This window comes from Grampus griseus (assembly GCF_964374135.1).
Source record: "Grampus griseus genome assembly, chromosome: 5".
NCBI lineage: Eukaryota > Metazoa > Chordata > Mammalia > Artiodactyla > Delphinidae > Grampus > Grampus griseus.
Genome location: NC_138998.1, coordinates 129,823,506 through 129,895,594, shown reverse-complemented (window position 1 = coordinate 129,895,594; position 72,089 = coordinate 129,823,506). Strand labels below are relative to the sequence as shown.

At 37.8% G+C, this 72,089-nt stretch overlaps 2 protein-coding genes across 2 annotated transcripts; both read left to right on the top strand.

Annotated features, from left to right (window-relative positions):
- Window positions 1-28,767: 28,767 nt before the first annotated feature.
- KRTAP7-1 (keratin associated protein 7-1) lies at window positions 28,768-29,031 on the top strand (the record flags this gene model as incomplete). The annotated part of the gene is given in 3 exon segments (XM_082655667.1): window positions 28,768-28,815; window positions 28,819-28,902; window positions 28,906-29,031. Coding segments are annotated over 3 exon segments (258 nt in total).
- Window positions 29,032-43,985: 14,954 nt separating this feature from the next.
- KRTAP8-1 (keratin associated protein 8-1) lies at window positions 43,986-44,249 on the top strand (the record flags this gene model as incomplete). The annotated part of the gene is made up of 1 exon (XM_082655352.1): window positions 43,986-44,249. The coding sequence occupies one exon, from the start codon at window positions 43,986-43,988 to the stop codon at window positions 44,247-44,249; it is 264 nt and encodes an 87-aa protein (XP_082511478.1).
- Between the last annotated feature and the right edge of the window lie 27,840 nt (window positions 44,250-72,089).

The window sequence follows — 72,089 nt, the reverse complement described above, 5'->3', positions numbered from 1 at the left end:
ATATATTCTTGAATGATGGAGTCCTCCATTCTGACTGCTATTTTCATTGTGTAACAATATCTTTTTTTTTTTTTTTCGGTATGCGGGCCTCTCACTGTTGTGGCCTCTCCCGTTGCGGAGCACAGGCTCCGGACGCGCAGGCTCAGCGGCCATGGCTCACGGGCCCAGCCGCTCCGCGGCATGTGGGATCTTCCCGGACCGGGGCACGAACCCGTGTCCCCTGCATCGGCAGGCGGACCCTCAACCACTGCACCACCAGGGAAGCCTGTAACAATATCTTTGTAAGATATTAGCTCTGGAAGAGACTTTAGAGGTCAATTTATATGACTCCCTCATTTGACAGATAAGGAAATAGGACAGGAGTGACTTGTTTGTCCAATAAACATAGTCAGTGATGGAACCACTAAATGATGTTTAATTGAGTGTTTTTTTTTTTTTATAGAGATATTCAGGTCGCACAATTCAGATACTGCAGCTCCTTATTCACTCTCATTTCTTGACGAGTTGCTCTGCATGTAGTCTGTCCAGGAGTATCACATGCTATGTCATCACTGTCAGATTCCATATTCTTTACAAGGGCCCCATAAGCCTTTTTCATTCAGCAAAAAATGATTGGTAGTTTATTTGAAATTGAAATGTAACTGGTAGTCCTTTATTTTTATTTGTTAAATCTGGCAACCTTACACAGGATACACTTAGGGAACTACTCTTTTCTCTAGAGGACTTAGCTGGCTCTCTAACAACAGAGGCCTGACCACCCCTCCTGATGTCCATCCTGTCCTGTTAGACACGCCCCCCCCCCCACCCCGCCAGCGGTCCTCAGGACACATAATGGGGCAGTGAGGCTAAGCTGGCATACAACACACCACCTGCAAAGTGGTAGGTTGTTCTAGTTGAAGATTCTACCGAGCTCTATCTCTCACAACCAATCTCTTGTTCTCTTTGTCGACTCAAGACATCTTCCCTACCCTCATCCTCTACTGTGTCTAATTCCCACTACTAGTAGTCTTAGTCTCTGAAGTCTTTGTTTAAACTTATAGGTATGTCCCAGTTGAGACAAGTATTTGTTGACAAAAATTTGTTGTTTATTTGAAATTCAAATGTATCTGGGATTCTGTATTTCATCTGTAAAATTCTGCAGAAGTCTTGTTCGATGTTATACTAATTTTGGAATGGAAAGAAGGAGTTCCATAGGGTAAATGTTTGAAAAGTTCAGGTCCAATTCATTTTACATGATTTGCTTTCTCACTCCTCTCAGATTCTTAATATTGCTACTATGTACTGTGAATCTCTGCTGCAGAGACATAGTATTCAAATGTTCATCCATCTATCATCTATCTATCTGTCTATCTATCTACCTTCTTTTACTGTTTTAACCATGAAACCCCTTCATCTTGGAGCATATAGTGGGACTATCGTTCTGTGAAATGTATTTTGTAGAACACTAATGAAGAGCAGTGTTAGTTGACTCAGAGAAAGCAGCCTGCAAGATGTATTCCACTCTTTCTCTACTATAAGAGAAGGATGAGAGATATGGGACCATATGTATATGTATAACTGATTCACGTTGTTATACAGCAGAAACTAACACACCATTGTAAAGCAATGATACTCCAATAACGATGTTAAAAAAAAAAAAGAGAAGGATGAGAAGACCAAGAAGGTTACATGAATTTTAAGAAGAAAAATAGAAATATCCATAAGACTTGCAGAAGAGTCTGTACAGCGTAATTTTGATGGATCATTCAATTGTTTCCTCTTCTGCATTTTGTAATATGAAAGGTCAGACAGGCTGGCTGATCCAATTCTTCTCCGATTTAAAGTTAAGTCCGCCAACTTCCAGTGTTCCCTAGGTACTGTTAAATTAACACGTCTAGGCCGTGTCTTACACGAGTGGCTCTCAACAAAATTATTTGAGGTTGCTCATACCTCTGGTGCAATGAAAAGGCAAACTACATTTATGAGTGAATAGTGCTGACTGAGCTGTGTAATCTTTTGGTGGGTAGTTTGGGTCTTTCAAAGTGAGACGTGACATTTGAATGCCAAATAAAGCCATTGCAAAACAACCAAAAACCTTTAGCATTTTAGAGTAGTTTTTTGATTCTCTTTATTTTTCCCCAGAGAACTTATTTCTGTGCAGAACCTATCAAATGAGTGATTTTTCAAAGCTTCTGACTAGTCTCTTCAAGATCATAGGAAAGACTGATGTTTTAGAATTTTGATTAGATTCTCCTCCTATCCCTTCCTTCTTTATTTCTTATTTGATGGCTTTATTTTCTCATTTTATCCCCTAACTTTGCATATCCCCCTGAGAGGAGATGCATAAGATGGCCTCAGGAGACATCGTATTGAAAAGGGAGTTTCTGGGAACTCTTGAGGTTTCATTTACACATTTCAAACTGGGGACACTGGAATGACCTTATAGTGTAAACTGTTCAGTTAATCATTCATTTACCCAGCTAATATTTATTGAACATATGTTGGTAATTGGATAGTCTCTCTTTCTTATGAAGATTCTAATATAGCAGGGAAGCAGATATATAAACACCCAACTAACGTCAAATAAGTGCCTTAGTAGGGAAACATAGGTAAAGTGCTGTGGATCTAGAGGATTAGTAGGACCAATTTTGCTGTGGGTGGAGACATATGGGAGGGTTTTCAGAGGAAAATAATTTGAATTGGGTCTTAAAGAATAGATGAATTCACAAGGCCCAGTTAGTTAAGGGAGTAGGGGTGTTGGGTGGGTTTAGAGTGAAGGGAGAAAAAGGAGGGTAGCTTCCCATAGATTAAACAGTAAGGCCCAAGTTGTGGAGGCATGAAAGCTTATAATGAGTTCAGAAAACAGTGAGTTCCAATGTGACTCCAAAAATTATTATAAATGAATATTAGGCACGAAAGACAAAGCATGAATCAAGAATCCCTTTCTTGGGCTTCCCTGGTGGCGCAGTGGTTGAGAGTCCGCCTGCCGATGCAGGGGACACGGGTTCGTAACCCGGTCCGAAAAGATCCCACATGCCGCGGAACAACTGGGCCCGTGAGCCATGGCTGCTGAGCCTGCGCATCCGGAGCCTGTGCTCCGCAACGGGAGAAGCCACGACAGTGAGAGGCACGCGTAACGCAAAAACAAACAAACAAACAAACAAAAAAGAATCCCTTTCTTGGGTATCTCAAATGTCATGTGACGCATTTAACCTTTTAGCTTAAGTAAGAAGGAGCCATGCAAGGGTTGTAAGAGTTCTCTTTATCTGATAACCACAGAGACCTGTGATGATAGATGCTTGAGGTGAGCTCTAAAATACTGGTGCTCAAAGATGACTTTGAAGTTTCTATTCTGGAAGATTGGTGGTCTGTGATGTCTTAGCTATGAGAGGGCATATAACAGAAGGATAAGTGAGGCGGACTATAGATAATAATTTTTATTTAGAGACGACTGCATTTGAGACATCTGTAGAACATCAGGTGGGTATGAGCACGTGGCAATTGGATCTTCAGGCGTAAGCTGTGCTATTTCAGTATGGCTTTTTCTGTAGGCAGAGGGAGAGGCTTAATTACACTCATTGACATTTATGTGGTGACTCTTTCATGTCCAAGTTCTGTGTATTTCTACTGATCATTTGCTATATCTAGAAAGAAATTGTTAGAAATGATTTTTCTAACAAATCATTGGTAGGTTTTGGATACTGTGGATAATATAAAGTATTAGGTTGACAATGGCTTGGCAATGATACACACCCAAGAAACAAACTAATAAAGTCATATCAACAAAGAGTGGTCCCTTGATAAATGTCAAAGGTGCATGAATTTAATAGCTTACTGCTACTCAGTGACTTTGAAAATATATGTTTTATATGACTTGGTTAAAGTGGTTTAATTTCTCTCCAAGTTAAGGTACATTTCTTAATGAGCCAGGAAATATTAAGATTAAGAAGAAAGGATTTTTCAAACAATTAGTATGCATGTGGAGAGGGAAGGTTCTGGGAGTGAAGCCACACTTTTTAATGAGGGAAAGGATATAGATGTCCTTAAGCAGAAGGGGACATCAAACTCCAGGAATTTATTTTTCCCTTCATATCTTATCTTTCTCTCCTGACACAGAGAGCCACAGTTCTTTCTCTGGGATTTTGCTCTTGGTGTCCTTAGGGACCCATGAGTCATAAGGAGTGGGCCTTAGAGGTGTACTGCAAAAGAAAATGTGGGCACAGTGTCTTCCATTGGTTTTGAGTTCGAAAGCTCAAATTCCGAGGTCCATGGTTCTGGTTCTGGAGGTTAGGGGTCAGAGACCATGGCTGCCATTGTGTCTACTGGCCATGGCACTTCTGAATTCAATGGCTGTTGAAGAGTTTGCAAGTAGATCCTGAATCTTCACACTCTTCTTTGCCTATACCTTGGAATTCAGATTTCTGCAATATTGTCGTTTATCTTTGTACTTCAGTGAGAAGAATCCAGATGATATTCACCCAGAGTGTAGTTTGTGTAATATTAAAGATAAAATTATTTCCCCAAATATTTTTTTAAAAATCAGCATTTTTCTCTTTTATCTTTTCTGCTTTCTTAGTTTCTGTGCATATTTTTGTGTTTCTTGTTAAAAGAAATGACTCCAGTTCACTTGACATGGTTGGCACATCTTGTCATTTATTTGGATTATTTCATTTAATTCACGTGATGACTGCCTCTTGCACAAAGAAAAAACGTTTTGTTTTTCCTTGAAGCAAGCTCAAAATAGTTATTCTGCTGAGGGCATGTTGACTTAACATGTTAGAACAGAATTATACAGAGCTCTAGTTCCATGAATTATCAAAAATAAATAACTCTTCTCCCTCAAAAAAATCCATAAATTTGAAAAATACTGGATGAATGAAAGTAAAGCTGGTTTCTTTCCTGTAGATTTTATCTGAGCTTTTAATATTCTAATATACATCACGACTCTTTTAAGAATGGAATGTAACTTGGAATGCATCCCAAACACTTTTCCCCCTAGGATATCTTGAAGGACCAGAGTCCCATTAAACACACTCTCTAAAGCAACAGTCTCCAACCTCTTTGGCGCCAGGGACCGCTTTCCTGGAAGACAATTTTCCCATGGAGCGGGGGGTGGGGGTGGGGGGGGGTGGGGGTGGGTATGGTCCAGGCCGTAATGTGAGCGATGGGGAGATGTGGGAGCTGCAGATGAAGCTTCGCTCACTTGCCCTCCTGCTGTGCAGCCCGGTTGCTAACAGGACCGGCACTGCTCTGTGGCCTGGGGGTTAGGGACACCTGCTCTAAAGCCATGCATTAAGGTATAGAGACCCAATTGAACATGGATAATTTTTATTAAATTGTGGTTTTCTATATTAGCTATCTAATTTTTGGAAGTTTCGAGATGTATTCATTTTCAGTATTTTAAATAGTTATTGCATAAGAAAGAAAGCTTTTCAGATTTCAAGTTTCAGTCTTAGCCAACCCTCTTTCTCACTCGCCAGAGTGATAACAGTTTCTTATAGCCTCTTTCAATGTATGTGGTACGTGTCATCAAGGTATTTTATCTGAGCTCATACAAGTACGATAGGTTTAGGTAACTGACACAAATTCATGGTTGCATGTGTGTGTGTGTGTGTGTGTGTATCTAATCAATTTGAATTCTAGAATCTTTTAATTAGATTTCATATAGGCTAAATCCTACCCGATGCAAAGATGAGGTTAGGAGTTGCTAGTCCTTTGGGGGAAAAAAAGGTATACCAAATTGCCTAGAAAATTATGCTAAATGGATAAGCAGGAAGAAGCATAATATATTTCAGTAGACTTGAATGCAATTAATGTTTATATAAATCCCAAATGGGAAAGGATTTAAGACAATATGACAAAATTTGGGCAGTCATGATATACGCTGTGTGAACTATGTAGGCTCTATCTCACTATTTCCCTTATGTACCCTTGTGTATCTGAATCGACACCGTCTTTGAGGCAGGAGATAGATGGGCTCCAGGCTAGGCATTTACAACTGATCTCCTGTTTACACCTCCTGGGGTGAGAAGAAGATGAGCTCCAGGCCAGACATTCATTACCAGCTCACTATTTACATTTCCTGAGGTGAGAGACAAACGGGCTCCAGGACTACATATTTATGACTGCACTCCTGTCTATATTTTGAGATCTGCACCTTGATATAAGAAGCAGTAACAGGAATAATGTAGATAACTGGACATTGGGCACTATTATGGCAGGGACAGAGAGGGGCTAAACCTGTTAAAGAGGTCATACATTTCCCATCCTTGGAGCAAGTGAGACACTGTGCATGCACAAAAGCCTTCATGGGGTCGAAAAGGCAGGGGATGCCAGACCATAGTCAGTCCTGCTATCTTCCTCCCAGAGGCCTTTACGATGAAATCCATCTTGACTGAGGGACGCGTGTGCACCCAGGGGAGGGTCCAGAGGTAAATTAGCCATGGGGGTCAAAACAATACTATTGGCCAAGAAGACAGACATCCAGAAAACTGCCCCCTTAAAAAGAATTTAATCTTCCCAAAGGTGCGATTCTCGTGATTCTCTCACTGAGTTCGCCAGTGCGTCTTTCTTCATGTACTCTGCTTTTCTAATAAACACTTTCTTCTATACCTTCCGTTACCTTGTCAGATTCTTCCTTTCAAAGTAGACAAAGGACTGGGGAGTTGGACTCCAGCTGCTGGCCCCGTGGTCTAGTGGGTAAGATCCTGGTTTCCATCCAGGCAACCTGGGTTTGATTCCTAGTCAGGCAGCTGAGATCTTGCTTCCAGCTACTGCTCACTGCTGCTTGCTGCAAGCTGCTGCCTACTGCTGCCTGCATCCGAAATCATCTTGACCTTGGCCCTTATTATCTTATGTCTGACTGTTATAATAGCTGGCTAATGGGTTTTGCTAACTATAACCTCTTATCCAAATTAGTATTCTGACTGCACTATTGTGATCTCATAATCAAACTTCATTAGTTCCTAATCATTTATTAAAATCATCAAGGTGTAATGGGTAGGGCATTGGATTTGGAGTGAACAAAGTCATGTTTTTGAGAACCACTCATGATCTCTGCAACCTTGAGCAGGTCATTTAATATCTAGAGGTGAAACTCTTTCCACCTATAAAATTCATATAATAATGGCCTTGCTGCCTGATTCATAAATTTGCTGTGGGTTTTAAAAAATATGTAAAGGGTCTTTGTAAACTTTGAAACAAAACATACATGGAAAGTACTACTTTCGCTCCGCCAAGTCTATATTTCTTAGGCTGGCAATCAATGACTTACTAGGCCAGAAATACCTTCCAGTGTATTGACCACTTGCTTGTATGAATAAGATACTTCATTTAAAATAGAAAGTTATCTATGAAGGCCTTGGGCTTTTATACCTAAACATCTTTTTTAAGTTCCTTTTCCTGCTGAAATTGTGTTGTCCTTCAAAGAGGCATTGAGCTATTATTTCTTCATGAGGTCTTCTGTATTAGTTTCTTAGGGCTGCTGTAACAAATGACTCTACACTGGGTGGCTTACAGCAACAGGAATTTGTCTCACAGCTGTGGGGTCAGAAGTCTGAAATCAAGGTGCTGGCAGCAGTGTTCCCACTCCCTGCTCTAGGGAAGAATCTTTCCTTGTCTCTTTCAGGTGACCCCTGGTGTTCCTCAGCTTGTGGCAGCATCTCTCTGGTCTCTACCTCCGTCTTCACATGGCTTTCTCCTGTGTTTCTGTGTCTTCTTTTTGGTTTCTGATAAGGATATTTGTCACTGGATTTAGGGCCCACCCTAAATCCAGGAGGATCTCATCTCAACATCCTTAATTACTTTTGCAAAAACCACAGTTATTTGTCCTGGGCGTCAGGACTTGGACATACATTTGGGGGCTACTATTCAACCCACTGCACCTTCCTAGGCCATTCCAATCTAATTTGTTTGGCTAATATTACATCTAAGGTTATACCTCATATGCAATCTTAGAAGAGCTGAGAACACTGGCAATGGTAAAAAGTACATTTTACTTAGAAAAGCACATTAAAATGTATAAGAGGAAGTTTTTAATAAAGGCAATTGTGGAACCTGTTTGTACAGAGAGTAGAAAAAACTGAAGATGAAAACAGTATCTCTAGTCTTCCACAACAGTTGCCATTGTGGGTGATGTGCAAGTTCTCCTTCATGTTTCTGGGGGCTGGCTGTTTTCACCAAGGGGACTATCACACTGGCCAAAACTCTGTTGTCAGCTTTTTCTGGTCAATTTCCTTTTCCTGCAGGTGTGTGATATTGTGTGTTCTGCAAGAAAAAGAGAAAAAAAGAAATCTCTTTGCCTCATATGTGATGAATTTAATTTTATAAAAGAAAATTAACCTTTTTATTTCTTTTGAAATCCAAGTTACCAGGCACAGTTAGTTTTTGATTGTAGTGATTGCTACTTAGGAAAGGGAAGGCATGCCCCTTTCTAGATTTTTAATTTGACTACAGAGTCATAATTTGATATGGTTTATGGTATAAAGTGTGGTTTTAAAAAAATATTGTTTTAATTGAAGTATAGTTGATTTACAATATCGTGTAAGTTTCAGGTGTACAACGCAGTGTGTGTATATATATACATATATATATATATATATATATATATATATATATTTCTTTTTCAGGTTTTTTTCCCTTATAGGTTATAACATAATATTGAGTATAGTTCCCTATACTATACAGTAAGTCCTTGTTGGTTATCTATTTTATACATGGTAGTGTGTACATATTAATCCCAGACTCCTCCATTTATCCCTCCCCCCACTCCCCTTTCCCCTTTGGTAACCATAAGTTTGTTTTCTGTGTCTGTGAGTCTTTCTGTTTTGCAAATAAGTTCATTTCTGTCTTTTTTTTTCTTTTAAATTCCACATGTAAGTGATTTCTGATAAAGCATTTTTTTTCCCCTTGAATGTTAAACAGTTATCTCAGCACGGCTATTTGACTAATATTCTCCTTTACTAACTGATTCATGATTTCATATTTGTAATATATTAAATTCTTAAATACATGAGAATATATTTGTGTTTTGAGGCTCATAATCTTCAATTATATAATAAGTAATCTTTTCTATGTCTTCCCTTGATCTTTAACTAACACTAAAATATGATAATCAGCATTCTAAAAATCATTAACTTTTTTTTTTTTTTGCGGTACGTGGGCCTCTCACTGCTGTGGACTCTCTCGTTGTGGAGCACAGGCTCTGCACGCGCAGGCTCAGCGGCCATGGCTCACGGGCCCAGCCGCTCCGCGGCATGTGGGATCTTCCCGGACCGGGGCACGAACCCGTGTCCCCTGCATTGGCAGGCGGACTCTCAACCACTGCGCCACCAGGGAAGCCCAATTAACATTTTTAATGTAATTAAAACATGCAAATTAAATAGTACAGGGTGACTTTTAACATAAAGTGAAAATTCTATTCTTGACTCCTCCTCAGTCTTGTTCTCCAAAAGAAGACACCTTACTTTATTTTAGATTGTTTCTTTAGTAAATACTTACTGCTATATTGTTAATTAGTATAGTATGCTGCTATACAATTGATGAAGATTTAACTCTCTTACAAAATCCAATCCTTGGTAACTCCCCATCAACATGTTCTTTCTATTTTGTTATCTATTATTTGGCTAATCAATAATCATTTTCATGTTATTAAGACTATACAGTTATTTTGTAGAGCCAAGTAGCACACCATGATTATATTGGCTTTCTTAAATAGCTTGATGTTTTTCCTGTACTTTCTAATGATATCATTTTTTTCTTGCACTACTTGCCATTACTCTATCTTGTTTTTAGTGTCGCTTTTTCCTAGAAATTTTGGAGATGCATGGGGTTTTTTTTGGTTTCCTTCCAGAGATCTTATTTTCTGTCTTCTATATTTCTACTCAAACTAAACTGTTGATTGGCTGTCATCCTAGGTTTCCACTTTCTATTATTCTGGGTTGGATCTATAGTTTGACTGCCCCCATGTCTCCCACTCTTTGGTTAAATCTTTTGTTTTGTTGGAGCACATTCTCAAGGCAATCTACAAGAGTGCATGGAGGATAAATTTCTGAATCATTGGATGTACCTGAAAATGTCTTATTATATTTCATAGTTGAATTATAGTTAGACTAGGTATCAAATACTAGGTTGAAAATAATTTTTCTATCACAGTATAGACAGTTTTATTTTTCTGTCTTTAGCTCCCTGTGTTTCAGACACAATATCTTTTGTCAGGCTGGTTCTCTTTCCATTGCACTTACAAAATACAAAATTATTAAAAAATTTTTTCCTCTGGATGCATTTAGCCTTAGCATTGTGAAATTCCACAGTGATGTATGTAGAGTTCCCATTTTAAAACATGGTCCCCAATTCTTTGACATCGTTCTTATATAGAGATAGGGTCCATGTCCCCTCCTCTTGAATCTGGAGAGCCTTGTGACTGCCTCAATGATTAAAGCCTGCAGGAAGTAACACTAAGTGACTTCTGAGGCTTGGTTATGAAAGACCTTGTTCTTTCACCCTGGGGCTCTTGGAAGTCGTGCTTCTCAGAAAGTCTGTCTTGGGATTTCTTCTCTCAGAAACTAGCTGTCTTGTTGTAAAAAGCCAAGACCATGTGGAGAAGTCATATGTAGGTGATCTATTGATAGCCTGAGCTGAGGTCAATCTTTAAGTCATCCCAACGCAAGTGCCAGACACATGACTGGAGAAACCTTCAGATGATCCCACTCTCCAGCTGTTTGGATCATTCGCATCTATTTAAGTCTTCCCAGCTGAGGCTCCAGACATTGTGTAGCAGTCAAGCCATCCTTCCTCTATGCTCGGTCTCAATTCTTGACCCACAAAACCATCAGTCTAATAAAGTGTCACTGACTTTTAGGTGGTTTGTTACACAGCAGTATATAACTGAAACACTAGTTATGGGTCTTTATTCATCATCTGAAATCTTCTCCATTCACGTGTCTGGTACTTTGGATGTTTTCAGAATATTTCCAATTAAGTGTTCAGCCTTCTTAACATTCTACAAGGCAGAGCAGCCTCTCCTTTGACTTTATTCTCCTCATGAACTTAACATTGCTCCACTCTTCTCTATCAGCTATGCCATCTTCCAGAAATTTGTTGAAACACTTTGTCCTTTGATGGCCTCTAAGAACTTATTCTGCATTATTGAATATCCATTATTGCAATCCATTATTGTGAATCAATGGCTGTTTTATTCCTTTACTAACATTTTAATGGACTCTCAGAAGAGAAAGGACATAACTTAATGTGGTACATAGAGTATCCTGGATCTTTTAAAGACTGCATGACAGACAGTACCATGTTGGTAATAATGGCAGACTTCTAGTTGGTTATCAATATCTATTCTCCACGTTTTCAATATCAATAGAGTTTCAGCTGGCATGTAGCTACTCAGCTGAAGCCTACATTTTCCAGCATCCCCTGCAGCTAAGTGTGGCCATGTGACTAAGTACTGACCAATGGGATACAAGTAGAAGTGATGAACCCTCTAGCTCTAATTCTTAAAAGCATTGGGTGTGTTTTCCTCTGGCAAGTTTCTTGTTTTCTGAGATGTGGCAAAAGTTAGGAGCAGCTGATTTAAACCTCCATGTGGAATCTATCTTTTTAGGATGGTAGAACTGTCAGCCAACTTTGCCTACCTTTGTACTATCATAAGAGAGAAGAATAAACTTCTGCTTTTTGAAGTCATACTTATTTGGACTCGTAACAGCTGAAAAAATAACTTGCATCATATAAGTGTAAAACTCACCAACACACTGTCTTGTGACCAGAATTTAGTGGCAAATTTTAAGATAATTACAATAATAACATTTATACATTTATTTAGAACTTATCATGAGTCAGCAGTGCTCTAAGAGTTTAATGGATTAACTAACTTACTCCTCACAACAACCCTACCCTATGAAGTAACACTATAATTGTTCCTACTGTGCAGATTTAAAAATTGCAAAGCTGGTTAAAGAACTTTCTCAAACCCACATAGCTAGTGTGGGACAGTTAGGTTCAATAGAGGCAATCTCAAATCACACTGATACAGTGTTTATTCTTTGTGCAATGCTTTGTTGTATCTGGATCTTCATAGATTGGAAATATATGCAATCAGGAGCCCTTTACCATATGTTTCAGTCACATGTCAATTTGAAACCATTAGTGATAAGGGTAGATTTAAGTGCAGGGAGATATACGCCAACCATATTAAATAAGTGCTAACAGAAGTTAATGAATATGAATTTACTTGATCTACCAAAATTACTCCAGTGGGGAGTGAATTGCAAGTTTATACTATCCATTGACTTTTTAAATGCCAATTTTATTGAAATATAACAAAAAAGCAAAAAATATACAGAAGAATGGCAACAAAGTCAATTTTTCGCAAAGTGAACACACCCATTTAATCTGTACCGAAACCAAGAAGCAGAACATGACCAGCTCCCAAAGGATCCGCTTGTCTCATTTCAGTCACTACACATGGCTGTTGGATGGGACATTCCCAATTTACTCAGTCAGTAGTTGGAATTCTATCATGTTGTGCATTTGTATAAACCCTTCCTGGGTATGTCTGTTACTTGTTTGTCTATCTATCTATCTATCTATCTATCTATCTATCTATCTATCTATCATCTATTTATCTTTTACCTCTTTAAACAGATAAATATTCCAAATAAACAGGAGTGGATGCTGAGAAAGAGTGGTCTCAGGTAAAGTTTCATTTTTTAGTGCCTGAGAGAAGAGCTCTGGCAGTCTCCTGGCTCAACAAACCTCATCTCCAGCTCCTGACACAATGAGCCAAACCTCGTAATTTGGGAATTTCCATCCTAGCTTTTAGAATACAGTCCTTTCTTTGATCTTCCATCTTGGGATTTTTTTATGATGATGCTTATGGGCCTGGCCATGTCAACTTGGCAGGTTTTTGATTGTTCTATATTGTTGGGTTTGGCAGATTTAGTTCCAGTGAGAGTGGCCTTGGATCAGTGAATTATGGTTCCAAAGAAAAAAAGGATTGGTGGCAGTGCTATGTCAAGGAGATCTGGTTCTGGCTGAGGTTGCGACGGTTACTAAAAATTGAAAATTCAGCTGCATTGGGGTGGGCAGTGTCTACCAAGCCACACTTTGGATTCCATGGAATACAAATATATACAGATTTATACTATCATTTTATGTTTTTCAAGCTTCAATAGTCATTTCTTAGCTAATGACAAACTGCTGTCTTCTTTTCTCCAATGCAACAGATACCATCTGTAGCTGTCAGAATTCCAGATTTTATTTATTCATCACTGAGCTCTGCGTATGTTGATTAATGAGTTCACTTTTCTAGAAGGAAATTCTGAACACATCACCTTCTTTATTTCTCCTCTACCCCTTAAATAAATATACTGACTTCATCAAACTCAAAAAGATAATCATATATCTCTATTCAGTTAGCTTCCTGTAGCAGATTTTGTGTTTTCCATGTAGGAATCTGAGATATGTGATGAGCAGCTACTGATTAGAACTTTGGAAGAAGGCTTGCTTTCTTTGTTGTTTTCCTCCAGCTTGAGTTATAATTGACATATAACCTTGTGCAAGTTTAAGGTGTATAGCATTGATTTGATACCTTTAGAAATTTTGAAATGATTAGCACCCTGGTATTAGCCACCAGGGAGAAGGACTTTCTAATTGTGACCATGGCCTCTTGCTCAGGTTCTCTATGGCATTTCAGACATTTCAGAAGGTATGTGCCATGGGGCTGAATAGGCATGGGATGGGGTTGCAGATATGGTCCTGCCCAAAACTGTCATGGTAAAGAATAGAAATAACTGGGATTTCTACTGGAGGCCTGGGAAAGTCAAAAGGGGCCATGACATCTTTCCTTGGGTGCCCAGTTATTAGTCAAACCTAAGTTTTCATACCAGAATGCTGAGGTTGACATTTCCTCAAAAGACACCTAAAATAAATGGTTTCCATTTCAACCAACAACTTAGTTGACTTACATATCCGGATTATTGGGGGTTTTGTTGTAGAAAGTTTCTATTCTGTTCCTGCCAAAAATTTAACTACAAATTTCATGGCATTTGGGTGTAAGAGGTCAGCTAACCACTTATTCCTTTAGGTTTGGGGTCACTGAGCCCTTTCGGCAGTGTCTGTGACATTAGGAACTTCAAGTCCATTTATTTTAAATGGAGCTAGTTTTGAAACCAACATTGTATTCAGTGTTTATCACGTATTAAATTTTTTTTTTCTCATGTTTAGGTCTTCAGCCCTTCCTTTTGGTTTCAAGACTTGATTGGATATGATTAATTTGTTTAGAGTCAAACTCTCCCTGAATATTTTTTGTATTCTTCCTTTTGGCCAAATCACAGCTGATAGATTATAAGGTGCCATTGATTGCATTCCACATATCTTTTCAGGCTTTGTCTCTATGATTCCAAAACTAAAGTCCACTTAAAGAGAGGCTGTCAGGAGCTCAATTCTGTGTTATACTGTTACCAATTAACTGGGCTTCAAGATGCTGCCATCACCCTACTGTGTCATATGGTTCTTGCTTTCAAACTGTATTTTAGGAGCCTTATTATACGCATGTGTATTTTTTGGAATTAATTCATTAACTCACACCATTGTAGAATAGGTGTTGTGTATTTATATGTGTATGTTTGTATCTTAGATGTGTATGTGTGTATATGTATATGTGTGTGTCTGAAAAATGCTGTTCTTTCTCTTCTTCAGTGCAGTATTTTCTTTTAATTTATTGCAGTAAAAATAATTTCATTTTGTGGTGATATTTCAGCCCATTTTCTAAGAACAGCTATGTTTCATCCACCTATTTATAGTAAATTCACAATAAACTAAATATATATATGGAGGAGAGAAAGATAAAAGGATTTAAAATAAGAAAAGTTAAGTTTTTTGGCCAGGGGTTATCAACAGGCAGACAGTAGGCTCAATGTGGCTAATATGTATATTTTTTGGCCTGCACATTTGTTTTAAATTTTGATTTTTGAAAGCATTTGGATACAGCATGTTTCTTCCGTTTGCTTCAGTTCCCCCAAGTCTTGATTCTCATTCATCTACCATGATTCAGATATTTACATTTTTGCATAACTGTTATAGGTATTTGAGTTTACCATTCCTGCTTTAAACTTTTTAATACAATAAGCAAACACTTCTATTTTTAAAATATTAAATCCAGGACTTCAGAATTCAGTGTATTTTATTTTATCTCATCTTTATTCTGTTGTCGTCCATTCATCTCCAGGCAGAAATAGGGATCCACTATTACTATTTTATTTTTTTTTCATTTTTTCTAACTTCTGCATTTCGAGAAGACTTCTTAAGGTTATCCTTCATATTACATACTTTTTAATACAGTTAATTCTGCTCTTTATTCAATGTGATAAAGATATAAATTCTACTACTCCGATTTTGGGATAATATTTTATTATTTTTAGGGAACTTTCACCACAACTTACTTCTCAATAAAACTCCCCATTCATCTCATTTTGTCATTTTTATCTTATTTTCACCTTTTATTTCCTAGTTAATTTAATTTTGTTGAGGTCACAACATATGCATTCTTTAAAATGTTCTCTTTCCTACAATCAATTATTTGAGAAATGCTTTGTTTTCTCTTCTCGAGTGCAGTATTTTCTTTTCATTTATTGCAGAATTCTTTCATAGGCAGTAAAAAAAAAAAAATCATTTGGTGGTGATATTTCAGTCCAGTTTCTAAGACCAGCTGTGTTTCATCCACCTATTTATAGCAAATTTGCAATAAACTTTTTGCCCTAAATTTAGGCAACAGCTACCACATATAACTTTTCAAAATTCAAATTTTATTTATATAAAGAACAAATTTCACTATATGTTGAATAAGGATTTGTTTTTCTTTTTAATTTAGCATGTGTCTATTTCCTCTTTCCTGCTTTCTTGAGTTTTGTGAATGTTTCTGTTCCCAAATAAACATGCTTACTGCAACAATACCACCCTGGGTTTGAATATAATGTGTTGTATTTCTGTCATTTGGGTGAAACTTGTGCAGGTTTAGGAAGCAAATGATTAATCATATCTCTTTCCCTCACTATAGCATTTAGAGCCAATTTCAAGAAATAAACATAGATTGCCTACAGATGGAGATTCAAACAAAAATAACAGCTTGGTTACTTATAAATCGATTTAGAAAATGCAGCCTGCATCTGGACTCTAATATTTCTCTCCACCTAACCCCAAATAATGCTTCTGGCGTCTTTGCAGGTAAGAGCTGTACAACTACAAGGTGCCGCATCAGGGCAGGTGGATGACCACGTGGCAAAGGAGAAGAAAGATGTATGTTTTAGAGCTCAGAAAGAATTGATTCTCCCCTGCGTAGGCTTTTCTTCCAGTCTCATCAATAAGATAATCAAAGAGAATGAATGGGCCTGGAAGTGTTATTCCTATACCTGTCCCTTCCAAGCAGTGAAAGTTTTATTATTTTTCAGGAAGCAGGAGGACTGGGGATAATTGCTCTCCCCTCATTGCAGAATCAATCATTTATTTTTAATTAGTATTGGGGATGTTGAGTGACACTCTGCAGCATGGAACGCCCGCTAGGGTCCTCTGAGTGTATCTCATGAAAGGACATTTAGCATGCAGTGTGTGTGTGTGTGTGTGTGTGTGTGTGTATAATTATTATTTTATCATATTTTAAGTTTGTGAGAGGACAATTTTTACTTAGTCAATTATTTTCCTTCTAGTGCCAAAGCACAATTCCATCTTTAAGTTGTGGAGCTATACTTGTAAAATATGTAAACGAGCATCATGTAAAATTGTTGCCCTATTTCAGCTGAGTATATTGTATTTGTTTTACATTGAGCTGTAAAAGAAAGTTAAAAACCACAAAATCTGAGTTGTGAGAGACCTTTGGATGTAATGTAGCTAACTTTTTCCAGCCCACCTCCTTTGATATTTAAACCCCTTCCGAAACATTTCAGTCATTGTCTGTCCTCTTAAAGTGTAATTCCAGGAACTCACAATACTGTTACAGCTATTATCTGTCAAGAGCATAGCATAATTTTGTACATTGTGATTTTACTAATAAAACCTGAGAGAATGAAATAACAAAACCTTTAAAGACCCCTTCTATTTTTACTCTCTTCAAATTATAAAATCTATCATTAAAGCCTAGCTCAATAAATACAAATTTCATTTATTTTTTGCCATTGTATGATGAAAATTATATTAATGATTATATTTAATGACAGTATTATTAACATTTTCCACATTAATCAAACAATGTATTTTATAATTTTAAATGTTTAGAATCCTTAACTTTGGCTAATTTATATCTAAGTTAATATGATGACAATTTATCAGAGAGTGACTGTTCAGGTTATGCCTTATCTGATTTTCCTAAACCTTTAATATAAGATTTCAAGGCTCAATTTTTATCCTTGGGGTTTCAATACATAATGCAAATGGAATTTCATTCAGCAGATTATAGATGTCACTCTTAGTTGTAGGAGTATTTGCATTAATTATGAGTAGGTGACAACAACAAATTATGCTTTACTCTTTATAAAACATATTTCATCCTCATCATCTCATTTAACTGCCGAACTGTCCTTTTAAAATAACAGCTTTATTTTCATAATAGAGATGAGCAAACAGTAGCTAGTGTCTGAGTTAGGAAGACGTTGACCCCTGCTCATTCAATCCAGATCCTATACTTTTCCTTCTGCCACTGGGACCTCTTTGGACCATGGATTTGAATTTGTCAATCCATTAGTAATGTCTTCAGTGGGACATCCATGGTGTTAGCTGCGGGTCATGGGGCCCTAGTTCTTCCTGGACTACAATGTGTTCTTATGACCTTGAGTCCCGGGTCATGGACAAGGAGCTTCTTGGATGAGCTAGTGTGCTTTGCCTATGTGTGCTTTGCAACAGCGTTTTCCAAACCGGCTAAGTTTCAAGCTCAATTTGTATGAGCTTTGAATGGTTGCTATCAGTACATTAGCTGCATGAACAGTTCTTAAGCATCCAGCTTGTCTTTATCCAGAAATTATCTCCTTAAATATTGAATGCCCAAGCACAAGTTTTTCTAAATTTTCAGAGGTGCCTGGTTATTTATTTTCTCTATTTGCTCTGTTTAAGGGAGGTAAAGATTTTTTTGTTTTTATTTTCTAATAAATAGTCACAGTTGGTAAAGCAACTGTGGCATTCACATCTTTTCACTTACTTAAATTGTTTCAGGTGGTGTACCTTGGGCATGCCAATTGCAGGAAGCTCAAGGAATCACTTCATATCTATTCTCTTCAAAACATTTACTCTTAGATGACAGCAATAAGCAGTGTGTTGAATGTATATGCTTTATGTAAGTGATCAAATCTTTGCTAAAATATGATGGTGCATATTAATTTTCAACTCCAGTCAGTGAGATCTTGGATTTATTGTCTTAGACTGTTTCAGTCTCGAGATTTTTAGTCATCAAAGAAGGAGGCATGCTGTTTTAAATGTCATGGATAAGGCTAATTCTTCATTAGCCAAGTTTTTGACCAGGCTAATTCAGTTTCTTCTCAAGTGGGACATGGGAGAGAATAGAGGGTATTGCAGATTTCTCTCCCACAAGGAGCTTCCACTTTACTGTGGGTGGAATAGTACCCAGTCAAATTCTTCCCTTCTTCTGTGACTGAAATTTCACCAATTAAAGATTGATGGTCTTAGAAATTAATTTCATACAACTGATTTATTCAGATTCTTCTACCTATTCCCCAATCCCCACATCCTGCTGTTTGGGATTGTTTGGCCCTGAGAGAATGGAAATTTTGTGAGGAAAGAGAGGTGCAATTTTATAGTTTTAAGTATTAAAAAGAAGGGGACTCAGAGTGCCTTGAAGTTTTCTTGGCAGACAAAATATAAATTTATTAGTACAGTAATAAAAAAACTCACTGACAAACTTCTGTTAAGTTCTGATTCTGTTAAGTTCTCTATTCTGATTCTTACTAGAGATGGAGGCATTTACTTTATTCTTTTTTTTTTTTTCCTCAGCAAGTCAAAAAGTGATGCTCTTTGCTAATGTAAAGTACAGCCCACCTAAATAAAACCAAATTTTGTCCAGGCCCAATTCTGCAAATGAATTCTGCTTCTACAATTCTCAATATTAGGTGGAACATTGGCTGTGAATGTTAATTTGTTCCTGCTGCTAAGGTACTGTCTTTCTTTAATAATACCTGAAGGGCTTCGTTTTATATGGGAATCTTATAAAGATAATGAAATTAATAGTACAGAATGAGTGAATCAAACCTTAGATTAAAGGTATTTAGTAAGAATCGATGGGTTGCTTTTTGGGAGTTAATATTTCCTGGTCCCTCTCTGTTGGCCCCAGTCTGTATTATCCCTGTGAGGATACTGGAACAAAATGAGCGGGGGTGATTCAAAGTGAGATGACTCACGCATGTGAGGGAGGAACTGGAGGCCTCCCAAGGCCCGGCTCCTCTGAGGAGTGCCGGTGATGATGACAGTCTGCAGAGGGCAGCAAGTTTTAGGACATGGCTCCCAAGACTGTTCAAGGTTGACATTGCCTGTTTGGCACCATAAAAAGGCTACAATATTGATTTCATTCAGAACATTTTTTTACTTTATTAATTAGTTAGCACCAGTTAATTAATATATTTAAAAAATACTCATTATTAAAAATTGCACACTTTTGTGTGCCAGGCTCTGTGAAAGGATATGTCTCAAAGTCTAAAATTTACAATGCTTTTCTGATCCCCTTCCTTTCCCTCCATTGACCCTTTGATCCTGTTATTTCTTTGCTCACTTGTCTTGGTTCCCTTCTACTCACCTTTAAGATTCAGTTTGTGTCCTATCCCAGGAAGCCTTCCAGGACTTCCAGGGCTTCCAGGCCTTCCAGGACTTCTTATTTAGTGCCTCTCTCTCTCTCTCTCTCTCTCTCTCTCTCTCTCTATATATATATATATATATATATATATATATATATATATATATACATATATATATATATCTGTGACTTTCTCTCTTTCTACTTCTCTGCCTCTTGGGGCTTTCCCAAGGTCCATTTCCAGCCCCCTTTTATATTTTTCTTGTGAATATCATTCAATAGTATGGCTTAAAATTTCACCTCAGGGGAGATGAAGATTCATACAGTTTTTATCCCGACTTATTACTTACATTATAGTGTGAGAATTTGACAATGCCATCAAATATTCTTCATAAATATAATTTGCAGTGGCTGCATAGTACTTACAAGAGCCATTATAAAAAGTCCCTGCCAGAATTTAGTTCCAGGAAAAATGTCTATAAATGGATTTGGGGGGAAGCAGCATAATATAGCGAAAATTACTCTGGAAAGGGTATTGTATCAAAATGACAGACTAAACACAGGCACCTACCTCCTACTCTTTCTCCATATCCCTAGAAATGATAGAAAGGATAATCTCTTTTTTACAAAAAGAACAAATCATAACAATCCTGGAAAAATAAAAAGATTGCTGTCAGATGAGAGCAGAAATAAGGCATCTCTTAAAGATGGAAAGCAGAGAGGATTGGTCATATGCAGGACTGTTGAAACAGGTGGAAGCAATTATTTTTTAATTAATTAATTATTTTATTTTTGCTGTTTTGGGTCTTCGTTTCTGTGCGAGGGCTTTCTCCAGTTGTGGCGAGCGGGGTCCACTCTTCATCGCGGTGCGCGGGCCTCTCACTATTGCGGCGTCTCTTGTTGCAGAGCACAGGATCCAGACAGGCAGGCTCAGTAATTTTGGCTCACGGGCCCAGTTGCTCCGCGGCATGTGGGATATTCCCAGACCAGGGCTTGAACCCGTGTCCCCTGCATTGGCAGGCAGATTCTCAACCAGTGCGCTACCAGGGAAGCCCCGATGGTGGGAGCAATTTTGATAGCCTGGTGCAATGGTGAAGAGGGCAGTTATTTAGGGGCAACTGTATCAGCTGGTATATACCCCTTCTTCCTTGTACCATGCAGGGGACAGAAGACTAATTCACCTAAAATTTGAAGCAGTGAGTACAGAGCAAAGAGATAATGGCTTTTGGTGGCTGGTGACATTGGTGATGGAGAAATATGAGAGGATTTGAGATACATTTTGGAGCCTTTTGGATGAGTGACAAATTGCATCTGTGCTTGTGTGAGTGTGTGTGTGTGCATTTGTGTGTAGGTTGTACTAGTTTTCTCTTGCTGCATAACAATATCACCACAGACTTAGTGGTTTAAAACAGCACACTTATATTATCCCAGTTTCTGTGGGTCAGGATTCTGGGCACAGTTTTGCTGGGTTCTGTGTCTTAGTGTCTCATTTGAAAGCTGCAACCAGAGTGCCTGCTGGGGCTGCAGCTTCATCTCAAGGCTCGAATGGAGAAGGATCCACTTCCAAGTTCACATCATTGTTGGTGGAATTCAATTCTTGTAGCTTATTGGATTGAGGGCCTCAGTTTCTTTGGTTGGCTACCGGCTGGAGTTCCCTGCCATGTGGGTCTCTGAAACGTGGTACTTGTTTTATTAAAACCAGCAAGGGAGAGAGCCTCTCAGCAAGACAGATGTTACAATGCTGTGTAGTATAATTACAGAAGTGACATGCTGTCACTCTAGTCATGTTCAATTCATTATAAGCAAGTCACAGGTCCTGCACACTCAGAAGTATTTCTCAAGGGTGTGAATACCAAGAGGCAGGAGTCATGGGAGCCAGCTTAGGTTTGCCCACCAGAGGAGGTAAGGTGCAAAAAAGGAATCAGTTTTTTTCCCCTGAGAAACTGGTTGGATTCAAGTCTGTAATAGACAAGGACTCAAAACTTCTTGATTTTGTGTGTATAAATGAGTCACTTTGCTGTACAGCGGAGATTGGCATGACATTGTAAATCAACTATACTTCAATAAAAGAAATAAAAAAATTTTAAGAACCCTTGATTTTAGGCTCAAATCAACACTGATAGTGTGACATGGGATATTTCACTTTCTTCCCTGAATCTCACTTTCCTCGTATATAAAATGAAGAGAGAGCTGGACCAATGTTTCCTCTAGCTTTAACATTGAGGAAAATTTCAGTGAAAGAAAGGGGAGAATCTTCACTGCAAGTGATTAATAATTGCACCAATGGAGCTACTCAAACTGTATGTGATATATGTGGGTTTATGTGTGTGTGTATATATATATATATATATGTGTGTGTGTATACATATCTATCACATATAAACATATTACATATATGAAACATATGTATAACATATATATCACCCATAGCGGAAACTAATGCTTGATCCTTCTACCCTTCGAGCTCTTTTCTCGTCATTTTTCTTTCCTTCCTTAATCATCATCTGTAAAGGATAGTCTATGTTTATTCATTTTTAAGAATCATCGGTGCAATTCTGACTTCCCCACTATACTCTGACCCTCATTTACTGACACCTCTGACTGCTGTTGTTCCTTATCCCCCTAAAAATCCCAGTGTCTCCAGTGTTCTGTTCTCAGTCTTTTTCTTCTACTCAGTGGATCTTATTTACCAACATTGCTTAAAGTATTACTTTAAGAAAGATGAAAGCCTGATCATTGTATTTAGCTTTTTTTCTTCTAAGCTGTTTTTCGTTATTTCCAAATGTTTATAATCTCTTTGGCACAAGTGACCCCTTTAAAATTAAAATCCTTCTCCTGATGTCTCTATTGCCATTACTAGAAGCACCTTTTACCCGGGTACCAGAGGTGATTTTTTGGGTTCCTTTCTTTCCTTCATAGATGACATCTTATTCATTGCTAAATAAGTCCCATACAATTTCCCTCCATAATGTCACTCAAATCTGTCTTCTTATTACCATTTTTATTGCCAAGCTTCACTCAGATGCTTGATTATTTTTTTGAATTGACAATTCTAATAGAATATTAATAGGTGTCTCTCCATAGCTCTCTCCTACAATCCATTATTCAAACTAAGCCAGTTCTAATCACATCATTTCCTCATTAAATCCTTTGGTAGCAGCTCTTTATCTCTTCCCACACCTGCCCTGCATGTAAGACCATCCTTTCTCTAACTATGGCACTGATTTGCTGGAAATTTCAACTTAACTTCCCTCCATATGTACATTCCTCCATCTAAATGGATCAGCTCACCAATCCCTAAACCAACACAGACAATTCTGCTCTTTCCTTGCTCATGGTGTTCCTTCATCTTGAATATCTTTTTATCTTCACCTGTCCAAATCATACTCATCTTTCATCACACACTCCAACAACTATTTCATTCATTAATACATTTAAGAGGTTAAGAGATATTTATTGAGTTTCAGCTATGTATTAGTTAGGCACAAATAAGACAGACAAGGTGCCTACTGCCGGGGGTGACAGACAGTGAGGGGGTGACTATTGTGGCTGGATCATAGGAAGGGAGAAAGAGTACGACGAAGTAGATTGGAAGGTTAGACAGGAACCAGGCCATGTCAGAAGTTTGAAATTTTATTTTTCTAAGAACAACAGGAAGTCACTGAAGACTTTCTAAGTAGGGTATAGCACACTTTATTTTGAAAAGTTCATATTAACTTAGCTGTTGTGGAGGGAGACTAAAAGAGGGAAAAAGGAAACCAGAGAGGATGCTATGGCAATAGTCCTAGGTAGAGATGGTGGTGGTTTGACTATATCACAGCAATGAGAATGGAAAAACGTATGTAGATTTGAGATGTATTTTGGAGGCAATGCTGATTGGACCTGGTGACAGATTGGATAAAGGAATTATATGAAAAAAAGAATTAAGTTTTTGTTTTGGGCAATTATATAGCAGTGTTATTTACTAAGATGGGAAAGGCTAGGGGAGGAATAGGTATGTAGGAGAAAATTAGGAGCTCAAGTTTTGACATATTAAAAATCATTTTTACACAAATGTTCATGGCAACATTAATCATAATAGCCAAATATTGGAAACACCCAGAAGTCCATCTATTGATGAATGGATTAAAAAAACTATGGTGTATCCATAAAATGAAATGCTATTTGGCAATAAAAAAGAATGATTCATGATTCAGCATGAATACTGATTCATGCTACAACGTGGATGAACCTTAAAGACATTATACTAAGAGAAAGAAGCCAGACACAAAAGGCTGCATGTAGTAGGATTAAATGTATGTGAAATGTCCAGAAGAGGCAAAATCATAGAGACAGAACTTAGATTGGTGGTTGTGAATGGGGAGAGACTTTAATGATGTAGTTTCTTTCTTTCTTTTTTTTTTTTTTTTTTTTTGCGGTACGCGGGCCTCTTACTGTTGTGGCCTCTCCCGTTGCGAAGCACAGGCTCCGGACGCACAGGCTCAGCGGCCATGGCTCACGGGCGCAGCTGCTCCGCAGCATGTGGGATCTTCCCGGACCAGGACACGAACCTGTGTCCCCTGCATCGGCAGGCGGACTCTCAACCACTGTGCCACCAGGGAAGTCCCTGTAGTTTCTTTTTAAGATGATGAAATTGTTCTGAAATTGAATAGTGGTGATGGTTGTACAGCTCTGAGGCTATAAAAATCACTGAACTGTGCACTTTAAAAGAGTGAAATTTATCATATATGAGTTGCATCTCAGCAAAGGTATATTTAAAGGAATTTTTTTGAGGTGTTGTTTTGGTCTAGTTTCTTCAGAAATCAAAGTTTCTGGTGAAGGGCTTATGTATATTTTCTTTCTTAGGGAGCAGGGAAGTGAAACAGGGAAGGGTGGACACCTCAGATTAAGATGCTTTATTAAGTTGACTACAGCTAAATACAACTAAGTGCTTGATTCTATAGGACCATTTCCCAAGAAATTGCCTAACTATCCAGGACAGTCCATTGACTCCCATCTCTCTTGTACAAAGGTTCACCCCTTAGAGCATTAACTCCCCACACTTCCAGACTATACATACATGGGTACCACATAGGCTTGTCAATGTCTTTTTTAGATGTTAAAGGTGAAACCTTTGGGCGTGAGGTAAGAGATATCTTGTGAGGAAATGGGCAAGCACCATCATTTTATATCTACTTGACACTGGTTAGAGCCTAAACAAAGATGATTCTTGTAGGAGCTGAAGGGCTAAACTGTAGAGCCTAATTATTGTCTGATAAAGATACCCATTAAATACTCAGGTATGTTGAGCATCTTTTCATGTGCCTGTTGACCATCTGTATGTATTCACTGGAGCAATGTCTATTTAGGTCTTCTGCCCATTTTTTTGATTGGGTAGTTTACTTTTTTGATATTGAGTTGTATGAACTATTTGCACATTTTGGATATTAACCCCTTGTCAGTTGCATAGTTTGCAAATATTTTCTCCCATTCCATGTAAAACTAATTTTTATGGCAACATTTCCCTCAATTAGATTACATAGTGACTAGGCAGATGTGGAGGAAAGAAGAGAAAGAAAAAAAATGAAAACTATCAAGTAATCCATAAATGTGTACAGATTGATAGTGAATGAACTGCATAGAAAAATATGTTTTACAACATAAAATATCAGAACTATTTTAAATTATATTATGTAAAGTCTTAAAAAACCCTTTTTATTTGTTTTTATCTAAATTTTGGAAAGTGTGTTTAGAAACATTGCTAAACTATGTTTTAGAAATTATTGTAGTCTGTGTAATGAATATAAAGTCTCCATGGGAGTCATTAATGCTGCTGGGCAACATCGTGGACTTCCTCCTCTGGGTACACAGCATTGCTGGTATGGCCAGTGAAGTTAGGTAGGGCTGTGCAGTGGGAAGAGTGTGGCAGTGATGCACAACATTGGGTGGAAGTTTTTGGAAGCTAGTGTATGATTTGCCACATGCCGTTCCCCTATTAGTAATATTTTAGGTGACAACTGTCAGCTTAAGCCTTTGAATGAGAATGTCATCCATCTAAGACACCCACCAACCTGAGGGGATATGTAGTGTGAGCAGGAAATAAACCTCTGATTCTTCCAAGCATCTAGACTTTGGGTTGTTTGTCATGGCAGAAAAAACTAGCCTTTCCTTGATCTGTTCAAGAACATAAAGTGATCTGAGGCACTTTATAAGCTGAAACCCTTTAAAGTATCACTAACATCAAAGGCAGTAGAGAAAAACTGGGAAAAACATGGCTTTGGAGCTATATGGGTTAGATTTGGAGTTTGATTCTGCTGATTATTAACTGTGTGACTTAAACTTTCTGGCCTCAGTTTTCTTATTAGAAAAATTGTAATACCCATATTATAAGATCATTGCAAACATTAAATGAATTAACATTTGTTAAGTACTTAGAGAAGTGCATAGCAGGACTTCCCTGGTGGTCCAGTGGTTAAGATTCCACACTTCCACTGCAGGGCGTGCATGTTCGATCCCTGTTTTGGGGAACTAAGACTCTGCATGCTGTGTGGTGCAACCAAAAAAACAAAAATGTGCATAGTAAGTCCTCTTAATATATATATATATATATGTATAAATATATATATATGTATAAATATACATATATACACAATGTATATGGTAAGATATATAAACAAGTAGTATACATAAAGTGTTTAGAACAGAACCTAGCACAGTGAGCCCTTCATGTATATTTATTATTACTAATATTTAAAATAAAAAATATTGAATCAAATACTTGGCTAAGGAGTTTCTCTGGGAAAGTCTAAGAGGATATAGGAAAATAAAAAACAAGCAAAATAGTTTTTTTTTTTTTTTAATTGGGTGTAAGTGATTCATAGGCCAGCTCAGGTGGGTTTTACCTCCTGGTAAAATATGCCTGGACACACTGTAGTTACTTCCCTTTCTATTCAGGTGTGACCTGAGAAAAGAAACAGAGCACAAGGGAATGGAAAAGGCAAACTAAGGTTTTTTTCTTTAATTATCTCTATCACCCAGAGAATAGGTCACCTGTGACTGACACTGAACATGCCTGTCAAAGAGAAATAAGCAGCTCAGGGCAATTTCACACAGCCAAGCAAAGACAGAGTCCTTGAAATCTCATGAAAGACTGTCCAGAATTTATCAGGATGATTTATTCATCAGAATCACCTGAGATACTCATTAGAAATACAGATTTCCAGGATCTCATGGTGGTAGAGAGAGAGGATAGCTCTGGAAATTTGAATTTCAAACAAGTTCTTTAGGGCGTTCTTCTGCCTGTTTACATTTGATAACCCTCCAATTCCAGTCCTGTAGTTCAGACTAACTGAAATAAATACCACTGCCACCTGGTGGCAGTAGATCCAAATTACAGGTTCAGAAGTCATTGGATGGTAGAATCAGCAGTAAAACTTTTCAAGTAACCGCTGAACAGTCACAATTAAATGAGAGCAGTCCCCTCTGCCCTCTCTGACTCCCACACATATTTTTGAGTTTTCTGGATTAGCTTATGTAGAGTTTATATAATTTGGACTCTTGAGGATACAGCCTCTTATTTTAATTCATTCCTTTTGTTAAAAATTGAATTTGAAAATAGACCTTATCTTTTTGATTCTAACTATAAACTCTCATAACGTAATCAGTTTTTAGAATTAAAAAAAAAAAAGCATGTCCAAACTTAAATAATATGACCTGTAGGAAGTTCTTGTGTCAGGGAACCTCAGAGAGGAGGAATTTTAACAGAGAAATGTCTGGAATATTTTGCCCATTGGGCTCTATGGTTATCCATTAAGGGGGGAATATACAAAGGAGTTGGTATCCAGGAAATTTTCTTTATCTATTTTCAGAGAAACTAGGCTGTATAAAAATGATTCTTTCCTAAACATTTGAATTGGAATAGACTTAGCTTTGCTGAGCTCAAATTCTTTCTGGTTTACTTTTGTCATGAAAAGTGGACATACTTCTGCAGAATGGGAGCAGAAGTAAGTGCTGCACTTTTAAATATAACTGGTATTTCATAATGGATCATGGTATCCAAGCTTGTTTTACTAGGAGTCAATAAGAACCAAGCATGGTATAACATGACTTTAAACTGGGCACCATTCCACTCAACCCCAGTGTGGCAACTCCACAACAAGACAGCTTGGCAATGTTCAAGATGATTTACAACCAAAGATTGTATGTTCTCCATGGAAAAAAAAGACATGTTAACAAGGATAATGCTCATAAATGAAATACATGAAAATTACTACTACGTTATCCATAGCTATCCTATTATTTAGTGTTCTTACAGCCTCTGTAAAAAAGACTTGCTCTGCTGGATTTCTGTAGCAATGCTTTAAAAATTAAAAATAATTGAGATGAAATTCACATAACATAAAATGAGCCAGTTTTTTTTTTAAATGAGCCAGTTTTAAAGTGAACAATTCAGTGGTATTTAGTACATCACAATGTTTTGCAACTACCATCTCTAGTTCCAAATATTGTTCTTTACTCCAAAAAAACCTCCATACCCATTAAACAGTTGGTATACCAATGCTTTTGAATGACATATGGAGAGAATTTCAAGAAGCTGTAGAAGTGTTTACATGGTTGCCAAAGCTTTTTTTAGTTTAGCTATATCAGTTGGGAGGAGTTTATAATCAGAGGATTTAAAGAGTCTCACATGATGCAATCAGAACATGGGTTAAACCATGGAACACGGATGAAAAGAATTCAATTGTGTGTCAAGGATGGCCGCTGGCTTTGAAGATATGACACATTCCTTTGCAGATAGAAAAGCCAACAAAAATGTGGGCAGTGAGTCTGTGGGTTCCTTTATATGCATTTTATTAACAATAATAGAATTATCTATACAAATTTATCATAAGATGTCTAGACAAGCATGTCATGCCCACCAGCTTGAGGTATAAAAGGCCCTGTGCAGGACAAGAACTCCATTCATTCTTGGGTAACTTGCTCTTTGCAATCTATCCAAATCCTTCTCAACTCCTGCCACCATGACTCATTACTTCTGCTGTGGAAGCTACTTCCCAGGTAATCCTTGCTAGGCAACCGATTTCCACAGGACCTTCAGAGCCACACTCCTGAACTGCGTCATGCCCCTGGGCTCTCCCCTGAACTACGGTTATGGATGAAATGGCTACAGCTCCCTGGGCTACTGCTTTGGTGGTAGCAACATTAGCAACCTAGGCTATGGTTATGGTGGCAGCTTTTGCCGGCCATGGGACTCTGGCTCTGGCTTTGGCTACAGCACTTACTGATGGACCATGGCTGCAGATGACTACAGGACTCTTCGATCATTACTCTGCACAGAACAACCTGAAAAACAAAGTCTGTCTTCCTGCTTCCAGATATGCTTGAGAGATACATCTTCCATCTTCTCGCTGACTTCTTGCTGAAATCCTGGTCTTTGATGATGCTGAACAAGTCACCCAGGCATAAAATGCTGAACTGGTACTCATCTACAGCTAAAGCAAGATATATTTTTCCAATATACCTGAATTTTTACTAGTGAAGCAGGCAGTTTGTCTCTTATGATTGCTCTGCCCATGTATCATTAATCTCTACATCAACATCAATGCATTACAATTAGGTGTGAGTAGGAAGGGGTTTTGCTGTTCATCTCAATAAATCAAATTCATTTAGCACAAATATTTTTGTTCTGGTTGTTTATTTTATGATGCTTTTTTTGTTTGTTTTGTTTTTTGTACTCATCAACCACTTTCAACCTGTAATGGTGAACTTCAATCAAATCTTATTCTGATTTCAGACTGTACAGCAAGATAGGGTGATGCCTAATAATTTTGTCCCTTTATGTTGAGATTTCAATTTTTAAAAATTCCCTAAAAAAGTTCTAAATTTAATCCAAATACAGATGACCCTTGAACAATGCGGGGGTTAATCCATGTATAGTTTATGTTCAGCCCTCTGTAGCTGAGGTTCTCTCTGACTCTGTGGATTCAACCAACTGTGGATTGTGTAGTACTATAGTATTTACTATTAAAAAATATCCACATATAAGTGGACCTTTGAAGTTCAAACCCACTCTGTTCAAGAGTCAACTGTATAGTCTGTATACCGCAGTTGTCAGTGTTTCTCTATGCTGATTATAAACAGGAATATTTCTTAGTTGTTGAATGTTAAAAAACATTTCTTTCCTCCTTTCATTAGTGACACAATTCCATTTTGTTTTATCCCCTTTTCCTGCTGTTTATAGAACTCAGTCCTAGAGAGATTTGAACCCCATAAACTGTTGGAAAAAGTTCACTAAATGGACTGAGTTATGGCATTCTGTTTTTAAGACATTCTAAGATTTGGTCAGTAAAGGGAAGCTGACAGCTAAAATCACATAGTATTTTTTTCCCTTTTTGATTGATGGGTTTTATTTTTCCTACCTTCTTCACCTCTGATTATATGTATAGCTGTATTTAAAATGAAGCATTTGTTCTTTGGAGTGATAGTTGCCATCAGAAGCACTTGAAATGATATGTGGTCCGCACTTAGAAAATGCTTCTTATCTTCTTTCCTGAGAAACCTCTGCTCTGTTTGAATGAAAGCTCATGCATTCATGTATCAAGTATTTTTTGCACCCCTGTCTGTGTCAGAGAAGATGCTCAATAACTGTTCATTGATTTGTTGAATCTCTGCTTTATGGGTGCAAAATATTGTAGAGTCCAATATAAACTTCATTTATGTATGAAGTTATTGGGCTCTGGTCACTGTGTTAAAACTTGAGGTGCTGTAAAAACCTGCAGCAGTCTCTGGCCTGAGACACTGAGTATCTTCAAGAGATACTCATTCAAAAGACACTCACCAAGTAGATACAACATCAAGCATTGTCCTAAAATTTGGGGACAGAGAGATAAATAAAACACAATTCTGACCCTTAAGAGTTAAATATACTTTATTCAATATTTATGGGAAATTTAATAGTCTCCTATTTTATGCCAATTAACGTGTTATAAATGATTATCCACTCATTTCCTTCCAAGGACCCAAAATATGAGACAGCCTATAAGATATATATATATATATATAGCTTGATTTGGGTTTATCCAACTTTCCTCATGATTAGATTCATGTTTAGCATTTTTTGGTAGAAATGCCATAGAAGTGACGCTGTATCCTTTTCATTGCATTGTATCAAGAGACACTTTATGTTGGTTCATGTAAATTTGGTTGGTGGTTACCTTGATCACTTGATGAAAGTAGTGTCCTTCACGTTTTTTCACTGCACATTTGCTATTTCTCCCTTTGTAATTAATAATTAATTTGTGTTGATACTTTGACACTATGTAAATATTTATTCTATTCCTTATCAAGCTTTCACCAATATTTAAGGATCCATTCACAATTTTCTAATTCCTTCTATATTTATTATTTGGCATTCTACGTAAGAAATTTCTCTTCTCCCCACTTATTTTTTGTGTGCTTATTTATTAGTATCAATATCTATATCAATATGGGCTTGAGGATTCTTATTTTACTCAATGTGTTACCATCCATATCATTATTACTAATTTTGATGCTCAAATTGTCCCAGATTTGGAGAGTGGGGACATCTTCATGCTGGCTCCTTTGTCCTTCAGAAATGGCTCCCAGTGCTGTTTGATCAATGTCTTCTTTTCTGGCTCAACAAGATATTCCAGGATTATCTTGAACTTTTCTCCTTCAGTCATGGAAGCACTAGATCCCTTAGGTGAAGACCGGTATTTAGAAACTATGATATAGGTGTTAAGTGTACTTATTGCTATGGTATCATTGCTACATATGCTAATTTCTATCCTCTCATATGTTATAACAGTCATTGCTATGATTGTCAGTCATTCTTTCAGATTTAATACTGACACACTGACGAGCTGCACTGGAGCTCTGGGTATGGGGAAAAGTTCACTGACAGGCAGAATTCACTTTAGGGTAAGAGAGGGTGGCTGACCTTTAGGCTGGATGAGGTCCTCAAATGCCATTGTGTAAAGATCTAAAGTTTTGCTCTAAAGTTCAAGTGACAACACAAGTTGCCCTAGTACCTCACCCTGTTCTTCAATGAGATTTTCATTTAACCACATTATCTCTGTTTCAGCCCCAATCCTGGTATTTTTCTTAGTGTTCTGAGGCCCAGTCCTCCCTGGGAATTTGAAGGGAAGATCAGCTTACTGTTGCTTGTAGTCCCCTCTCATAGTTTCTCCTTCTTTCTGTTTTCCCTTCATCTCCTTTCCATCATCCAGACCTTTAGGTAATCTCCCCTCAACTGATGTTGTCCCTACAATTCTCTCTGTCATTGTTGGCTTCCAGCCTTTGCTATAATTTAATGGGTTCTAGGGAAGGGGAAGGAAAAAAATCTGTATGGTTGGTCCACCTGTCATCTTGAATCTAACATAAATACCTTAATGAGGGACAAGAAGGGATTAAGTACAACAAAAACTTATCTCTTTTTCTCCTGTAGTAATTATGTAACAGATACAAAAATAGATAATTTTAATAAAACAATAACAGGTTTTTTGAGGCAGATTTCATTATCTACTATATTACTGAAGAGGAAACCAGTGTTGAAAAGTTTAATTTGTTTGAGGCTGCGTCACTCATTTGTAAAGAAAATGTCAAGCTATAGCTAGCCAAGGGGATTGAATCCGCACCCCCTGCACTGGAAGGCGAAGTCCCAACCACTGGACTGCCAGTGAAGTCCCTAATGCACTTCTTATGCCATAAATAACTGTACATAAATGTACATATTGATTGACAGTTTACAGAATACATCCATAGAATTTTATTTAATTCTGACAATTGTCTTGGGAAATAGGTATCATTAGTAATTTGATGGAAATTAAGTAATTTTCCCAAGTGAGTAAATATTTACCAACTGGGAAAGCTGAGCCTTGAGCCAGGGTATCAAGCTGAGGTCTTCTGATTCCTTCCAAGCACATTATCCTACCACTGATAACAGAGGCAAAACATTCATTATGTGCTTACTGATTTGACCCTAAATGAGGTTATGAAGGTCCTCCAGTATTTCATAAGATTGCCAAATAATCTTAATAATTATTAGGCTTCATTCTTTACTTTGGTACCAAGTCCTTATGTTTTCCCATCTCACTATCTCTACAAAATGGTGGCAGATCTTCACTCCTAATTTCTGCCTCCATTCATACCGTTATCGTTTCTTGCCTGGATTAATACACCTGCTGCCTATCCGGTCTGCCAGGCAATCTCCAAACCATCTTCCATACCACAGATGGAATCATCTCTCAAAATGCCAATCTAATAACATGACTTTCTTTCACAAACTCTGGTTATTTTGTGGTTACTTACTGATTTCAGGATAAAGATCAGTTTCAGGATAAAGATCAATTAGTGGCTCATAAGAACACCGATTTCTCTAGTCTCATTTCCTACTTCGTTATAACATGCTTCCCTTTCTCTTGCAATGGTTCTTTGCTGTCTTCTAACCTCTTCTTCATCCAGTGAACTCCTATGGAGCTTTCAGAAGGCCTTCCTCTACCCCAGGGGTCCTCCCTTGTTCCAACTGAAAAGCTTCACCTCTGTTTAATATGGCAGTGCTCACACTACTCTCTGCCCACCAACCAAGACCACCTGGAACACATCGTAGTCAAACAAAGTTGGGCTTATTACTTACTGTGATGATGGAGATCATGCAACATGAGAAACTCTAGGATGTCTCAATAAGAGGGTTAGGAGGGGCTTGTTCTAGGATTTGGGCTTGAAGGAGTTGACTTTGGAGAGGATTAAAGGAGGCAGTGGTCTCTTCTGGATTGGATACCGTCTGTAAAAACTTTCCACAAAGTTAGTGGTTTAAAACAACACAAATTTACTCTTACAATTTTGGACGTCAGAAGTTCAAAAGTCAAGGTATTGGTAGGGTTGTATTCATTGTGGACGATTTCACTTCCTTGCCTTTTCCAGATTCAAGATGCTGCCCCACTTCCTTGGTTTGTGTCTCCTTCCTTCACCTTCAAAGACAGTAGCATAGCATCTTCAAATCCCTCTCCCTGATCTGACTCTGACCCTCCTACCTTCCTCTTTCACTTTAAGGATCCTTTTGATTACATTGGGCCCACCCCAATAATCCAGAATAATCTCTCTACCTCTAGGCTTGTGGATTAGCAACCTCAAAGCCCTTTTGCCATGTAATATAACATATTAACAGGCTCTGGAATTAGGATGGCGACGTCTTTGGGGGACCATTAGTCCACTTCCCAGAGGTAACATCAGGAAACAGACCTAATTTCTATGATTGGGTATTTTAACAACTTTTACTGAGGAAGTGGAACAAAACTAAAGTTGTCATTGGTAAAAAAGCAGTAGGCACTGAAGGTGAGGTTTAGTCATTTTTGTGGTTTGTACAGTGTTCTTGTTTTCATCTGTTCTCTGGTATGGCTACAGAGTGGCCTTGTTTTTGTCTCTCTCCATCATTGTCACAGAGTGATGACCTTGTCTGATTTGATGTTCTGAAGATTCTGTGCGTGGGAATCAGGGAACGCTCTGGTTTACCATTTGTGTTCTCAGGGCTGCTGTTTATCTTTCTCACCATCATTAATTGGTAGGTCTGATTCCCTCACTGTAGCCTATATGCTGTAAGGTTTTTGAGGACAAGCACCATGCTTTATTCAATGTTCCATCACCAGTGCTGTATCTCAGACACTTGATAACTATTTGTCGAATTAATATAATTATTTAAAGCCATAGAGGAAAAAGCCTGCTCCCTTGTTACTTAAAATGTGGTCTGCAGACAAGAAATATGGGCATCACCTGGGAGCTTGTTCAAATTGCACAAGCTCAGGCCTTCCTCTTCCAAATTATACTCTGCACATTGACAAGATCCTCAGGTGATTTGTGTGCACATACAATTTGAGTACTGGCCCAAGTCCTGTTGATTCTTATCCCAAAACAAGTAGAGAAGGAGACATATCTCATTGTTGATGTTTAAAGTGTTGATGAAATGGTGTTAACATTTTCAGCAAAAAAGGAAAGGATAAAAAATTATTTTCCTGTACTTTTGTTCAATTATTTATTGCTATTTACAGAAAAACTAGTTCATGTTTTTTCATTTCTATTGAGAATAGAAAAAAAAAACACTTAAAATTATAGCAGGAGAGCTTTCTATTAGATAAATGGAAATATTTCTTGCTTCTAAGGCCTGCCAGGCAGAGACCACTTAGAATGTTCTATGACTCCTGAGTATGTTGATTATGGTTGTCTCTAAAAATACCGTTATTCCTCAGACACCAATTCCTTTTCAATTCCTTGACTTGCCTCTGAGGCTCCTGACATTATCTTTGACAATGATATTTGCATTGCAGTGTTCTGTTCCATTTTCTTCCCTTTCCAATCATCCTCCCCTTTAATAATCTGCTTTATGCCTCATTATTTCCATTTTGAAGCTTCTATGTCCTATGCACTTGGTTGCAATGACAGAATTTTCAACATTTTCCTAATGAACAGTCTTAATTTTTTTTTTTTTTTTTTTGCAGTACACGGGCCTCTCACTGTTGTGGCCTTTCCCATTGTGGAGCACAGGCTCTGGATGCGCAGGCTCAGCGACCATGGCTCACGGGCCCAGCCGCTCCGCGGCACGTGGGATCCTCCCGGACTGGGGCACGAACCTGCGTCCCCCGCATCGGCAGGCAGACTCTCAACCGCTGCGCCACCCGGGAAGCCCCTTAAATTTTAAGATAAAGAAATCTTTGGGACACAGGTCCTAATTTTTTAAATTTAAATTTATTTATTTTTATATTTAGTTTTTGGTCAGCAAAGACTTTGAAGAAATGATGCTTTTAGTAGATTGAACTTGCCATCATGTTTTGTTTGGCTGAGATAGGAAACACTATTTTCAAGGTCATCAGAAGAACAGCATCTCAGGCCTTCCAAAGGGTAGCTAACAAGCAAGTTGAAATGTCATGCTTCTACTCATCAGCAAGTCTGTCTTAGCACCAAGGTAGCACAAAAGACCATAATTTCTCATACTTGATCCTTTTCACTAACTCAGCTTGCTGGTTGGTTCTGTGCTTTAATTTTATACACATTTCCAATTTCTGGCTCTAACTCTCCCTTTGTGTCACAAGTAGTAGACCTCAGCTCCTCCATTTTGCATCAGCAGGAGTAGAGGGTAGATGCTAAAAAGGACCTTCAGATCCCACTAGTGACTAAAAGCTTGCAGCAAAAAATGTACTTTCCTTGGAATTTCTTTTTCATATTGATTCTGAAACACATGTGAAATGCTTCTGACTAGAGTCAGTGGGCCTATTATGCATCCAGGCATTGTTGTGATGTCACATTATTTCTTAAGAAAACCACATGGGTTCTACATCAAATAGCAAGCTTTGTTAATTAGTTGCTTGCTCTGATAATTCACTAAGTAGCCTCACAATGTGGCTTAGCTCCAAAAGTGCTGAGATAGCAAGGCATTGAAATTGTGTCTCAAGTTAGTCCCAAGTCTTGGTCAGCAAGTTCTGGCCCATGTCATGTGACACTTTTGGGGTATGTTGCATGGCAATCATATTTAACTGCATGTGATCTTGACTTTAGACCAGGGTTTTTGACTTTGGCTCTGTTGACATTTTGGTTGGATAGTTTTTTGTTGCTGGGGGGAGGGGAGTGTTCAGTGCATTGCAGAATGTTTGGCAGCATCCCTGGCAAAGCAGCATCTCACCAGTCATGACAAGGGAAATTGTCTCTAGTCATTGCCAAGTCCCCTGGGGAGCAAAGTTGTCCATGATAAGAAGTTACATCAACTCTGCTTATTAATCCTGGCTAAGGTATCTCCTTTTTCTCCTTCACCATTTTATACTCATCCCATTTTAAGTTGTGTGTTTTGTTAAAGAGGACACCTTTTCAGATGGCTAACCATTGAACAGTACAAATTTCTCAAGGAGTGACCAAAGCACTTTATTTATTTATTTTTTGGTTGTGCCACATGGCTTGCAGGATCTTGGTTCCCTGACCAATTATCTAACCCAGCCTATGGCAGTGAAAGCACTGAGTCCTAACCACTGGACTGCCAGGGAATTCCTCCAAAGCATGTTATTGGAATCACTTGGGCTGCTTATTTAAAATACAGATTTCTCGGCCCCAGCACAGACCCAGGCAATCAGAATCTACAGGAACAGAGCTCAGAAAATATGTATATTAAACAAGTATCCAAGGAGATTCTTGCACAGACTAAACTTTGAAACTATTGTGGTGGAATGTCTTGTAGAGGTTTCAACATTTCTCTTCTGCAATTCTGTCACTGCATTTTTTATTTTAAAATGGCAGCTGGGGGCTCGTGAGTGTGTCTTAGCAGGAGTGTGTAACACAGTGACCAAAAGTACTCTATATAGTTGCATACTTAATTGACCAAATCCAATGGGAGAGGGTTGAATTGTAATCTTAGCTTATCAGTAATTTTGATGTTAGGATCATTCAATGGCTAAGATGGTGAGTCCCAGGGTGTCAACTTACCTCCTGTTTCAGTCGAAAGACTTGGGACCCAGGCAAGTGATTTGTATAAATTCTTACAGCAAGTCAGTGGCCAAATTTGACTTGGAATATTCATTCATTCACTCATTTATTCAACTGATATTCATTGAAAACCTACATCATGCCCAGTAGTGAGCTAGGCACTGAGGAATCAGGGCTGATTAAAGACGTCAGTTTTGCTGTCCTTGAAACAAGCATGAAACAAGCATGTTGCTGAGGCAGGTATCAATCACACAAATAAAGGTTAAAGAACTACAAGTAGGAGGGAGATGGTGGCCACTATGATAGTGTAGGTGGACTTTGGCTACTCAGGGACGTCAGAAAGGCCTCCCAAGGGAAGTGATTGAACTAGGTTCAATCTGAAGGTTGATGGGAGTTGAGGAGGACAGAGAAGGGAAGATAATTCCATGTAGAACAAACAGAAAGTGGCAAAACACATGATATATTTGAAGATCTAAGATAGTCAATGATGTCTAATCAGTGAGTTGGGGGCTTTTAAGTCAGATTAAAGATTAAAAAAAAATCTAAAAAGCAATGGGATGCTATTGAATTTTTTTTAATTATTATTATTTTTTGGCTGTGTTGGGTCTTTGTTGCTGTGCGCAGGCTTTTCTCTAGTTGCTGAGAGCAGGGGCTACTCTTTGTGGTGGTGCGTGGGCTTCTCATTGTGGTGGCTTCTTGTTGTAGAGCACGGGCTCCAGGCACATGAGCTTCAGCAGCTGCGGCACTCGGGCTCAGTTCTGTGGCACGCAGGCCCTAGAGCATGGGGTCTTCAGTAGTTACAGCGCCTGGGCTCAGTAGTTGCGGCATGCAGTCTCTAGGGCACATGGTCTTCCGTAGTTGTGGTGTGTGGGCTCAGTAGTAGTGGCTCGCAGGCTTGGTTGCTCCACAGCATATGGGATCTTCCCAGACCAGGGATTGAACCCTTGTTCCCTGCGTTGGCGGGTGGATTCTTAACCACTGAGCCACCAGGGAAGTCCTGAAATATTTTTAATGTTTGTTTGTGCGTGTGTGTGTGTTTGTATTGTAACCAGATCTACATTTTGTAAACACTTTGGCAATGGGAAGCAGTGTGTAAGGAGGGAAACTGTGAACTTGATTAGTTTTTCAGTCACCATAGCAGTGTCGGTACATAAAGCTTGAAGTAGGTAGTGTGCCAGGCTGAATAAGTTGTCCACTCTGAATTTCGGCAACCCATGAAAATGTTACCTTACATGGTAAACGGGGCTTAGCAGAAGTGATTAAGTTAAAGATCTTCATATGGGGAGAGTATTTTGGATTATCCAGGTGGGCCCAATGTAATCACAAGGGTTCTTATAAGAGGTGGGCAGGAGGGTCAGAGTCAGTAGTAGGAGACGAGACGATAGAGTGAGAGATTGGAGTGATGAAAGGAAGTGGTCACGGGCCAAAGAATGCAGGCCACCTACAGAAGCTGAAAAAGGCCAGAAAACAGGTTCTCCCCTCAGAGGTTTCAGAAGGAACTGGCCATGCCAACACTTTAATTTCAGACTTCTGACTCTTGGAACTTGTGATAATAAATTTGTGTCCTTTTTAGTCACCAAGTTTGTGGTAATTTGTAGCATTAGGAAACAATAAGAAATAGCGTAGTGAAGTGGACATTGATAGAAATTAATGGATCTAAGAGAGTGTTAGAAGGTAAAAGTAACAGCACTTTGTGACAGATTGTATTTGCAAATGCAGGGGAGGGGGTGTCAAGGGTGACTTTTAGGTGTCGAGATTCTTATTCAGATGGTATCACCTCACTGCGTGCGTGTAAATCTTAATTTCATACCAAGAACCAGATGCAATTTCTGAATATGAGGCCCTAGACAACAATAATTAAATTTTGTATGCAAGTTAGTAAATTACTTGAAAGGAAGTCATATTTTGAGGGTCTCAGTATCTGATTACCAGATAATAGTAACCCAAAGGCATTAAGAGGATTTTATATCAAGGATCTAAGCAAGCATCCTCCTTGGGATAACTTTACATTCTGGAAGCGTGAAAATTTTCTTTATTTTCTTCTTGCAGCAATGATTAGATATTGTCTCTACTGGCTATTTTATTATCTCTAATTGTCCCAAATATCTTACAGAGCCTTCCAATTGGAGGACCTCAGCACTGAATTACAGGTGTGACAGAATGTTGCTACTCTTAATCCCCCCAGCTGATCTGGACAGGACCTGGGGTGCCAGAACTCCCAGGATGGCTGTCTCTTCCCAGTGAGTCTTGTCAGATTATCCCACTGTATCCTAAAGATGTGTAATGTACTTTGATGCCATAATGGGAGAATGATTGAGAAGCACTGCCCTTTGGTATTCCTTCTCACAGTGTCTTCCACGGATGTCTTGCATCAGAATTCCTGGTAGGGATATGATCTTGATAGATGGTTGTTAACCCACTTGTTAAATCTACCTCCCTAACAATTCTTAAATTCATCCCCTTGCTAATACTGTCACCTAGTTAGTGAAGTGGCTTTTGTGTAACTGATTATCAATCTCAGTGACTATTCCTCCTCCTTCTTCTAGGTTGCCAGAACCTGCTTCACATGATACAGGCAGAAAGTGCCCAATACACACTTTTCTAGCTTCCCTTGTAGTTCAACCCTGGGATATGATTCAATTCTGGACAATGGGACATAAAAGAAATCCATTGGAAGACAAATATGAAATGAATTCCTGCTCATTGCACAATGAACAGGAGCTTTGAGAGAAGTCCTTTTTTTTCACTCCTCTATTTTTAGATGTTGATGTGAATGAATCTGAAGCATTGACCTGCTGCAGTGATTCTGCAGTCATGAGAAGATAGAGAATCACACCTCTGAACCCTGACGTTGTCAAGTCCTGGAGCAACCTGGAATTGCTTATGTTCTCATTTTCCATTATTTGTGAAAAATAAACTCTTTTCATTTAGCAACTTTCAGCTCGTTTTGTTTTTTGTTTTTGTTTTGTTTTTTTTGGTTACTTGTAGCCAAAATAATCCCTAAAGGATACAATTTTAAACCTGGTTTTCATACCTCCAGGGTTTCCCACTTCTAATTTCATCCTCCACCCTGTCAGGGTAGTGATCTCTCTAAAATGCAGAACTGATTATGCCAACCCTAGCTTAGTGTACGAGTGGCTCCCTTTTCCTCCACAAAACACACAGTCTCATATGTCCCCTGACTGTCTCTCCAGCTCCAACTTCCACTAATTCTTCTGTCACATGCAAGGCTACGGCCCCATTGAATTATCAATGTCTCTTGGAAGGCATTGTACTATTTAACACTGTTAAGACTTTGCTTCAAACACTTCTTTCTGGAATATCCTCTAAATCCACTATCTTCCTAACTGATGTCCATTTTCAAGACCCAGTTCAAATATCTATCCCTTTCATAATGAAGCTTTCCATGGACATTACCCCCTACATCACGTAGAGTTGTCTACTCTCTGTTTCACACCCTGGAGTCTACAAGAGGGCAGTATGGACTTCCAGGGTAGAACATATAACATTGCATTTTCATTTATTTATCTTTTTCCATTTAATTACCATTTCCAATTTGTCTTTAGATTTCTAGCACCTAACAACATGCCTGGAATATAGGAGATGCTCAATAAATATTTGTAAGAATAAATGAAAAGAATGAAATATAATGTTTATATTATAGAATAACACTGATGTATATTCTAAAATTCATTTAAAACATTCCCTTGTAATTTCTCTCTCATTTTTAATGAATTATAATATCTTGAAGCTGGAAACTTTATATCTGAAGCTGATAAGACAAGAACTGTTTTATTGTGCACACTGGAATTGACTCTATTTCTATGATCTGTACACAACACATTCTTGCTCCATTGTAGAAAATCAAATTTTCCCTATCTTTATCCATGTCACATTTTATTTGAAATCAAAGAAATATGAAAGAAGAAATCAGATTATTTATTAAATAACATCTTAACATTGTTATTAAAAGATAAAGGGTCATGAACTTTATCTAAACCAATAAATACCCAGCAATGATTAGTTCAATACCATGTCATTTCATATGTGAGAATATAATCTTTTTCTGTTTTTCAAACCTCCATGTCACATGACCCTAGTTTTTTGAGAAACTCACAAAAGTAAGACATTTTAACTGCAATTGGTTTAGCCCGCTGTTGCTTTCCACCTGGGGTTCCCTACAATCACACTTCCCCTCAAGTTGGAAGGCATTAGAGAGACCACGGACCTTTCTGGGATCTAGCTAAGGAGAAGTTGAATTTGGTTATGGGAGATAGATTTATGTGGTTTGCAGTTACTTCTGTGTCTAATTAGGCTAGCTATCCATGTATGGTGATGGCTTCCAGGAATTCTCTCCCATCTACTCTACCAATTCACCAATTCTACCATGTCACCAATTTGTGACATGAATGTGCAGGACCAGAAGTCACATCTCAGTATGTATTAGCCCCATGGCATCCAGTGTAGAATGAGTAGTGGAGGAAAAAATTCGAAATGGTGGAGCCCAAAACTTGTCTATGGAAAAAATATTATAGAAGCATGTCAGGCAGTTATGTAGTAAAAACATTTTTTCAAAAGTTTATAATATTTGTGACTTTTATTAGTGTTTAAATTTGTGATTTATCATTTTAACAAATGCTTATTTTTGTACTGAATTTTATACTTTTATGTTTACTGTTTTTCATCAAGAGGCTTCTCAACATTGTATAAACTTCAGGCTCTACAACACCTGCATCTAGATAAACCTATACTATAATAAAGCTTTCATAAACCCAGTGTAAAATTAAGCTAGCTACCTATTTTGTTTTTAAATAACTTGATAAATCATGTATTTCCCTAAAATTTTCTTGTGTTATGATTTTCTGCAGAATTTCTAGAGAAAATTCAGAATGTTCTTTGTAAATACGACTTAAGTTTTTAAAAAGACAACATATTTTAATTTTTATTCACCATTACTACTCAGATACAGAGTTGGGTATTGTGCCCTGCAGGGCAAAGCTAGCATATTGTCTGATTGGGTAGGCAAGTGAGAGGGGGAACTTATTTAAACAGAGCATCATAACTGAATTTTAACATTAACTCAATCTTTTTTCTTTCCATTGTATGATGCTATTTTTTTTCAATTTTTCTTTTTTCAAATATTACCAGTTTTTTTCTTTATGGAGCAGGGCAATGTGATGACGGCAGAAATAAGACATAAATTATTCTATGATTTTTAGAGAAGGATCTGCTGTTGAATGCCTTTATATTTTGTGAGTGAAGCTAATTGTAATTTCCTGGTCTTATTTAGCTATAAGTCACATGAAGTGTTTGAATTTTAAATGCTGAATCACCCTAGGTGGCCATACAGCTTTGTTCATGAGCAAGGATGCTGCAAGAGCACAGTGTATTTTCAAAAATACCTCTGTTATAATTAACCAATTAGTGGTTGAAACACTGTCACAGCTGTGCATTTTTCCAAGTGTCTCACCTTGTCCTTGGAGTCAGCCTGTGACCTCTATATGCCTCCAGAAATTTAGGTCTTAGCTGCTAGTAACAGGAAGGAAATTTACGTCTGAAATCTAAAGTAAAAATTTGGGGGCTAGTATGTCATATGTATCTGTTCTGTGCCTTTCTAAGAATGATTCCTTGCAGTTCTGTGTCTTTTTATTTCTGTGCCATATGTCCTCTTTTGCTGTATTTTCTGTAAATTTTCTCTTAAGTGCCATTCCAAGGAATATTAATGCAGGTATCTGAGAATAATTTTTTAAGTCTTGCATGACCCAAGATGGGTTTGATCAATCTTATTCCTCCTTTAATTCATATTTGAGGACTAAATTTCCATTTAGAGAGAGGAATGATTTTCTTTCCCAATCCTGGGGTGCATAATCATTCTAAAAATGAAATAACTTTGATTTAATATTGTCATCTGGCTCTTTACAAGATCATCACATTTGTTAGATAATCTGGTCTTATTAGATCTAATGGAAAAAAATAGTGTACATTTTAAGGTAAAATTTCCCATTAATATTTCTGTTTTTATCCTGTTATTATTTTCAACATTTACTTTGAAAAGCATATTAGACCAACAGATGATATTTGACAATTTATTTCTAGGATCAATCCACAAGCTCCATTTTTTTTTAATAATTACAAGATAATTAGTTCAGGCAGTGGTTTAGAAATGTGATGTTAAATATAGTTCAGGCAGGTACTATAATTAAAATTAAAATTTTATCCAGTTTTGTAAACAAGGTAGCTATAGATAAAGGCGAAAAAAGGAGTCTTTCCAATGAACTCTTTGGCATTTATCTTGCATACTGCAAAAAATTCTTTAATCAGGTGAATACTAAGAAATATCTCCATTTTGAGGCAGTCTTATTATGTATTTGTTATTTCATTTATTAATTTATTCAACACATATTTTTTGAATTCCAGCTGTGTGGTATGGACGTTCAAAGAGCAAGAGGACTGAATGACAGTTAACAACCTCAGAAAATTTCTTGGTATTGTAATGCCTGCTCACAGACGCTTGTATCTAGGACCTACAAGACCCAGTGCTTTGAAGTCTCTGCAATATGTATTTTAAATGAAGGGACACAATTTATTTGAAGGAATCCTGCCCCTGTGTTCTATCACATGAGAAATTTCTTAAGCAAGTGTAAAGATGTCTTAAGCAAGCAAAACAAACTAATGAGCTATTTGTGAAGCAAACAGGTGTCAATGAAAATGACCCCTTGTGTTTTTCGCCACACCCCACAGCCAGGGTATATAAAGAAGGATGGAGAGAAGGGAATCCATCATACTGAGGAAACGCATTCCATTGCTATCTAGGCCCCCAACTCCAGACACCACGTGCTATAACAACTTCTCCAGCACTGTCTTCCCAGGATGCTACTGGGCCAGCTACAGCTACCCCCTGGGGTATAGTGTTGGCTGTGGCTACGTCAGCACCCACTCCCCAGTGGGCTATGGTTTTGGCTATGGCTACAATGGGTGTGGGGCTTTCGACTACAGAAGATTCTGGCCATTTGCTCTCTATTGATTTTCTGAAATACCCGAGGCATGGAACTTTCTCTCCCAAGGCTGAGAGGAATAATTCCAGGTCCTCATGTGCTCATTAACCTCCCAGTCACTGCTTTTCAGACCTAGCACCAGAGTCTCAAGGGAAGAAAATGAGAAGCCACTTGATGCCTCCAGCTGCCTTCCCTGGATGATGTTTGTGGGGACATTTGCAGAAACTTGACACCCAAACATGTATTACTTTTGAATTTTTCACCAAGCTCATGATGTTTGTCATCATCAAGTTGTGGAAGTGTCTGTCAAATTCTCAATAAACTTGTCTCAACCATCATAATATTCCCACCTGAGAGGAGTTTTCTTTTTTGGTGGGTACATTCCTTTTTTGGTGGGTACATTTGGAGGGCATATTTTTTGGTACATTGAGTGGGGAGGGAAGTGGATTTATTTTTCTCATGTGCGTGTTAGAAGCAGTGAGAAAGCAAATAATCCTTGATCTTTTGTGATAAGCAGGCAAGAGGGGTTTGCTTATGATTAAAAAAAATTTCTATCTTAACCTTCCTTTAACTCTGTGACATCCACCTCCAATTCTGGTGCCAATGGCACACCATTCATTGCTTGCTGTACCGTCTCACCACTTCTGCTCCTCTGCAAGAGAACGGAACATTGGTGGCTGATTTCACTTATTTCTATATTAGTGCAAAGGAAACCCACTATGTTCCCTCTCCCAGGGACTAAGGATTGTAGAATAAAATGCTATGTCCCCTATTTAAGGATTCTGGGGCATCTAGAATAGCTAGAGATGTATTTTAGGAGTCTGAGAGTCTTTTAGGGGAAGGATAAATCCCTTATCTCAAACCACCTACAGTATCTACTTTACAGCTTAGAAGCACCAGTTTAGAAACAACGAGGTAAAGCTTCTTAATCTTTGTAGAATCAATACCAGGTAGTGAATTTTACTCTTAAAAGAGCCCCTTTTCATAGACCTGAAGATATATCAGCCTTTCTCTGTGTTCTTTTAGAGAGAAGAGTATGCTTTTTATAAGCCAAGTCAATAATGTCTCAATCCTCTTGTTGAAAACATTTTATGTAAAGTACAAATATTCTTGGTGACAGCAGGATTTGGCTTAACTCTGCTCTTCTATTGAGTGACTGCATGTGGCATGCTGCATAGTTTTCACCTTAGTTATAAATGTAAAGGCTATTTGGAGAAATCATTTTAGAAAACAGTATTTTCTGCACCATATTTCATCCAACAAATATCTGTTTAAAAAAAATTCAAAACGCAACTTGTTTAAGAATTGACTTAGTAGATAATTTTCCAGTAGACTATCATTATAACCAGTAAAATGTCCAGTTTGAAACTTTCTAGCAGCCGCAGGTTGATGCATGCTGAGAACTGTAACTTAACCAAACATGCAGGTTAGAATAGCATAAGAAAAGAAAAGAGTTTTTTTTTTTTCAGGAATTAGAGGGTCATATTGAGGTTAGAAACTGTATGACTGTTCTAGAATGATGACTGAGTTATAAAAACTTTGTGCTTGAAGAGACCACAGAGAACATCTAAGTCAATGTTTCTGAAGTTGCGGTATGCAGGAGCATCACCTGGGCAGGTGGCTTAAAAGGTAAATTCTTGGGCCTCACGCCAAAGAATTCTACTTGGTATATCTGAGGTATGATTCAGAAATAAAATTTTTTCCCCAGTTTAATTGAGGTATAATTGACAAAAAATTTTTTATATATTTAAGGTGTACAACAGGATGTTTGATATGTACATACATTGTGAAATGATTACCAAAATCAAGTGAATTAACATAGCATTCACCCCAGGTAATTACCGACTTTTTAAAAAATTTATTTTATTTTAAAAGCATACTTTATTTAAGGTGTAGTTTATTATATTAGAGCTTTTATGATTACTTGAGAGACACATCTGGATGGCCTTGGGGTCCTTCCCCACCTTTTTTTTTGTTTTTTTACATCTTTATTGGCGTATAATTGCTTTACAATGGTGTGTTAGTGTCTGCTTTATAACAAAGTGAATCAGTTATACATATATCCCCATATCTCTTCCCTCTTGCATCTCCCTCCCTCCCACCCTCCCTATCCCACCCCTCTAGGTGGTCACAAAGCACTGAGCTGATCTCCCTGTGCTATGCGGCTGCTTCCCACTAGCTATCTATTTTACGTTTGGTAGTGTATATATGTCCATGCCACTCTCCCGCTTTGTCACAGCTTACCCTTTCCCCTCCCCATATCCTCAAGTCCATTCTCTAGTAGATCTGTGTCTTTATTCCTGTCTTACCCCTAGGTTCTTCATGACATTTTTTTCCCTTAAATTCCATATATATGTGTTAGAATATGGTATTTGTCTTTCTCTTTCTGACTTACATCACTCTGTATGACACACTCTAGGTCCATCCACTACATTACAAATAGCTCAATTTCATTTCTTTATATGGCTGAGTAATATTCTATCTTCTTTATCCATTCATCTGATGACGGACACTTAGGCTGTTTCCATCTCCTGGCTATTGTAAATAGAGCTGCAATGAACATTTTGGTACATGACTCTTTTTGAATTATGGTTTTCTCAGTGTATATGCCCAGTAGTGGGATTGCTGGGTCATATGGTAGTTCTATTTGTAGTATTTTAAGGAACCTCCATACTGCTCTCCATAGTAGCTGTACCAATTCACATACCCACCAGCAGTGCAAGAGTGTTCCCTTTTCTCCACACCCTCTCCAGCATTTATTGTTTCTAGTTTTTTTGATGATGGCCATTCTGGCTGGTGTGAGATGATATCTCACTGTAGTTTTGATTTGCATTTCTCTAATGATTAACGACGTTGAGCATTCTTTCATGTGTTTGTTGGCAGTCTGTATATCTTCTTTGGAGAAATGTCTATTTAGGTCTTCTGTCCATTTTTGGATTGGGTTGTTTGCTTTTTTGTTATTAAGCTGCATGAGCTGCTTGTAAATTATGGAGATTAATCTTTTGTCAGTTGCTTCATTTGTAAATATTTTCTCCCATTCTGAGGGTTGTCTTTTGGTCTTGTTTATGGCTTCCTTTGCTGTGCAAAAGCTTTGAAGTTTCATTAGGTCCCATTTGTTTATTTTTGTTTCTATTTCCATTTCTCTAGGAGGTGGGTCAAAATGGATCTTGCTGTGATTTACGTCGTAGAGTGTTCTGCCTATGTTTTCCTCTAAGAGTTTGATAGTTTTTGGCCTTACATTTAGGTCTTTAATCCATTTTGAGCTTATTTTTGTGTATGGTGTTAGGGAGTTATCTAATTTCATACTTTTACATGTACCTGTCCAGTATTCCCAGCACCACTTATTGAAGAGGCTGTCCTTTCTCCACTGTACCTTCCTGCCTCCTTTATCAAAGATAAGGTGACCATATGTACGTGGGTTTATCTCTGGGCTTTCTATCCTGTTCCATTGATCTATATATCTGGTTTTGTACTAGTACCTTACTGTCTTGATTACTGTAGATTTGTAGTATAGTCTGAAGTCAGGGAGCCTGATTCCCCCAGCTCCTTTTTTCGTTCTCAAGATTGCTTTGGCTATTCAGGATCTTCTGTGTTTCCATACAAATTGTGAAATTTTTTGTTTCTAGTTCTGTGAAAAATGCCAGTGGTAGTTTGATAGGGATTGCATTGAATCTGTAGATTCCTTTGGGTAGTAGAGTCATTTTCACAATGTTGATTCTTCCAATCCAAGAGCATGGTATATCTCTCCATCTATTCATATCAGCTTTAATTTCTTTCATCAGTGTCTTGTAATTTTCTGCATACAGGCTTTTGTCTCCTTAGGTAGGTTTATTCCTAGATATTTTATTCTTTTTGTTGCAATGGTAAATGGGACTCTTTTCTTAATTTCACTTTCAGATTTTTCATCATTAGTGTATAGGAATGCCAGAGATTTCTGGGAATTAATTTTGTATCTTGGTACTTTATCAAATTCATTGGTTAGCTCTAGCAGTTTTCTGGTAGCATCTTTAGGATTCTCTATGTATAGTATCAATGTAAGCTTCAAGCAGTGACAGCTTTACTTCTTCTTTTCCCATTTGGATACATTTTGTTTCCCTTTCTTCTCTGATTGCTGTGGCTAAAACTTCCACAACTATGTTGAATAAGAGTGGTGAGAGTGGGCCACCTTGGCTTGTTCTTGATCTTAGTGGAAATGGTTTCAGTTTTTCAACATTGAGGACAATGTTGGCTGTTGGTTTGTCATCTGTGGCCTTTATTATGTTGAGGAAAGTTCCCTCTATGCCTACTTTTGGCACGGTTTTTATCATAAATGGGTGTTGAATTTTGTTGAAAGCTTTCTCTGCATCTATTGAGATGACCATAAGGTTTTTCTCCTTCAGTTTGTTAAAATGGTGTATCGCATTTTTTAATTTGCGTATATTGGAGAATCCCTGCATTCCTGGAATAAACCCCACTTGATCTTGGTGTATGATCCTTTTAATGTGCTGTTGGGTTCTGTTTGCTACTATTTTGTTGAGGACTTTTGCATCTATGTTCATCACTGATGTTGGCTTGTAGTTTTCTTTCTTTGTAACATCCCTGTCTGATTTGGGTATCAGGGTGATGGTGGCCTCGTAGAATGAGTTTGGGAGTGTTACTCCCCCTGCTATATTTTGGAAGAGTTTGAGAAGGATAGGTGTTAGCTCTTCTCTAAATGTTTGATAGAATTTACCTGTGAAGTCTTATGGTCCTGGGCTTTTGTTTGTTGGAAGATTTTTAATCACAGTTTCAATTTCAGTGCTTGTGATTGGTCTTCATATTTTTATTTCTTCCTGATTCAGTTTTGGCAGGTTGTGCTTTTCTAAGAATTTGTCCATTTCTTCCAGGTGATCCATTTTATTGGCATAGAGTTGCTTGTAGTAATCTCTCATGATCTTTTTTATTTCTGCAGTGTCAGTTGTTACTTCTCCTTTTTCATTTCTAATTCTATTGATTTGAGTCTTCTCCCTTTTTTTCTTGATGAGTCTGGCTAGTGGTTTATCAATTTTGTTTATCTTCTCAAAGAACCAGCTTTTAGTTTTATTGATATTTGCTATCGTTCCCTTCATTTCTTTTTCATTTATATCTGATCTGATCTTTATGATTTCTTTCCTTCTGTTAACTATGTGGTTTTTTTGTTCTTCTTTGTCTAATTGCTTTAGGTGCAAGTTTAGGTTGTTTATTCGAGATGTTTCCTGTTTCTTAAGGTAGGATTGCATTGCTATAAACTTCCCTCTTAGAACTGCTTTTGCTGCATCACATAGGTTTTGGGTTGTCATGTCTCCATTGTCATTTGTTTCTAGGTATTTTTTGATTTCCTCTTTGATTTCTTCAGTGATCACTTCGTTATTAAGTAGTGTATTGTTTAGCCTCCATGTGTTTGTATTTTTTACAGATCTTTTCCTGTAATTGATATCTAGTCTCAGCATTGTGGTTGGAAAAGATACTTGATACGATTTCAATTCCCTTAAATTTACCAAGGCTTGATTTGTGACCCAAGATATGATCTATCCTGGAGAATATTCCATTAGCACTTGAGAAAAATGTGTATTCTGTTGTTTTTGGATGGAATATCCTATAAATATCACTTAAGTCCATCTTGTTTAATGTATCATTTAAAGCTTGTGTTTCCTTATTTATTTTCATTTTGGATGATCTGTCCATTTGTGAAAGTGGGGTGTTAAAGTCCCCTACTATGAATGTGTTACTGTCGATTTCCCCTTTTATGGCTGTTAGTATTTGCCTTATGTATTGAGGTGCTCCTATGTTGGGTGCGTAAATATTTACAATTGTTTTATCTTCTTGGATAGATCCCTTGATCATTATGTAGTGTCCTTCTTTGTCTCTTCTAATAGTCTTTATTTTAAAGTCTGTTTTGTCTGATGAAAATTGCTACTCCAGCTTTCCTTTGCTTTCCATTTGCATAGAATATTTTTTTCTATCCCCTTACTTTCAGTCTGTATGTGTCTCTAGGTTTGAAGTGGGTCTCTTGTAGGCAGCATATATATGGGTCTTGTTTTTGTATCCATTCAGCCAGTCTGTGTCTTTTGCTGGGAGCATTTAATCCATTTACATTTAAAGTAATTATCAATATGTATGTTCCTATTCCCATTTTCTTAATTGATTTGGGTTTGTTATTGTAGGTCATTTCCTTCTCTTGTGTTTCTTGCCTAGAGAAGTTCCTTTAGCATTTGTTGTAAAGCTGGTTTGGTGGTGCTGAACTCTCTCAGCTTTTGCTTCCCTGTAAAGGTTTTAATTTCTCCATCCAATCTGAATGAGATCCTTGCAGGGTAGAGTAATCTTGGTTGCAGGTTTTTCTCCTTCATCATTTGAAATATGCTCTGCCAGTCCCTTCTGGCTTGCAGAGTTTCTGCTGAAAGATCAGCTGTTAACCTTATGGGGATTCCCTTTTGTGTTATTTGCTGTTTTTCCTTTGCTGATTTTAATATGTGTTCTTTGTATTTAATTTTTGACAGTTTGATTAATATGTCTCTTGGCATGTTTCTCCTTGGATTTATCCTGTATGGGACTCTCTGTGCTTCCTGGACTTGATTAACTATTTCCTTTCCCATATTAGGAAAGTTTTCAACTATAATCTCCTCAAATATTTTCTCAGTCCCTTTCTTTTTATCTTCTTCTTCTGGAATCCCTATAATTCGAATGTTGATGCGTTTAATGTTGTCCCAGAGGTCTCTGAGAGTGTCTTCAATTCTTTTCATTCTTTTTTCTTTATTCTGCTCTGCAGTAGTTATTTCCACTATTTTATCTTCCAGGTCACTTATCCGTTCTTCTGCCTCAATTATTCTGCTATTGATCCCTTCTAGAGTATCTTTAATTTCATTTATTGTGTTATTCATTGTTGCTTGTTTCATCTTTAGTTCTTGTAGGTCCTTGTTAAATGTTTCTTGCAATTTGTCTATTCTATTTCCAAGATTTTGGATCATCTTTACTATCATTATTCTGAATTCTTTTTCAGGTAGACTGCCTATTTCCTCTTCATTTGTTAGGTCTGGTGGGTTTTTATCTTGCTCCTTCATCTGCTGTGTGTTTTTCTGTCTTCTCAGTTTGCTTATCTTACTGTGTTTGGGGTCCCTTTTTTGCAGGCTGCAGGTTCGTAGTTCCTGTTGTTTTTGGTGTCTGTCCCCAGCGGCTAAATTTGGTTCAGTGGATTGTGTAGGCTTTGTGGTGGAGGGGACTAGTGCCTGTGTTCTGGTGGATAAGGCTGGATCTTGTCTTTCTGTTGGGCAGGTCCACGTCTCGTGGTGTATTTTGGGGTGTCTGTGGACGTATTATGATTTTAGGCAGCCTCTCTGCTAATGGGTGGGGTTGTGTTCCTGTCTTGCTAGTTGTTTGGCATAGGGTGTCCAGCTCTGTAGCTTGCTGGTCGTTGAGTGAAGCTGGGTGTTGGTGTTGAGATGGAGATCTCTGGGAGAGTTTTGCTGTTTGATATTACATGGAGCTGGGAGGTCTCTTGTCGACCAGTGTCCAGAAGTTGGCTCTCCCACCTCAGAGACACAGCACTGACTGCTGGCTGCAGCACCAAGAGCCTTTCATCCACACAGCTCAGAATAAAAGGGAGAAAAAGTAGAAAGAAAGAAAGAAAGAGGATAAAATAAAGTAAGGTAAAATAAAATAAAGTTACTAAAGTAATTATTAAGAAAAAAATTTTTAAAGTAAAAGAACAACAACAATTAAAAACAAAAGAAAAAAACGGACTGATAGAACACTAGGATAAATGGTGAAAGCAAAGCTATACAGACAAAATCTCACACAGCAGCATTCACATGCACACTAACAAAAAGAGGAAAAGGGGAAAAACTAATACATCTTGCTCTCAAAGTCCACCTCCTCAGTTTGGGCTGATTTGTTGTCTATTCATGTATTCCACAGATGCAGGGTACAAGTTGATTGTGGAGCTTTAATCCGCTGCTTCTGAGGCTGCTGGGAGAGATTTCCCTTTCTCTTCTTTGGTCGCACAGCTCCCGGGTTTCAGCTTTGGATTTGGTCCCGCCTCTGCGTGTAGGTCGCCGAAGGGCGTCTCTTCTTCCCTCAGACAGGACGGGGTTAAAGGAGCCTCTGATTTGGGGGCTCTAGCTCACTCAGGCTGGGATGAGGGAGGGGTACGGAGTGCGGGGTGAGCCTGTGGCGGCAGAGGCCGGCGTGACGTTGCACCAGCCTGAGGCGCGCCGTGCGTTCTCCCAGGGAAATTGTCCCTGGATCACGGGACCCTGGCAGTGGCGGGCTCCACAGGCTCCTGGGAGCAGAGGTGTGGAGAGTGACCTGTGCTTGCACACAGGCTTCTTGGTGGCAGCAGCAGCAGCCTTAGCATCTCATGCCCGTCTCTTGGGTCCATGCTGTTAGCCGCAGCTCGTGCCCGTCTCTGGCGCTCCTTTAAGCAGGACTCTTAATCCCCTCTCCTTGCGCACCAGGAAACAAAGAGGGAAGAGAAAGTCTCTTGCCTCTTCGGCAGTTCCAGACTTTTCCCCGGACTCCCTCCCGGCTAGCCGTGGTGCACTAACCGCTTCAGTCTGTGTTCACGCCACCAACCCAGGTCGTCTCACTGCCCTCCGACAGAAGCCCGAGCCTCAGCTCCCAGCCCCGCCCACCCCGGTGGGTGAGTAGACAAGCCTCACTGGTGAGTGCCGGTTGGCACTGGTCCTCTGTGCGGGAATCTCTCCACTTTGCCCTCTGCACCCCTGTGGCTGCGCTCTCCTCCATGGCTCCGAATCTTTCCCCCTCCACCACCCGCCGTCTCTGTGCACGAAGGGCTCCTAGTGTGTGGAAACCTTTCCTCCTTCCCGGCTCCCTCCGACTGGTGCAGGTCTCATCTCTATTCTTTTGTCTCTGTTTATTCTTTTTTCTTTTGCCCTACCCATGTATGTGGGGGAGTTTCTTGCCTTTTGGGAGGTCTGAGGTCTTCTGCCAGCATTCAGTAGGTGTTCTGTAGGAGTTGTTCCACGTGTAGATGTATTTCTGATGTATCTGTGGGGAGGAAGGTGATCTTCGCATCTCTCCCTTCTACCGTTTTTTTTTCAGGTACATGATGTTGACATCTCTAATCTTCACGGAAATAGAACAAAACCACAATGAATTATCATTCCTATTGGAATGGCTTTCATCAAAAAGATAAGAGATAACAAGGGTTGTTATCTCTTATAGGATGTTGGAGAAAACGGAACCCTTATGCACTGTTGATGGGAACTTCAATTGATTCAGCCACTATGGAAAACAATATGGAGGTTGTCCAAAAATTAAAAATAGATTTACCAAATGATTCAGCAATCTCTCTTCTGGGTGTACACCAAATGGAAGTGAAGTCATTATCTTGAAGAGATAACACATTCCCATGTTCATTGAAATATTATTCATAGAGGCTAAGAAATGGAAACCACCTAAGTGTCCATGGAGGGATGAATGGATAAAGAAAGTGTGGTATAAATATAATAGAAAATTGTATTTCTTATTTTATATTGTATTCAGCCTTAAAAAAGAAAGAAATCTTGTCATTGGAAACAACAAGGATGAACCAGAAATCTAAAGTTTATAGAATTAGCCCAGGGATTCTACATCAGGTGGTCTGACCCCCATGTTTTAAGAAGCACTGCTTCAGGCCATTACACACACACATGCACACACACACACACACATTTATTTATTTATTTATGCTCAGGTAACTGAATCTTGATAAAGGAAAATCATCTACATCTCAACAGGATAAGGTCAGAAGAAGGAGCCCTTTATATCCCCAAGGACATACAAGAAGTACACTGAAGTACAATGTCTGTGCTTGGCACCCTTCAAGCACAGACATGGTACTGGGACTGAAGTTTCTGATGACATGCTCTGCTTAGAAGAAAAATATGTATTTTTGGTTGATTTGATAAATTCATACTTTCCTATGTAATAATAAAATGTTCTACATTACTTTATGTCAGGTATTTTTAACTGTAATTCACTCCTATTACATATGTTTTTTAAAAAATGCTTGTACTCAGATTCCACCCTTGGAAATTCTCACAGGATGATCTTCTATGCGTTCTGGAAATCTGTATTTAAAAAGTTCTCTATAAGTAATTTACCTTTGGGCTACCAATTTGGGACAGTTACAAGGTCCTTATTCATTGCTTTTTATTTCCCATACTTTTCAGCCTCCTCCACTTATCTTGAATCTAGGAATGAAGAGGTTTCATCTATATTTATATAGGATTCATAAAAATGAGAACAGAATAAATACCATTTTATGGATAAAGTGAAAAGAAAGAGTAGGAAGAACATCTGATGTTGCATTCAGGCTCACCTGTGGTCTGTAGGGAGTATGGCTAGCTATTTGTTTCTAATTGTACATGAGTTTTTGTATTGAGCTGGGCCAGTTAAGTGTTTTTCACATAGTATAAACTCAATAAATATGGCTGGGTTATCTGACAAATTTCCCCAACGAACATGAAAAAGATATCAAACATCCATTTGCTAACATCTCATAACCATTCTTTAATTCATAGCCATTTGCAGGTTGGAAGTCTGATGTCTGCACATTTTATAAGTTGGATTCATTGCAGAAGGTCACACATGAAGAAAAGTGTTGTTTTTATTTCCGAATTTCCCATTAATTGCTTACTTCTCCGAATTACCTGAAAAACTAATCTACGTATATTTAAGATTTCCATGCTGAATAAAGCCTGTAGCTGAGAAAGGTGACTTGAATACTTAAAGACACCTTATTTACAGAAGAACGTTTGAGAGAAAAAGAGAGAGAGAAAAAAATATTTTCCTCCTATATATTAGGATGTTTCAGAGTAATTCTTCCTGGAAGAAAGGCATGGCTAGAGAATATTCTGGAGTACTTTCTTGAATTATGAGTCTGTGACTAACTGTTGCACTTAGAATCATACTGCATAACCCTTGCTTGAATCCAGAGTGCAGTGTTATTTCTACTCTGCTTACTATTTTCCTAATGACTTATTTCTATAACCAACTTGTCTCCACAAAGGAGGGGTTTCAAATGCTGCAAGTTTCTTTAGAAATTTGTTTTTCACATTTTCACATTCTATGTATCAATTATGTACTCGTGTCTCTCACAAACATCTACCACCTGGATTCCGGATTTCTGTCCTTTTACCTAAACCCTCTACTCGAATTGTTAGGTTTCCCAATTCCTTGATTACTCAGAAGTAGTGATTCATTAGCCAAAGCTGAATATATGATTGTTTATTTGTACTTACCCATGTGGTTCACAGGAGTGGTTTAGAGCCGCAAAAAGTTTTCCAAGACTAACTTTGATAGTAAATCTATTAGTGATACCCTGTTAAACATTTCCCAAGTTTTCTCTTAAGGCTACTTTGAAGGCATCTAATATCTGCCTTCTGTCACAAGTTGGTGGAGAAATGTTCTCCAAGTGTGACTCTTTTTGTGACTAGAGTATTTGATTACACTAACCAATAAAGTTGTTGGCCATAAAATTACTACAGTGGAGAATGTGAAGATGGCAGAGTCATAGCGAGCTTGGTGCTGGTAGGAAATTTAATACCGTATTTACATTGTTCTTGCAAATAAGAAATGACCAAATGATTTTCCCTCCCTCCCTCATATTTTTTCCTTTGTCTGCATTTTCTTCTCTTTCACTTCTGTATCTTTGTCCTCAAGTTTTTACTTCTTAGAGGACCACAAGATTCACCTCTATTCCCATAGATCATTTGAAGGCAGGGTCAATTTCTAACTAGATTTATGAGCAGTTTCTCAGCAAGAAGAGATCAAGAGAAGCCCCTTCCCAGCACAGAGAAATCTCATAGTTGCAAAAAGTCATCATTTTCAAAGATTCACACTGGCTTTGCCTTGTAGACTCGAATAAAAGCTTTCAGCTACAATGGATACCTAAGGAAGATTACCAAGTACCTTACAAGTCAAGAGTTCTTCTTCACCTGTTGAAGATACTAAATGAACATAAACATAAAACACTGAAGAATCAATAGATGACACTGACATTTGATAAAATTATTCAAAGTGAATCTTTTTCTTATCCAAAGAAGGTTTTGCTTGCTCTTTTGCCCCAAACTTCAGACACAGGAAGCAAAGCTGAAACTGGAAATGCTTCATAGTTACATGGCTCTGATTTTTAATTTTCCATAATTCTCCTTCAGCCAAAGGAGCTGTCCCAAATGTGATAGCTGCTGCCCAGTGGATATGTTCAAACCATGGCTTTATGGTGGCAAATGTGTAAATAAATTTTTCTTAAAACCAACCAACCAACCAACCAACCAATCAAACAACCAAACAACTGCCCACCTAACTACCCACCCAACCTTATGTACAACCTAGAATAGCATAATAACTTTGGAGCTAAATATTTGGTAAGCATGTTTTCATCCCATTGCTCTCTTATGACACTGAAAACCTTCTGAACTGGGTTTATTTGAGGTTTTAGGTGAGGTCATCATCTTGAGCATATTCTAGTATAATTTTTCAGTTATTTCAATCACAAAAATAATTAGGCAAAAGAACTAATATCTTATATATTCCTGGGCTTGTAGTACACTACTCTTCTTCACAACCCCATGAGTTTGGTTTTATTCAAGGTTCTGCTATCCTCACTTTACACAAGAGGAAACTGGAATTCAGAAAGTCCAATGACGTGTTCATGGTCTCAAAACTGGAGAATGGCAGAACTGGATTTGTAATCTGGGTGTGTTTGATGCTGAAGCCTTGCTATCTGCCTCCCACTAACCAGAGTCGACTCGAAATGCATTATATAGAACTGTGTGCTCCATGAAGGGCTATTATCTATCTTGATCACCACTGTGTCCCCAAAATAAAGCACAGCATTGGACTCATATTAAGTCCTGGATAAATGTCACATGAATGAAAAGACAAGATGTTATTTTCAAATTAAAATAAAGAATCCTTAATCATGGCAATGAGATCCTTAGAAAATTTTTTGTTCAAATCTGAAAACATCGCTATTTGCTTTGTTTTTTATTTATTTATTTATTTTTTGCAGTACACGGGCCTCTCATTGTTATGGCCTCTCCCGTTGTGGAGCACAGGCTCCGGACGTGCAGGCTCAGCGGCCATGGCTCACGGGCCCAGCCACTCCGCAGCATGCGGGATCCTCCCGGACCGGGGCACGAACCCCTGTCCTCTGCATCAGCAGGTGGGCTTTCAACCACTGCGCCATCAGGGAAGCCTGCTTTGTTTGTTTTTTTGACACTCAAGAGAGATTTTATGAATGTGTTGATTATGAGCCCAGAAACAATTTCCTGAGATTGAGGAGTGGGCTGTGGATGCCGTTTGGTTAGGATCTACTGATAGGATGAAGCAATGACATCATGCAGCAATTTCATGTCCCTCAGCTCTCTCGGTGTCATTCATTCAACTGTGTCTCTTAGAATTTTAGAGATATCAATTATAGAGTATTTTTCAGTACCATTCTTCATAAATGTCAAAAATGATTTGATGTTCTGCCTTAAAGGAAGAGATGAGTAATCTATGCAAAATTGCACAGTCCAGAGGTAGAAGGCCAGTGAAGAAGGAAGTAAAGGGAAGGGAAAGAGACTTGCTCATCTGACAAAGATTTCCTCCTTGATCAAACTCTAATCAGGCCCCACTGAACCCTCTTCTCAACTAGGCTGTGACTTTTGGTTTCCCGTGTTTGTCTCTGCATTGTCCAATTTTAGCAAGAAACCTGCTAATTCAGTTAAACCAGAACCCCTCTACCCCCTCCCCACCCCTCAACCTCAATGTCTGATCACCTTCAATACCTGATCTGGTTCCTCATCTTCAACCACTTCCCAGTCTGATCTTTCTGGACTGCCTTCAGCAAGAAACCTGTTAGGTTGGTTTAGCCTTGAAACCAACCCCCGCTCCCCTTACCCTTGATATTCGTTCTTAGTAATTTTCCATCCACAGGTTCCCTCCTGCTCCTTGGTTAAAAATTCCCACTTTTCCTTGTATTCGAAGTTGAGCCCAATCTCTCTACACTATTACAAAACCCGTACTACGACATTGTGGTAGCTCCCCTTGAATAAAGTTGGCCTAACCACCTTTAACAAGTGTCATGAATAATTTTTAAAACACATCTCAGTTCTCAGTTTTCCTTGTCTGTTTTCAAATTTTGTTTTCATAATTTAAAATATCAAGAGAAACTTTCCTTTGTTATCTGAGTGCTATGCTACACACTCGCTGGTCCTAACATCAATCTTAAAGTTTAATTCATCTTTACAATTTTAGAGCTACACAAACTCCTACTAGAATCTCTGCTCCACTAGGTCCACACAACATTTTATAATTATGGGATTTAGCTGCATATATATATATGTTGATTGTAGGCTTGTTTGTTTTGTCTTTGCTTCCAGTTTGAAAGGTTTGCTAGATCTACGAGCTCTTTGAAATCTATATCTCAAATCCTGGTGTAGAGCTTTATGAAGTATGAGGACATTCAGTAAATTCCTGTGGACTAAAAACATGGTTTGGTGTTGCAACCAGCACAGTTTTTGTTGTTGGGAAGTCTGATAATTGGAGGATTGAATTTGGAGTCCGGTTTAACCCCAGATTTTGAAGACATGGCAGTAACTTCTCATTTACAGAGACAAAACCCATAAAGAAGAATCCTTGAGAAGTTAATCAAGCTCAAACTTCTTTCAAGAATAATGAGGATCTCTTCTTTTTTCAATGAGATCTAAGAGTTTAATAAGAATTTTAATTCCCTTGCTTTAAAGAATGAAGGAGGTACATTTCTTCATCACAGCTATATGAATCACTGAGGAAGAAGGATCCCATTACGTGCTGTAGCCATCAAACTTGCTGACTGATCAAATCCTTGTCTCCTGGACAATGTATTATGATTTCTTCCCTGACCATTTCAACCCCAATGGCTACTGGGGAAATTACGTGTATTCTCTGGGCCACTGTACTGACTGTGGATATGGTAACATCCTCTTACTTGTGGGCTGTGGCCTGGACTATGGCTATAGAAGTTACCAACCACTTGGTTGTAAAAGATATTGGGCAACAAGAGCCTATTGATTAATCTGCATATCTGAGACCTTGGCACTTCTGGGACATTTTGTTCTTTTGTTTCCTGTCTGATTCCACCTTTCTTTGAGTCCAAAGATGATGCTTGACCAAATCCAGTTTCTCTATATATTGGATCAGTTTCACTTCAAGATGTATCATGTTTAGATGATAAGTCTTTGAACTTTTCCACAAGTTCATCATTTAGGCTGTGATTCTTATTTGAAATATGTTCTGCTCTAATACATTTGAAAGTGGTTTTTCATCTTGAGGGCACTTCTGTTTTCGCCTCAAAAATTTATCTGAGTTGACAAAGAACCTGTGGTTTGAATATCTCTTTTTTGGTTTAAATATGTTTATGGTGGTCATGATTTCAGTTATGTTGTACAATAAAGATAACATTTTAAATCCAATAAAATGAAGATTGATTTTTATAGATTACCAAATGGTGTTAGCTCTAATATCTGGGCTAATTCAAATGGGATTGGTGATGTCCAGGTTAATTTGATTTGATTATTAATATGTAAAGGTCAGTAATGAAGTCAAACCAATTTACTTTGGATCCTAAATAATACAGAATGACTGTTTATGTTGAAGTATACATTATGTATGGCTATGAACATACATTTCTCTATCCTACTATATTCTCTTTAATTTTGTCTCCTCTCTAGAACCATGTTCCTCAATGTGTGGTTTCTGGACCAGCAACATCAGTATCAACTAGGAACATTTTAAAACAGCAAATTCTCAAGACTTTTATCTCCTCCCCCCAAGACCTAAAGAGTCAGCAGTATGTGTTTTAACAAGTCATCCAGGAGATTCTGATGTATGTTATATCTGTAAAATACTGCTGTAGAACATTTAGTGTATTTGTTCATCAAATTAATATAGAATAGTTTTAGTTAACTGTTTGTAAGATTAATTAGATTTGGAATGACAAAAGAAAATAATGATTTTAACATACATTTATACTGTACCTTATGATTTCACTGTATATTTATCCACATTATCTTATTAGAGCTTCACAAAACCTCACAAATTAGGAATAGTAGTGCCTCTTCTTTACAACTTTGCAACTGAGGCAGAGAATGTGGTGTTATTATCAAAGGTCAGGCAAACAATATATAAATTTAGACCAGAATTTATATTTGCTACTATTGTGGTCCTTTCATTATATTACATGTTAACCAAATCATACTCTAATAAGTGATAAAAACAGAAATATAAGCAAGTCCATGTGAGGCTTAAATACATTCTTGGATATTTTATGTACTTTTTGGAATAATAAAGAAATATATTAGTTCATTTTGGCCTTTATACCTTAAAGGCCAACACTTTGTTCTTCTACCTAATATTAAATATAGCTCCAATAGGATCCTTTATACCATTTGAACCCTGATAGATTCAACTTGATCAATCCAGAGTTAGATAGAAATTCAAATATATTCTTTTCATTAAACTTTCCAAAATATACATCAAGCTCCATCCCATATTCTGTTACACTTTTCTAAACAATGAGGTATTTTAAAGAACTAAGTAAACATTGGAAAAATTATTATTGTTTTATTAAATTCATGCTTTGATACAATAATCTAGCTTTTTCTTATTTAAATCATCTCAGTGGGCATTTTTCTGGCAATATTGATCATATCCTAAGGAACAGTTAAGTGAAAGCCAGTTGGTTTAATAATTTAAATATACGTAAGATGTAAAGTATTTTCACAAATGCTTTACGTTTTGTTGAAAGGCTAATGTTACATTTCTGATGTGTTCTTCTCATTCTCAGTGCAAGCAGGTAGTTAATCATGCAAAGTCATGTTTCTTGAGGGTAGGTTATTGAGAGAAACATGAGGGAAACTACATTTGTAATTTATCTGACGTGGTTGACCCTGTAGAATGTTGCATTCTTCTAATTACTTATTTTCTCATGTCTGGTAGATCTCGGTTAGCATCAAGGCTATTTAATAAACTTAGAGTCTAAACGTGGTTCATTATTTCATGACAAAGGAAAAACAGTGAAAACATTGAAACTTCGTTAAAAAGTTAGTTGAAGATAGTGGCCATCCTCAAAAACTGATTACTCATAAACATAAAAATATATTTCCTCATCATTGATAAATATCAAGTGATCACTGAACACAAAGTAATTGCAATTAAATTGTGGACTAGATTCTCAGTGAAAATAAAGGTTTCTAGATCTCATGAGATATGATTAACAGAAGATTTGCCTTAGTTTTTGAAAACATCTATAATGGGTTCAATCATGTATCAAAAAATTCTTGGGAGAACAATCTTTGGTATCTTTAGCCACACAGTTTAGACAACATTAATAATCACTTTTGTGTGGCCAGAAGATGTCTGCAATCTCACAGGCAATATTAGGTTATACAGTAAGAATATTCCTCATTGTTTGGAAGCCTGAGTTTTGAAGGTTAAATTGGGAACCTGCTTTTACCAAAAACGTTGATGACTCTTCAGTAGCTTCCCCATTATAGGGGCTAAACTAATTCAAGGAACACTGGGCAGTCAGTCATCCTCAAACAATTTTAAAGAGTAATGAAAATGGCTAAGAACAGGTGGGTATTTTTTGCCATACTCTTTAGTGGGGTTGTATAAAAGGCTTGGACAGATAGAGCAAGTCATTCCCAGGAAACGTTATCTTTGCCACTCAACACTCAACTCTTAACAAAATGTCCTGTGGCTTCTTCAGTGAGGACATCTACCCAACTTCCTACTGGGGCAGTTGTGGCTACCCCCTGGGCTGCAGTATTGACTGTGGATATGGCAGCAGCTACTCCCCAGTGGGCTACGGCTTTGGATGTAGATATGGCACCTCCCAGCCACTTGACTACAGAAGATATTGAACATTCGACCTCTATTAATCAACTTCTAACCACAAGAACTGTACAATGTGTCCTCAGGAACCAAACTTGAAGCAATGTTGTACTAACAGCTTTCCAGAGGATAAAACATGGTCTTCAGATTCTCTATGTGTTAAACTGGGCAAAGTAGAGTGAACATAAACTTTGTGGATTGAACTTTATTTGAACTCTTAATTTTTCTTGATAGATTACTGTACCTTAAGATTTTAAATTCCCAGTATGTTTGATTTTCATGTTTCCCCCTAAATTCTAGTTCAGTTTTTTCCCATTAATTTCCCAATTCTAATAAATATACTTAGCCTATAAACGTGATTTTCAATTTTGTTGTGTTCTCTTGATTCATTCTTTGTGGATATCTTTTCCTCCTGCATTTTGCAGTGAGGGTAATACTTTGCTATTCTAAGCATTCTATCTATTAAAGGGATATTGATTTAAGAAAAAAGTAGACAGTGGGTGGTGAATGTTCATGGATTCTTCTTTCATTCCCTTATTCATATTATAATCTTGAATAAGAAATCTGGAGATTAAATTTAGCCCTAACCTCTCTAATCTCCATTGTGTTAAATGTCACTATAAAAGGTTTTCAGCTTTTTAAGAATACTTTCCAGTTTCCTGTTGTCTTCATTCTGGCTCAGTGCTGACAATGCCAACTAGAAGAAACTGTACAATCTTAAATTTGTACACAGTGTGAAATCTTAAAATTTATATCCCTTATATGTCCAACATTTTCTGTTTTCAGTTTGATTTTTGTTTATATGGCTAATTTCTTGAATCTGTGGTATGAGTTTAATGGTTAAAAAAAGAACAAACATGTGAATTAAAATAAATCCCAATGATGTTACAGTGGTATTTGCCTCACACAGCAAGCTACAGAAAGGTTATTCTTTTGAGTATTCTCAGTGGACTGCATGAAGGAAGATGAGAAATACATTTTAAATTCCTTTAAATATAAAAGGTCAAGAAAGGTGAATTTTGTTACAGTAAGTTTTATTTCACATTCTGGTTTATTCCTGAACCACTGAACTTGACATAAAAATGGACACATAAGAGAAATGGCAGAAGATTCACTGCATTAGATCAAACTTGACCAAATTACAGTTCCCTGAATAATATTCACATCCCCCTGGGTCCATAACTTTGTGCATTCATGGTCTTACATTGAATTAGCTGTCAATGCTAAATAATTTTTTTAAGTTTACTATTATTATTAAATATCACTTTAAGAACACTTCCATAATTAACACTATAATGAGTTTCTAATGTCTATTTCTTTTTTTTTCCCCGCGCAGGCTCAGCGGCCATGGCTCACGGGCCCAGCCGCTCAGTGGCATGTGGGATCTTCCCGGACCGGGGCACGAACCCATGTCCCCTGCATCGGCAGGCGGACTCTCAACCACTGCGCCACCAGGGAAGCCCTGAAAGTATGTTTATTACACTGACAGTTAATTTATATATGGACTGGTTTTCTAAGCTAGAAATATATACTTTTTCATCTTACTAAAAAAACATTGCTTCATTTTCTTCTGGCTTACAATTTTGCTTTTGCGATATCTAATATCATTCTGATCTCTAGTCCTTTGTATGAATGCTTTTTTCTCCCCTCTGTGAAATCTTTTAGGATTCTCTTCATAGGTACTGGCTTGGAAATACTTTTTAAGTTAAATTTTACTACCAGGTTAGATCATGCGGAGCAGATTCCTGTGACTTTTCTTCTAGAATATCACATTTATTAATATACTTGTGTTCTCTTTTAAATACTGTGCATGTGATACTCTATCTTTTTTAAAAAAATTCTATTTCTTTGTTAGAAGATTCTTGCCACTACTTATGATCCATAACACAACCCAACTAAAGGAGAAAAACAAAAAGCAAAAAACAGTGCAGTGTGAGAAGAGCAGGTAATAAAATGGCAGCGACCTCTCCTGTAAACTGACTGGTTGGTTGATCTAAACATTGTTTTGTCAGTCAATAAAATGGTGAAACCAGCACTCAGGGCAACATGACACAGAAGTTAAACACTACTCCATAGGAAGAGAGCAGCAATATTTTTCACTGACTGTTGACAAGAGGCAGGATTGGGCAAGAGAGCAAAGAAATGTTAGTGGTAGCTTGGAGGAAAATCACATTCAGACACTTGCCAAAATGTTGTTTCTTGTAATCCTACTAATCCTGACTTTAAGGCTTCTCTAATCCCTGCAATCCTTTATATAGCTTTAACCTTCCTTTAACAGTCCATACTCAAATGTGCCTGTGTTTCTACCATTACTATATCATTTTTTTAGTGAACATTATGTTAAGCAGTACCATTGGCTCTAATTTTGCCTTGAAAGGAAAATGGCTTTCCTTTTTACTGAATTTATTGATATATGTATAGTTATTTTTATTTACTTTCTAAACTTGTACTTGTGATAGCACAACTGTTTACTTTGTGTTTGCACAGCAATTCAGAGTATTTTATTGATTGTACCAGCAATTTGGTGACTCTCTATGAATGTATCAGCACATTGTACTTCTCACCATAATATAAGAAAAATAGAAAAGTAGAATTCTGGATCTAGAATGGAATTTCTGTAGGTTTCAAGGTCCAGTCTAGAAACCTATTGAGTAGATAAGATTTGTTTATGTTGCTTTACTGTTAACTGTGACAAATCAAAGTGTAGAATAGGTTTCATTTTCAAAAACTCTTTTTGAGCAGGGCCTTGGGATTTCTACTTGAGTTGTTCATCAATTCAGGGACCAGCAACTGTTAAGTTTAATATGATTCCTATTGAGCAGAGGTATTCACTGAAACACCTGTACATCCGGAAAAGTAAGTGAAGCCATTTATTATTGTTACAGAGTCCAAGTTCATACTGCTCACCATATGACAGACCAATAAATGCAGAGACTAGTTGTAGGGGAAAGGAATAGACACTTTATTCAGAAAGCCAGCAGACTGTGAAGATGGTGGACCAGTGTCCCAAAGAACCATTTTAACCGAGTTAGAATTCAGACTTCTTTTATACTAAAAGGGGAGGAGGTATGGTTGTTGCAGACTTCTTGGTGTCAGAATCCTTTGTTCTTGCATCTGTCCACATAGGTCAGGTCATGATGTTCCTGTAAATCTCCAACAAGACAAATGTTATTCTCTGTTCTGCAACTTTTTATCTCTATATGAATGGAAAAGTGTTATACCTTTAAAGGTCAGAGCCTTGAGAATGGGCTATCCTGTAAATTTCAGGCTATAGGCAACATTCTTAACTTGTAGCAAAAGCAATAGAATACAAAGGTTAAAGTAAAAGAAACAGATACCATATGGAGTCAGAATAGTTCTTCCCTATTACATTATCTGGATGCTTTTTGAGAGAAATAGCCATGGCTTCAGGTCAACAGTGTTGGTTAACTCTGGCAGTTATCTTGGCTGGGGTCTGTCAATATCTCTAGCAGTTGTTGTGGCCAATTGCTACATTTGGACCCATCCTGTTGGTCATTCAGCTTACTGGTGGGAGTGCAGGGTGTGCCAGTATCCAGAAACCCTGTGTTGGGAAGGCAGCATTCTAAACAAGGGAATTTGTTCAGAAACTCCCAGTTTCTGGGAAGGTTCATCTAGTCAAAAGTTTTCAGAGGGGATATGAGATCTTATTAGAGGGCAAGGAAATTTCAGTATGCTGTATGTGAACAGAATCAAACAGTCTAGTTTCAGAGCTTTACCTCTGGGGTCAAAAAATTAAAGATGTTCTCTTCCTAGTATAGTTTACAGACTGAGATGGGTACAGCGAAGTTGCAACTTGACCTCAAAGAATATTGTGTCTTTAAATGTGTAGCAAGTTTGTCCTCATGTAAAAAGAAAACTGGTTAATGAGGTTTATTATTATTATTATTTTTTTGCAGTACCCGGACCTCTCACTGTTGTGGCCTCTCCCGTTGCGGAGCACAGGCTCCGGACATGTAGGCTCAGTGGCCATGGCTCATGGGCCCAGCCACTCCGTCGCATGTGGGATCCTCCCAGACAGGGGCATGAACCCGTGTCCCCTGCATCGGCAGGTGGACTCTCAACCACTGCGCCACCAGGGAAGCCCTATTATTATTTTTTAAATACGTTTTTAGAATAATGAGTTAGGGGATTTACTTGCAGTATCCCACCCACCGCTAGGTAGATGTATTAATAAACAGACTTACAGACCATGGAAACCGTGATGGTCTAACTTTGATTACATGCTCCGGGATATCAGAGGGCACACTTAGTTTCAATATGACTTATTACAACAATTGCTCTTCTGACTGGTTATCCACCTGCCCCCGGGTTTTTCTGGACTTTGTGACTTTAGATATGGTGTCTTTGAGACCTGAGTTATTGCTGGGGCTCTGGGGCTCTGGTTATGGCTGCAAAGTTTCCAATGACTTGGATATAACTGTGGATGTGTCTTTGCTGTTGGTTAGGCCTATATCCAAGCCCCAGTTTACTGTGGAAGATAATGGTCATCTGGACTCTCCCACGTTTTAACTGGGGACTTCTACACCTTGATCACCATGACCTGTCGTCTTATCTGCCTGCTCACTTCACGCCTAGCTGCCAGTTCCTATATTATTTTTTGGTAACTAATTTTCCTGTTCTTTCTTGTACTTGGGAATCCAAATGCGAGTGTTGAACTGACATTTTAATTCAAAGTGGATTGACTGCAATGAATTTTACCTGAAGTTCCTCAGATACTCTCTATTTAAAAGTCCATTTTCCTCTTAATGGAATGCTATGCTTGAGTGATGGAGCTTAGAGTTCACTGTCGTTCAAGCTGGGGGCCACTTTGCTATGCGGATTATTCTAAGTATTCTTTTCCTGGAGTAGCCATTGTTGACCCCTCTCTGATTTTTTGTGTCTATTTTGTTGTATTGTTGCTATGCATTTTTTTCATTCTGTATTCAATTTGGATTCTGGATTTATGTCTGTACCCTGGATCCCAGAATAATTTATCTTCCAGTTTTGCCTCCTTCTTTCCTGAATTTGCCCTCTGTTTCACTTGCTCATGATTTTGAATTTTCAGAGGTTCACATTTGGGCAGATGTTTCTGCTATTCTGAAAAGCTGATCAGATCTATGTCTAGATTTCGGCCTGTATTTTTAGGATTGTGATTCTCTGAGGGTCCTTTCCATTTGATCACTGTTGAATCACTAAGGTATTTTGACCTGTATGGTCCCCAAAAGAGGATCATTCCTGTGTCCTGAAATAATGTAACACACCTCCTTTGGATCCAGGGCTCAAATATTACCTAGGAAATTCTCCAGAGGATGGAACACTTTTGTTGTTTATACTAGAATATTTCTAATATTCAGTTAATATCAATGATAAAAAATTGAAGTCCTTAATTATTAGACTTCTGTTTTTTTAAAAAATCATTTTATGTGTTGAATACCTAGAGAAATGAATGAATAACACATACGTACTCCTCCTAAAATGTAGCACCAAGTGGGCTATGGTTAGCAGCCTGATAATTGATCATTTCAGATTGTTTTTTTCTGATTTGGTCCTGAATGTTTATAGATTATATAATTGATTAAGGGAAGAACCTTACTCTTCCCTGTGTGCATTTAGAAGGCATGATCATATTTTTTATATAAAGGTCTTTTAATTATTCTTGTTAATTTTGGGGGGCATAGGGATAATATTTCTAAAGGTTATGGCATTCATGTGATATTAATTAATCTTCATGAGAAAAGCACAATACACATAACATTCTTTATACTACCATATTTAATTTGTCAAGATATTGATATGGGTTATTTCCTGGAAATAAAAGAGCATATCAGTATATAAGAGGGTAGAATTCATCCTGGCTGAAAGATGCAGTATGTTTTCATTAGAAACATGTTGTCCTGAGCACATAAGTATATATTCTGTTTTAAGAGGAAAAGTAACAGAAAAAGAAAGAAAATGTCCAGGTATGTACAGAATAACATTAACATTTGCCTTGGCTTCAGCTTCTGGAAATCTGAGCAGCCTAATGTCCACTCTCTGAACTTTTCATTATTTCTGAGCCTATGATGGTTCCAGTCCTGTGGTGATTATCAGTTATCTAGACAAGGCATGTTGTTAAGATTCGTAGTTATTGTCTGAATATTCCCTTCAAATACAGGCAAACTGTCCAGATGTAAGCTGAACTGCTCATGTTTTTGTAGATTGAAGTGCTAATTGAGGTATTCATGATCATAAGAGAAATGTGCTACCTTTCCTTGTGCATCTCCTCCATCTGGCTGCTCCTGAGTTATATTCTTTTGTGATAAACTGGTGCTCTAGTAAGCAAAATGTTTCTCTGAGTTCTGTGAGCTTCTCTAGTAAATTAAATGAACCCAAGTAAGCGGTTGTTGGAATCTCTAATTTATAGTCAGTTGCTGAGCTTGTGATTGGCATCTGAAGTGGGGAGGGTGTGTCTTGCAGGACTGACCCCTTAACCTGTGGGATCTGACACTATCTCTAGGTAGATAGTGTCCAAATTGAGTTAAATTGTAGGACACCTGGTTGACATTCCGAGAATTGCTTGGTGGTGTTGGGGGGTATTCACTGCCACCCACCCCCACTATTGGAATTGGGTGCAGAACCAAGGCCCAAATCACATGAGGTTTTGTTAAAAATCAGATTCCAATTCAGTGGGTCTGGATTGGGACCTGAATTTCCTCTTTTCTAGTGTTGACTAAAAGAAAAGCTGCACAAAGTAAGAGCAGTGAGTTAAGTTTTATTCAGTCTTACTGAAATTTTAAACAAGATGGTCAGTGAAGCTTTCCCTGATAAGATGGCATTCAAGAAAATCTTAAAGGAAGAGAACATGTGACTCCTGTTTATGTGAGGAAAACATCTGAGGCCAAGTGAACAGCGAGTGCAGAGGCTGGACTCTGCTTAGTGTATCGAAGAGGAAAGAGTTGGAATTTGGCTACAGAGGAGTGAAGTTGGTGGGTGGGTAGTAGGAAGTGAGGTCAGAGAACCTACAATAAGGGTTTTAGCTTTTATTCTAAGATGGGAGTCCACAGCAGGGTTTGGAGCAGACTAGAGGCAAAACCTGACATATTTTAACTGGATGTCTCTGGCTGGTGTGTTGATAATATTCTGCTAAGGGGTAGGGACAGGCAAAACTGGGATCAGGAAGGCCAGTCAGAAGGCTACTGGCTATTGCAATTGGCTTTTGGTGATAGCAATGGAAATGAGGATATAGTTCAAAGGTAGAATTTACCAATTTTACTGAATGATTGGATGCTGAAGTGTAAATGAGGTGTTAAGGATGATTCCAAAGTCTACGCTGAGTGACAGGAAAGATAGGGCAGTCTTAAATTGAGGTAAAGTAAACTGCAAGGTGAGTGGTTCTGTGGGGCAAGATCAAGAGGTATAGTTTGGACTTTTTATGTTTGAGATAGTCATCAGATATTCAAGTGGAGACGTTGATTAAACAGTTGAAAAAGATGTCCAGGAAGAGGTCTGGGTCAGAGTTTTAAGTTTGGTAGTTTTCAGAAACTACCAAAAATAGACAAGTATTTAAAACCATGAGACAGGATTAGACCATGAAGGAAATAAATGCAGGCAGAAAAGGGAAGAGGTTCAAAGAGAGAATTCCAGGTGCTCTATGTCAAAATCCTGCTTCAGCCTAACTATATCACAATTCTCCCTATTTTCTACCCTCATATAATTTTTCTTTCCCCCTGGAATATTTTCCATGATTCTTTGTCTTATGGTATCTTACTTATCCTTTTGAAGCTTCTCAGAACCCTCTAGCTTAACCTAGAACCCATCTCTATGTTCTCCTTGTCATATTACCTTGGATTTTCCAACTTACATGTCTATTACATGTATGATCCTTGAGGATAGGGATTATTTTTCATTTTCATGATTTAACACATGTAAACTTTTCAATTAATATTTATTGCACAATCGAATGGATGCTTTAGTTCATGTAATGCATCTGCTTATCAGACGGTAGTAATGGGAGACCAGAACAAAGGTTTTGATTATATGATCCAGCATGTTATTGCAATATTAACTATTGGAAAGAATATGGTCTTGTGTTACTGTAGAAAGAGCCCTATACTTTGAACAAGGAAATTTTAGTAATAATTTGCCCCTCTATTCACTATTTGCTTGGCCATCTGAAAATAGTTTAATGTCTCCAAACCTTGGTTTTCTTTTCTGTAAATGGAATTCATAGTTTTTAATCACTATATAAGATCATCCTCCTGCTGGAAATCAGAACACATGCTGCTTCATAGAGTTGGGGTGAAATCAGGGAATTAGCTTCTCTTTTGTATTTGAAATACACAAAGATTATCTTTAAATTTTCTCCCTAGGTCTTGTCTGCCTGCACATACAGCAGGCATTTGCCTTCAGGAGTGAAAATTCTGGTGGCTTCCTGCTCTTCTATGAGGCTCACTTCTCTCTTGAATTTGGTTCACAAGGTCTTCCTGCATCTACTGCTCTTTGTTAACCCCATGGAGGAGTATGATTTTCATTTGTTAAAGCTTTTCTGGTTGTTATGGGAGGGAAGATCTTTCTTAACTTTTTTTTTTTTAGTTTATTAAAAAATCTTTTTATTGGAGTATAGTTGCTTTATAATATTGTGTTAGTTTCTACTGTACATCAAAGTGAATCAGCTATACATATATATATCCCCTCTTTTTTGGATTTCCTTCTCATTTAATTCACCACAGAGCACTGAGTAGAGTTCCCTGAGCTATACAGTATGTTCTCATCTGTTATCTATTTTATACATAGTATCAATAGTATATATATGTCAATCCCAATCTCTCAGTTCATCCCACTCTCGCTTTTCCCCCTTGGTATCCATACATATGTTCTCTATATCTGTGTGTCTATTTCTGCTTTGTAAATAAGATTGTCTATACCAATTTTTTCAGATTCCACATGTATGTGTTAATATACGATATTTGTTTTTCTCTTTCTGACTTACTTCACTCTGTATGACTTAATCTTTTATATGACAACTGGAAATAAAACTCTCCTCATAGAGTTCTTTATTCACACTCTACCTGCAAATCAACTTAGGAGTTTCGGGGTTTCTGAACTTTCTGATTGTGGCTCTTTTCACTTTTCTATACTTGCTGGTGCAATTGAATTATCTGCTGGGGAAAACTCAGAACTTTGGAGAAATACTGAGTGTAAAAGAGCATCTGGTCCAATTAGTGATTCTTGTCTATGATTCTCTCAATAATGTGGAGGTCTTAGGCATGATTCTTACTTGGGGAGTTGAGTGTAATGTATTCCATCACCATGGCTTGGCGTCCAATCCAGGTTAATCACCTTTGATCTGCATGTTGGCATTTCTAAAGGGAAAAAATATGGATTAATTATTTCTATTCTTCTGTTTCTCTTACGAATAGTTATGTAAGTATATCTTCTATTGATGGCTTATTTCTGTCATATTTATGAAAAGGAAAAACTATGTAAACGCTAATAGAACAAGATAAAGCTATTCAAAACACGCCACATGCCTTCCTAAAAATGTTTTCAATTTTCAGAAACATTAGTAGGTAGCATATTAAGCCATTTTGTAAGTGAAAAACTCAGGGAAAATAAATTTATTTCATTTCTTATTTTCCACAATGGCTTTAAAATCCTGGGGAAAATATTTTTTAAAATATTTTATCTTTCAAAATTAAATATATAAAGCATTAAATTAAAAACTACTTTATTCATATTAACAGTCACTTATTTATATATGTTTCATCCCCAGAATTTTCTAAATGCATCCTATTTGTATTCCATGATTGTTAAACTAAAACTAATATTCAAGACCAACTGCTAACATTTCTATGTAATATTAACATACATTTTGCCTCAGGTAAAATATAGCAAAACTAATAACTATTTAATAACTTCTAAAAGTTTCACAGTCCCAAAGGTACCTATTAACATTCTCTGTCCTTAATTCTATGTATAATCAAATAGTACTGTTTTAGTTGTTTTTTCAATATTATATTTGTTTTACTTCTGAA